Source organism: Chenopodium album, chromosome 8, assembly GCF_948465745.1.
Source record: "Chenopodium album chromosome 8, dcCheAlbu1.1, whole genome shotgun sequence".
Lineage (NCBI taxonomy): Eukaryota > Viridiplantae > Streptophyta > Magnoliopsida > Caryophyllales > Amaranthaceae > Chenopodium > Chenopodium album.
In genome coordinates, this window is record NC_137841.1 from 27,479,479 (window position 1) to 27,551,567 (window position 72,089).

Here is a 72,089-nt window from a genome sequence, read left to right on the forward strand (position 1 = left end):
TACCCTAGACATGATACTAGGAATCATAATAACAATATAAACATGATATCTACATCATAATATCAATTAATCAATTAAAGCACTTACTTGGATGCCTCGTACTTCTTTCTAATAACAAAATACACGCATTAGTAACTTCAAGGAAAATAATAATCAAAACAATTAAATTAAATAATTTAAATAGAGATTTGGGACCAAACCCTCAGAAATTAAAACCTTTCACGTCTAGGGCGAAGGCAACTTCGAATATGGCTAGGTGTATCAAGATCTTGCGAATACGGAATTTTGTATTAAAAGCAAAGTTTAGAAAAAAAAAAAGAATGGAATGTTAAAGAAAGAATGCTTGATGAATGAATGCTAATTAAAACTAATTGTTGATGAGAATTCGTGAATGAAGAAAGTTGATGATTGAAAACGGAATTTATTAAAACTTAAGAATAAAGAGAATTGGGTGAATCTTCGTCCTTGAAAACGGAGTTTTAGATACGATATTTATAGAGAAAATCATCCAAAAAAGATAATTTATCAAAACAGAGTTTGAAGACCACAAAAACACCTTGGCGCCAGACCTGGCTAATTGGCACCAGAACCAGTGGCTAGCGCCAGGCGCCAAGGCCTGGGGTTGGACGCCAAACTGACTTTTAACACGTTTTCGAAAATCTGATAAATTTCTCGTACTGGAAGATAAAATAATATAATTCCCATCGAAAATGCTATTTGATCTAATTAAAACTCTGAAGAGTCCTAATTGAATTAGGAATGAAAAGAACCTTCTAGAATGTTCTAGAAGACTAAAACCATTCCTAATTGCATTAGGAATGATAAATTATATTAGGCCCTCCCCTAGATCATAAGGCCGTACTTAAAGCTCAAACCGGGCCCAGTTTAGTAAATTGGCCATAAATTGATCAATATTCATCGGAATTGGGCTCATAATATATCGTTGGAAAGGTCTTTGCAAGCCCCATCCAACTATACCATTATTGGACCCATATCATGGACCAACCAAACTGGATTGACTGTTTTCTTAAAATAAAGTTTTCAAAAACAGAGAGAAGAGAAAAGAAATAAAACTTTGCGCAACACTAGACCTTTCCACACTTTCGTTTCATTCGATTATGATTCGACGTGAAAGGCACTCATCACCGAGTTTGGTTTTGGGGAGACACAAATGGGTGTCTACACATGGATACACTCTATTACTCCGTATCTTATAACTTTGATAACATCTTTATTTGGTTGTTAATAATTACACCAGTAAATCAAAATTAGATCATAAAATTAATATATATATATATATATATATATACATAAAAAAAAAAAAAAAAAAAAAAAAAAAAAAAAAAAAAAACTAAAACTAAAAGTTAATTATAAAACTGAACTGGTTGTTTTTAAAGAGAAAAAAAAAATCACAAGTCCAACTAAGCATGGTTTTAATCTAATTTCATACAGTATAAATAATACTACGTATACTTTTCTCCCTTCAAAAAAACAATAATTAAATTCACATATTCTTATACGTGATTTGCTACACTTACACTAAAACGTAGTGCAAGTTATAATAATTTTCCTCTTTTCTCTCTCTAAAACCCTAGCCTCCATTGTTGAATTTTGAAGGGGCTTCCATCGGATTTACCGGTGGAAAGCCCCAATCGTTGTTTCTTTTGTGCCTTTTCTCTTGCTTTAGGTTTATAATAATTCTTCCTCTTCTAGGAGGAATATTTCTCCCTCGAAAGACAGGGTTTTTCTTCCTCTTTAGGAGGAGTTGGCTCCTTCTAAAGACCGGGGTTTTCTTCTCTCTTTTGAGGGAGGATTTGCTTTTAATTTCATGGATTGCTATAAAGTTGTTTCATGGGTAAAATTTTGTGCGGGATTGAAAAAGAGATTAATATTTCGACAACAATCGAACGAATCAGACGGAAATTTTCTGCACGGCTACAACAGATCGATAGACCCCCTCGCCGAAAAAGGCTCTAAATCACAGCGATATGAAAGAGGGTATGAAGAAATGACGATTTGCAACAACGATCGTAGCTTTGCTTACAGAATGTTTTTATTTGATTCAATTATTATGTATTTGTTAGATCTTAATCTCTTTGTAGATGTCGTATGACTTATTTATAAATCAATTTTATTTCAAAAAAAAAAAAAATTGCTACACTTACACTTATATTTTAGGGGAAAAAAAATAAATTCTTTTGTTCCAATTTTTATCATAAAACAGTAGGGTTGTACATTCTAAAAATTCATCTACTCTGTTGTCACAGACAACAACAAAAAAAAATTTAACCAAAAAATTCCACTACATTCTATTACGTTACATCTATTTTGATCATAATACTCATATAAAACATATAATAATTTTGTAAAAAATGCGAGAGAGCGAAAATGCGAAAGTGAAAGCGAAATGCCCTTCTAGCGAAGAAGAGGACTTGTTGCAAAGATCGAATAAAAAATTCAAGTTTACGCCTGAAAATTCCCCAAGTGCTGTGAAGGGGAGTGGGTATGGAGAAGGAGCAGAACATCATCTGAATGATGTCGAAATGGAGCATCCGGTGGAGGAGCCACAATTGAATGTCTCCCAGCCCCAGCACAAGGCCTATTATAGCAGTATGGCTAAAGGCAATTCAAATGGCCAATTTGGCAAGGGCTCGATTGAATTTGAGGATGAATTCTTCGATTCTGACGATGATGAACCTTTGGAATGTGAGTCGGATGACGAACTATGCCCTAATATTCTGCTTTCGAAAGAGGAAAAAAGGAGATTGAGGCTACCATGGCGTAATGCTTTGATTATCAAACTTTTTGATAAGAAATTAAGCTATGAGGTTCTTATCAAAAGATTGAGAATTAAATGGAGCTTAAAGGGAGATATCTCCTTAACTGATGTGGGGTTTGCATACTATGTGGTGCGATTTACTAGTATGGAAGACTATCAGTTTGTTCTAACCCAGGGGCCTTGGGTTATAGGGGATAGCTATCTAACAATTAGGAAGTGGGTGCCCAATTTTGTGGCAGATGAAGCTCCGATTAAATTTCTTACAGCATGGGTGCGAATTCCGGGACTATCATTGGAGTACTTCGACAGGAAATTTCTTCATGAAGTTGGATCGAGAATTGGTAAAGTAGTGAGTATTGATAGACACACTGAATCGATGAGCAGAGGACAATACATTCGATTTAGTATAGAAGTCGATCTATCCAAGCCTTTATTATCGAAGTTCAGACTCAATGGGAGAGTGTGGCGCGTCCAATACGAAGGTCTAAAACAAATTTGCTTCAGATGTGGTAAACTAGGGCACAAGGAGAATGATTGTGAGTTGGAAATCGTTCATGATGAAGCAGGTGACAGAGTTGTCAAGAAGAAGGATAAGCAGATTCAGGAACAGAGCAACAGGGTCAGACCTGAGGAACAGGACCAGTTTGGTTCTTGGATGCTAGTTCAACGAAACACAAGGAAGTATGTTCCTAAAACAAAAGTGCAACAACCCTTGAAACCTGCCTCTAATGAGCCTCAGACCAAGAACAAAGACACTGCTAGTGCTGCGCAAGTGAAACAGGTCAGACCAAAGTTTGGAAAAAGGTCAATGATAAAACCCACTTGAATTCTGGGTCTAGGTTCGATGTGTTAGGTGTAGATGATGTGATGGACATGACTGATGTGGTCAATGAACCGAATGAACAAATTCAGGAACAGAATGTGGTAAGAGAATCAATTTCTCCAGGATATTCGAGTTCTTTGAATGAGGCAGTTAATTTGGGAGATAATAGTGGAGCTATTAGGCAGAATTTTGTGGAGATTGAGGAAACACGAGCTGTTATGGAAGTCGATCTTGAGGGGAAATCAGTTGTTGATTTGGGTGAATCTTTGGTGAATAATTTTGATAAGGTTGAAGGGGGTATTTTGGAAAAAGATAAGCGTGGAAATTATTCTATGGAGAATAATATCTTTGATAAAGATTCCCCCAATAATAAGGAGAATATTGACCCTTTCCCTAATTCTGGTCAATTTCCAATTTTAAGAGGTATTACTTCAGAGAAGGTTGTTATTGTTGAAACTCCATTAACTTCGAATAAGAGTCATAATCGTTTGAATTCTGAGTTTAATGGAAGCTTGGGAGAACATGATGTACCCGCGGATACCAATCTCTCTGGAAGTATGTGTGCCCCCAACATACACGGCATTCGCAGATTATCAGATGGAGGGGCCAACTCAAGTCAAGGTTCACCCGACGGCGAACAGAGCAACTCTTCAATGGAGTACGTTCCTGCCACCGCAACACAACCCCCCGGAAATGTTAGTCACGGTGGAAATTCCCTTGCGAACGAGGGGTCCTATGGATGCGCTAATGGAAGCGTTCCTAGGACTTTTGCCTAATATTCCTTTGAATATTGTTGACCGTCACCCAACCTTCCCGATGTTTAATATGTCAATTAAAATCATGGTGTGGAATGTTCAAGGGGTGGGAAATAAATTAGCTGCTATTAGGGAGCTAATTCGTATTAATGATCCTACTGTTTTGGCACTAGTAGAAACTCACTTGAGTGGTGATCAAGCTCAAAAGGTTTGTGAAAAAATTGGTTTTTCCGGACACACGAGAGTGGATGCCCAAGGATTTTCGAGTGGTATTTGGGTGTTCTGGACAAAGGAAATTGTTGATATCACTGTGTTAGACAATAGCACTCAACATGTGTCTGTTCAGATTGCAAAGAAAGATGAAGATCCATGGCTCTTTTCGGCCATCTATGCTAGCCCTGATAGCACCATCCGAAAAGATTTGTGGAAAGAATCGGAAAACCTCAAGAATTCTTATAGTGGCCCATGGTTACTTGCGGGTGATTTTAACGAAACTATGTTTATGTCTGAAAGGTCGGGGGCTGGAAATTCTGAGATGCAAAAGAGGTGCAAGAACTTTTGTGACTGGGTGAACAATAATAATTTGATTGATTTGGGGTGTTCGGGTCCGGCTCACACTTGGTTTCAAGGTCTTTCTCCTGAAATGTTCAAGTCGGCTAGGTTGGATCGTGGTCTAGTCAATGAGGATTGGAGGCTTAAATTTGCGGAAGGGGCAGTTAGAAATCTCCCTAAGTTCACTTCTGATCATTGTCCTATTTTGGTGAGTACTTCTGGATTTGCTCCTATTCCTACGGCTATAAAACCTTTTAGATTTCAAGAAGCTTGGCTACTTCATGAGAAGTTTGAAGAATTTGTTGTTCGAAACTGGAATGATAGGGAAGAGTTGGTTCCTTATTTAAAGATTTTTGCTGAAAAATTGAGTGATTGGAACAAGGAGATATTTCACAACATTTTTCGGAAAAAAGCAGAACTGATGGCTAGGCTTGAAGGAATCCAAAAATCTCTTTCGAATGGGGGTCCTCGACACCTCTTGAAATTAGAAGAAAAACTCAAAAAAGAGATGAATCAGGTGCTCGATCAGGAAGAAGAGTTGTGGTTTCAAAAATCGCGTGCTGCGGCTATTTGCGATGGAGATAGAAATACGAGGTATTTCCACTTATCAACAATTATTCGTAGGAAGAGAAACAGGATCGAAACTCTTCAAAATAAGGATGGAGTTTGGCTGACTGATCAGGTGCAACAAGAGGTTCTGGATTACTGGGAAGCGTTATTTACTGAAGAGCAGCATACTGATGCACCCGTTGAGTTGCTAAAAGATTACTTCCCTAGTCTTTCTTCAGAGGATTGGGAAACCTTAACCCGCCCTTTCGCCTTTTGTGAAATTTATGGAACATTAAATAGTATGGACCTGTACAAGGCACCAGGGGGGTTTCAGCCGCTATTCTATCAAAAAGTTTGGTCGATTGTAAAACCAAATTTGATCAAGGTGGTTATGGATATCCTTGAGGGTCGTTCGTTCCCTGAAGGAATAAATGATGCTTACTTGGTTTTGATTCCTAAGATGGACGCTCCGGAAAGAGCTAATCATTTTCGTCCAATCGGGTTATGTAATATAACTTATAAAATTGTGACAAAAGTGATTGTTAATAGACTTAAGCCTTTGTTGCCCATGTTAATTTCCCCAACTCAGTGTTCTTTTGTCCCTAAGCGCCAAATTTCGAATAATGTTGTTATTGTGCAAGAGATGTTGCACTCCATGAGGAGAAAGCAAGGGAAAGTAGGCTATATGGCGGTGAAAATAGATTTTGAAAAAGCCTACGATCGTTTGCGGTGGTCATTTATTAGGGAGTCATTACTTGAGTTGCGGTTGCCCCAACAGATGGTGGATATTGTGATTAGGGGTGTTCAAAAAAACCCGACCCGATTGTCCCGACCCGATTTCCCGATGACCCGGTAAGTACCCGATGGGAAATTCGGGGAAAAAATCTATTTTTCCGGGACGGGTACCCGACCCGAGAAGATTGTCTCTTATCCGGGTCGGGACATGGGGCAAATTTTTTAATTATCGGGTACCCGTTACCCGATAATAACTTAATTTTTTTTTTTTTAAAAAAAAAAAACCCTCCTTCAAAATGAGCCCAGCCCATTTATATTTTACTAGTTTATTAACTTAGGGTTCCTGATCTCTCTTTTCAATTTTCACGCCACTTTCATCTCCCCCTCTCTCTCCTCCCTTATCTTTCTCCGCCTCTCTCTCTCCTCCCCTATCTTTCTCCGCCTCTCACCGCCCCTATTTTTGTTATGCGAATCGAAGCAACAACAACCGCAACAACGTTCTGCAAATCGAAGTAACAACAACCGCAACTACAACACCGAAGGGGAGGTGCGGTGGTGTATGTGCTTGCTTCAATATGGTGGCGGCTCCACTTTCATCATTCATGCTCAGATCTACAAGAAGATTACAAGTTTCCAATATTAATAATGAAGTATGTTTGTTAATTAATTAGGGATGAATATGTATACCCATTTTATTGTGGGTTTTAGTGTTTTACAAGTTAATTAGTACTAAATTATTTTTAATTGTGTTTGGAATTCTGGATTAGTATAGTCATTCATGGATTTGATAGTAATAACGTGATAGTACTCTTTAAATTGGGTTTTTGTTGGGGTTGTATAACTTGTTCTTATTATATTATACTGATAAGAAAGTTGTTTTGTTATTTGTTTTTTTTTTAATTTATTTTATACAGCATATTGTTTTTTTTACAAGAAATACTAGTATAATTATACGAGATATTTTATACTGGTATACGTATAAGAGAAATAAACATTAATTTTCAGAAAGATAAATAAACCTTTAAAAAAAAAAAAAAAAAAGATCCGGGTACCCTATACCCAGACCCGAATAATTCGGGTACCCGGAACCCGGGTACCCGAGATATTCGGGTCGGGACATGGGACAAATTAACAAGTACCCGAAACTCCGGGTACCCGGGTTTTCGGGTACCCGAAAACCCGGGTACCCGGATTTGAACACCCCTAATTGTGATGTTGTGTATTTCGTCTGCAAAATTAAGTGTGCTTTGGAATGGTGAGCCTACCCCTAAATTCTCTCCCTCGCGAGGAATTAGACAAGGGGATCCGTTGTCTCCGTATTTGTATGTGATATGTATGGAGCGCTTGACCCACTTGATTGAAAGAGAGACTCAATTTGGTTGTTGGAAACCGGCTAAAGCTAGTAAGGATGGGCCCCCAATTACCAACCTTGCATTTGCGGATGATTTAATTCTATTTTGTGAAGCAAGTGTTAGCCAAGCGAGAGTAATGAAAAAATGCTTGGATTTTTTTTGTAAAGCATCGAGGAGCAAGGTTAGTGTAGATAAGTCACGTATCTATTTTTCCCCGAACACAAACCTTGATATTCGTGATGTTGTATGTGATGAATTGGGGATGGAGATGACTGAAGATTTCGGCAAATACTTGGGTGTTCCCACGATCAATGGCAGGGTTACTAAGGCCACTTATCAATTCTTGGTTGATAAGGTGAATTCGAAATTAAGTGGTTGGCAGTCGAAGGCCCTCTCCATGGCTGGTCGAACAACTCTAGCCCAATCGTGTCTGTCTTCGATCCCAACTCATACGATGCAAGCGGCTAGAGTTCCTAAAGGCATATGTGATGCCATTGATAAGAAGACAAGAGCTTTTGTATGGGGAAGCATGAAAGAAAAGAGGAGAGTCCATCTTGTAGCATGGGAGGAGATCGCTAGACCTAAGAGTAATGGGGGTTTGGGATTGAGATCGATGCGCCAATCCAACGCAGCTTTTATGTCGAAACTAGGTTGGAGAGTCCTCACCGAACCTAACTCTCTATGGTCGAGGGTAATTCGGCATAAATATTGTGGAGGCCGATGTGATGTTGACATGTTTAAAGCTAAACAAGACTCCTCTAACGTTTGGAAAGGGATCGTAGAGAATATAGATGTGTTGAAAAAAGGGATAAGTGCAGCAGTTGGGAATGGGAAAGCAACGAGATTCTGGCAGCAAGCTTGGTGTACTCCGAAACCTCTGATCGAATTGGTGATAAGAGACCCCCCCCCCCATTGAAACTATTAATTATAAGGTTAGTGACATGTGAGATACTCAAAGGGGGTGGAAATTCGAATTATTCTCAGATTGCTTACCTGGTGAGACTTTATTGAACATTGATGCTCATGAACTTGTGGAAGACGAGGAAGCAGCTGATAGTATTTTCTGGTCGGGATCTCCTTCAGGTGGTTTTACCATGAAGTCTGCTATGGAGATTTTGAGGCACGAGGATGAGGACTCTGAGGAAGAAAAAGTGCCGTGGCATATAATTTGGAAGACTCAAGTTCCTCAACGTATGAGGTTCTTTTTCTGGCTAGCGTGTAGGGAGAGATTAATGACAAATTCTGCTCGTTTCTTAAGACATCTCACCACGGATCCTAGATGCTTGGTGTGTGGATATGTTGAAGAAAATGTCAATCACATTTTGAGAAGGTGCCCTGCTGCCTTGGTGGTGTGGCGTAAGTTGGGTGTGAAGGTAGAGTATTCGGATTTCAGCTTACCCTTGAAGAGTTGGATTATGAAAAATCTGAGCACCACCAGCTATTTTGATAAGGAGGATTGGAATATAGTTTTTGCGGTAACTTGTTGGTGGTTTTGGCGTTGGCGTTGGCGTAATGCTAGGTGTTTTTCGAGGGAGGTAGACATCCCTATAAACCAGGCTTGCTTTATCTTAGCTAGAGTAGGAGATATAAAGAAGGCGCATGAGCGCATGATAGAGAAAGGGGGGCGTAAGAGAAAAAGAGAGGAAGTGCTGGTGAGTTGGGAAGCTCCCCCGATTGGGTGGGTGAGACTGAATACCGATGGAGCTTCGAAGGGTAACCCGGGCTTGGCTGGTGCGGGAGGCATTATACGTGATCATGCTGGTGAAGTTCGTGAAGTCTTTGCTATGAGATGCGGATCCTGCACATGTACACGGGCTGAACTACTTGCTGTTATGAGAGGTCTTGCTATTGCTTGGAATGGGGGACATAGATGTGTGCAAGTGAAGGTAGATTCAGAAGTGGTGGTTCGCTTGTTAGTAGACCCGATTCCTACGAACTCTCCTTATTTACATATTATCCGAAAGTGCCAAGCCCTTATTGATAGAGATGGGTGGAGTGTCACGATCGGTCATTGCTACAGGGAAGCCAATAGAGCGGCTGATTGGTTGACCAACTATGGGGTTCGAATGGAGCAAAAATTTGTCATCTTTGAGGCGGTCCCGGAGGATCTTCGTGTCGTTTTATTAGAGGACTTGAGGGGAGTGGCCTTTCCGAGGAAAGTGTCAGGGCCTAGTACTTAGTTTTTTTATTCGTTTTGTTTGTTTAGTTTCGTTTGTTCTGTTTTTTTTTTTTCTTAGCTTGCTAGTTTGTCTTGTTTTTTGGGGCTTGCCCCTCGTTTCCACCAAAAAAAACATCTATTTTGATCATAACATCTTGCATTCATTTTAAATTACACTCAATTTAACACATAACCCCCCTGAGAACATAAAGATTAAATACAAAAAAATATAACCCCAAGTAATATGAAAGGCAAACAAGATAACAAAAACCCAAACAACATAAGCATAAAGAATATAGCATAAAGAAATTGGTAGTAGTAGCTAGCATAACAGGAGTTTAGTACAAGACTACAAGTATATGTTTTATTATGTCCAAATAGTAAAGAAAATATAGTATATTAGTATATGCTAGTATATTGTAAAAGTGATACTAAGAGTCAATCTACATATTAACGCTTGACAAGTGAACAAAACATAGATGATCAACTTCTGAAAATCATTGTTTGCTTTTTGTCAAAAAAAAAATTAAAAAATAAATAAATAAAAAAATAAAAATAAAGCTTCTAATAAATGCACGAAATGATGCAGCCTGCAGTGAATTTCAAGGACTACCTCAGGCAAAACTCTAAAATTAATGTACAAGCAATAATACTAATACAAAAGGGTGATTACTCACCTAGTTTTATCCTTTGAGATTATAAAAAAAATATAAAAAAACATATTGAATAAAGTACACTATTTTCCCTAAAAACTCACTATCATCACCAAAAATTTTACTACAATATAACTCCAGTCTTAACTGTAAGACTGAACAATAACAACTTTTTGACTCAAACCTAATAACAAGAAAGAAAAATACACAAGGGTATTGTCAGCAGTGCAGAAGACCAATTGCCGGCGAGCAAGCAGGCAGTCTTCGTGCTTCAGGGACCTCTATTTTCTAGCTTGCATTGACACCACATGTGAATCTTCAATGATGAATATGAGCTCAAGAATTTCCATGCCATCATAACATTGAGGCGAATAATATGTAAGAGATGTAGTATAATGTATAATTCTGATAAAAACATACAGCAGGCAGGGTATTGCAATTACTTCACCAGGCCATGTCTCCGCATATTTGATCATCATTGGGGAGGAACTGAGGGACTTGCTAGTAACAGGGAGCTATCACTGGCCTTCACCAATTGCATAAGTTCACCAATTGAAATTTAGAAAAGATAAAACTATCCACAATGCAAACTAAGAGATTTCAGTATTTTGCCTATTGTGAAGGTAATAAATTCTATCCCAGAAAACTCATAGACAAACCTATAGCCGGTACCAGTGCCATTAGTTTCGTTAATATGAATATGACAAATATATGAAGGCATTCCTCTATCATGACTATGTACTTCAAGTATATGATACCCTCTGCTACTGATTCTGCACAGGAGATGAAAAAAGAGCAGAGAAGCCCTTTGAAAGTCGGCCTTCAGCTGTGTGAAGAAATTTTGACGAACTCAATGGATTAACTGTAGCAGTGTGCAACCCTTCATCTAAAGCATTTGCAGTCGGATGGTCTCCACATCTCTGGTGCTGCTGCGGCTGCGGCTGCTTCCTTCGCTTGCAGCTTATATTGGCATTTTTCATTTTTGCAGGTAGGGAGTTGATATCCAAATCAGTTTCCATTAAGTCCAGCCGGAATTTCCTCTTCAAACCAGGCAAGTTCTTTAATCCTGCAACACAAGCAATTAATAATGCATTGAGATTAAGCTACAAAGGGAATATAAAAAATTAATAGTGACTGCCATAAATACAAGAGAGAGAGAGAGAGGAATTAGGTTTGGGGAGCGGAGGGGGGGGGGGGGGGGCTCTTGGCTATTACATTACTAATTTATACTGATTGCAAATGCATTTATACCTGGAAGTGGCTCTTCGAACATGGATGATTTGCCCTCAGGATCATCACAATCACAGGTGATGTTGTGACGGGTGCGGCTATTGGATCCAGTAATTCTACACAGCATTTAATGGGTAAAGGTGAGCAAAAATATACAGGAGGAAAAAAAGTTTTGAATGATATTATAAGCAACAAAAAAGAGTCAAAAGAGCTATATGAACCAGTCTCCCTATAATGGGTATTAAAGATAAGTCAAAGAAAACCCATAGAATGGTACACCAAGAATATACTAAAAATGGCATAGTAGATAAATTCGATCATGATTCTTCTAATTAAAGCTTCATTTCACCTGAAGATCTTATTTGACCATTTTTGGTTTGGAATGACACTGGTAGCTTTGATCTGAACTTCTAAAATATATCTAAGTTTACCTTTAATAGTCTTGCTTATTTTTGCTGAACTTAGAAAATTCAATGTGAGAAGACTAAGAACAAGGCCCGAGAAAGCATTTATCATCATAGATTAGGTAAGCTCCTACTCTAAGCAACTTTTTGGCGGTACCCTGAACGAATAAACTTTCCTGCTGTAAATTAACCTATTCCATTCAAATTGCCCTCTTTGAAATTCTCAAACATTCCTATTCAAGTGCAAATGTCAGCTAAAAAAACATATAGAGTAATTAATTGCATCAAAATATAAACTTATATCAAGAAAAGATATAACAAGGGGTATTCTGGCCATTGGTACAGCTCATCCATCAACACTGGGCAAACTAAATCTAGGCAACCTCCTTTGTGCAAACCTAGCCATTAGCTAGCCAGGTATTGGTTTTGTGGTCCCCCTATGCACTCAATTTTCTCAAAATTCTCATCCTTCACCTTCTAAATTCACTTTAGTATCCTTTTCTTATATCTTCACACGACATTCCTAATTCAAATCCGCCAAAAAAAAAGAAACAAATCTAGAATACATCTGGTTCACAACAGCTTTCATGTTTCAAAAAATCTTTCATGATAAAATAATAATACTATCTCCGACTTTTATTAGTTGCAACTTTGGAATATTTTATATCTCACAAATAATACTCCAAAGTTGCAACTAATAAAAATCGGAGGTAGTAAATAAAAAAAAAAGGAAGGGAATGGTTGTGGGGGATAACATATTTTTCTAAATTGTCTTTACCAGCGGATATTATTGGATGATTTTTAAAAGGTATGCTAACATACCACCAGGTGGGGGGGGGGGGGGGGGGGGGGGTGGATTCGTAAGGGACAAATTTAGTTTTATTAAGTATACACAAACAATAGTTTGGAAATTACTCAAAAAGTTTAGTAATCAAGATAAGGAAGCAAGACTGCAGAATAGTACATGAGGGCCCAAGGCAGAATCCTCACTATTTGCTAATCTCATCAAATGACGATTTAAAGCAATTTGTAACAAAGCACCATTTGGTATTACGATAAGCCCTAACCGGGCAAAACAGACTCCAATAAATACCATATTGAAAAAATGATGCCCTAAACCCATCCTCAGTCTAGAACTAACATATCCAATTTGCCGATTGACAAGTTTAGGTTGCAAGAAAACAATGGCGTCTAAAAGTGGGAAGTAGAACAATAATAAGATTGCAGGGCCACTGCATGGTCACCATATCTGATCATGCTCGCAGAATCCAATAAATTCAGAGGCACGAACAACAGTCACAAGCAGCAAAAGTGGCCAACAGTAATGAGATAAAGGGTAAGAACAGGCTTCAAAATGTAGAAATGAAGAAAAGGGGGAGGAGCACAAGTGCACAACTCATAAACATTTTCCATGCGGTAAGCCTTGTATGTATCTAGCTATACGTATGGCCACATTGGTTTATAAGAGTAATCTTCATTTATGTATGACTGATTGAGTGACCCCATTTATTCATAAGAGTATACTCATTTTGTCCATAAAAGTAACCCAATTTATTATACGAGTAATATCAAACAATTTAAGAATAAGTAACCCCATTTGTTCATTCAAGTAACCCCTATTCTTTTGTTTTAAAAAAATGAAAGAATGACTCTATTTAATAACCCTTTTTACCATTTAAGTAACCCACATACATCAAGGTAAACCATTTGCTCATCATCGTGACCCCTATTACTTAATTTACTGCCTTAAAACTTACCTCCGTTTTTTAAAGTTTACACATATTCCTTTTAAGGAAGTTTATTTTTAATTGACATGTTTCCATTTTGGGTAAGTGTTATACCTTGCATTTATTAGTATACCCCATTTGCTTCATCATTTTCTCTCATTTCCTTAACATGTGTGCCTAAATTGAACGCGACAACTAGATAGAAACAGAGGAAGTATGTGAAGTGGGCCACTGGCCACACCATATGTACTACCTAATAAAAAGGAAAAATTGACATTTACTACCGGCGAAAGTACCTTGTGTTACATTTGCTACCCGTTTAATATTTTATTTTATTTTGCTACCACCTAAAATCAAATAGTTAAAATTTCACTACCACTTAACGGAATCCGTTAAGGTTCCGTTAAGTTTATTCCAAAAAAAAAAAATTAAAAAATTAACCCAGCCACCCCCTCCCCTCAGCTGCCACCCCTTCCCCCTCCCCTTTGTCGGCGGCCGGTGCGAATCCACCCCTTCACTTTCCCCCACCCTACGCAACCCCCTTTCCCTTTCCCCCACCCCTACGCAGCCCCGACCCCCACCTCGAACCAAAACCACCCCCTTTCCCCCTTCCCCCCACCGAAATCCGCCCCCCAGCCCCGTTCCCCCACCGAAATTGACTCCCCTCCCCTTCCCCCTAACCTTTTCGGACTTCCCTAACACTAAACCACCTCCCCAAAACCACCCAAAATGAATTTAGGGTTTCGCTTATGGTGGTTTTGGGGTGGTGGTTTAGGGTTAGGGAAGGCCGAAAAGGGTAGGGGGAAGGGGAGGGGGTCGATTTCGGTGGGGGAACGGGGCTGGGGTCGATTTCGGTGGGGGAACGGAGCTGGGGGCGGTTTCCGGTGGGGGAGGAGGTGGTTTTGGTTCGGGGCTGCGTAGGGGGTGGGGGACTGCGTAGGGGGTCGGGTGGTGGGGGGCTGCGTAGGGTGGAAAGAGAGGGGGTGGGTTCGCGCCGGCGCCGGAAGGGGGAGGGGGTGGGTGGCAGTTGAGGGGAAGGGTGGCAGTGAGGTGGAGGGGTGGCTGCAAGGTGGTAGAAACGATGGCTAAACCCTACTAACGAAAATAGTAACTGTGTAACCACTTGGTAGTGAAATAAATATTTTAGGGATTTGGGTGGTAGCAAAAAAAAAAAAAAAAATTAAAGGGGTAGCAAATGTAACATAAGGTACTTTCGCCGGTAGCAAATGTCAATTTTTCCTAATAAAAAATAGCCTGCAACCTTCAATGATTTCATAAATTGACCGACCAATGTTACATTGTGGTACTGTATGATTACTTAGAATATTTTTAAGGGAGAAAAAAAAGGAAAGAAAGAAAAATTTTGTAACGTGACTTACATTTCAAAATAGGAAAATATAAAATCTACACCATCTTGTCCAAGAATTCTCCGTTTTTCGGCACGTAAATTTAATTTTTATATTCACTATACCCATATTCATTTCTCTATTCTATTTATTATTCTTAATCTTTGAGTCAATTCCAACTTTGAAGTTTAATAAAGGCAAAAGAAAGTATTTCTTTAGAATGGGATTCCTTTCGATCTAGCCATCTAGGTTCAACTGGTTTGTAATAGCTGAATAAAAACACATCATAACTCTATAAATCTAGTGATATCATGAAAAACAGAATACAGTACGTTTGGGGTTGTGTGGGGGACATAATGTCTTAGACGAGGAAAAATAATTCAGCGCTGTATGGTATAATTACAAGACTGATAACACCAAAACCTACTACGGTACTACCAGAGTACCAGCCAACTTTGTGGGAGTCAATAGCAACTCCAGCTCCTTCACCAGTATCAATACGCCCCCAAATAGCACATAATTGACATAATATAAGTGACTGTTTCATACTTACAAAATGAATGAAAGAACACATTTACGAATCACAAAGTAAATATTGAGATAGATATCAAACCTGTACATGTGCTCAACAAAGTCATCGATCAATGTAGGCCAAGCACCTGAAAATAAATTAGCCGAGAGAGTTATTTTGAAATATAACTTTATTTCTGAAAAATACGAATTATTAATGTTGATGAACAAGAGTTATCAAACAAAATAGAAAACGAAAAGCCAACTAATAATATAAGACTGTTCTAGCCTCGACTGTTTTCTAATTAATCCTAGTCATTTCTATGTAGAGTAAGTAATGGAAACAGACTTTGCATCCTTGATTGACTACTTTCATAGAATAATTTCATTCAACAAAACCTGTAAAATTCCTCCAGCAATCTTCCTACCCGAATAATATGTTATTTCTCCCACCATTAATAGAGAGAATCATTCAGTGCGCTAGAATCTGAGCTCAAGAAGCGCCTCCATTCATAGCTTAAATCAAATAAACCTCTCACTCTGATATAGTTTTTGGGTCAACCAGTGTGTATTCCTTGCTTTTAAGTTCTAGAATACTACCTCCGTTTCTTTTTATTGCAACAAAAGATTATTTTTTTTGTCTTACAAATAATACGCCTTTGTTGCAACTAAAAAGAAACGGAGGTAGTATATTGTTGTGAATAAATAAATGTGGGATTAAATATGTGAATCAATCAATTTGTTGCAGCTAAAAAGAAACGGATGTGAATCAATAAATTTAAAATTAGGCATATGATTTGGGACAAGGTATCTAAGAAATAAGATTTAAACACGGAAATATTCCCATAATAGATCCTAACTCAATTGAGAAGAACTTCTCTTCATATATAGAAGTATTGTCTAACTTAGTGATTAGATTTGCTTGATTACTAAACAAGTCATTCGTAGTTCATACTTCCATAACACTAAATGTCACAAATCATCATACTTTAACACTAAATATGAAGCTATATCAACTCAAAGATTAAACTTCTAGCATATACAAATACCATCGGCTACCAATTTACATTGCAAAACCATTAATCTGCATATGAATAAGTGTGAAGCCATCAACTGAACAAAAGACCATTGAGTATCAGCTTCAGTAAATCCATCACAGCCTCACAAGCCTCCAAGATTGCAATCTCACACAACTAAAAGAACCCCTTTGGATCTTATCTAAATTTTAATAAACGTAGAAAAATAACTAGAAACAGAATTACTTATTTTTAAAACATAGAATGTGTAACACAATGTAGGATAATACACAACTACGTAAACTCGTAAAGTCCACCACACAAAGTACTTTAACAATCTCAGCCTCATCAAAAGACAAAACCCCATTAAATTCTTCCTGATAATGCTTCAAAAACTGAACATAATGAAATCAAGCTAAGCTAAATAAGGAATTCCGGAAACCACTACCTTCAGGATCATACCCTTCCAGATCTTCATGTACACACCGGCTGAAAGCCAAAACTTGACGCCAGGTATCTTCAGAGAGATTGTGCTTCTGGTTCTTCTGAGATTACCCATTTAACATGAGTACATAAAATGAAATCCACAACTTTCATGCCAATAGAAATTAGAAAATCAAGACCCAAGATAAATAAGCTTAGCAGGAGGTAAAATACTAGAATGTACATTGATTTACATAGATCCATGCTCTTTTCATGGCAGATCTTCAACAATGACAAGCAAATTAAACAACTAACAACAAAAGTTATTAAGTATATACACAGACAACAGTGAATAAGCTTCCATTAGACATCACAAGACCACAGTAAATCTGACACACAGAATAACAGACCTCAAAAATGACTACTGGACTTAAAGATGAGAATGATCTATACATCTAGAATTCGAAAATGTCAAAGCAAGATCATCCTACCTCAACAAAGTCACACCACTGATCAAGTAGCCTAAATCTTCCAGCAAGGACTAACTTCCATGCATCTATTGCCCTTCTTACAGCTAAAAGACAACAGAAGAAAATCCATGAGGAATACTTCTATCTGTTAAGGCATCAGAAATACAATATGATATGGAACTAAGGAGCAGGAGAAGTACTTACTGATGTTCTTTTGACCACTTTCACGACACATGAAGAATACAAAATCATAGAAATTAGAAAATTCTGAAAAATCCCCCTAGAAAGAATAGAGAAACATATATTACCATATGCAGGTATAAAAACAATCCCTACGACAATAAAGTGCTCTTTTCTTTAAGATTTGGGGTGTATTTAATGCAAACATTAAATCTTACCATTATATTTAAACGGGACATGAGCTTGTATAATTCAGCCAAAATCGAACAGCTGCCAGCAGAAGTTTATAGCACGATAAGGGAAATAATTGAATAACTAACTAGGGTGAACAGAATTACAAAAGCAATCAAAACCATTGAGTGAACTTAAAACAAATTGATTGAAATGCAGCCAATTCACCTTAGTTGAAGCAAAAGAGCAATTAGTAAATTCAACTTTTATACATTCCTTGAGCCAATGACCCACATTGGAAACATTGTAACCTTCGTTGTTGGTATCGCTAGGAAAATAGATAAAATACTGGACAAGAATTCAACATGTGGAAGTATTCATTCATATTCAACCAATTATTTGGTAGACACAAATTTGGCATGTCAGCATCATTTCTGTGATAGGATTATCCATTAGGACGACTGTAAGGTATCATCCATGATCCCTCCCTGAGGGGCAAAGAGAAAACATATCAAGCCCTTAACACTATCTAACACCCAACCATAAAGGACCAACGACAAAATTAAGATGATTCCCTCGAATCCATGATCTAATCCACAACATCAAGATCAACATTACTTCAATGCCTCTAAAGTGGTTCCAACCCTAAAATAAAGAAGAGTATATTTAGATCATCGCTGCTACAATGCAAAAAGGCTATTTCAATCAACTTCTTGACCCAAATCAGTAATAATCTACTTAAATTGGTATTCAGGCTCTACTGAAATAGACCGATTCATAATCTCATCTGAACTAGGCAATTTGCAGTGATGAAAGAACATGACATCTTTTATATTTTTTTTCCAAAAAAAATACAAAAAAACAAAACAAGTGTACACCCTGGTACTCGACAACCGTCAATTTCTTTCCTAAACTCAGCATATTAGTGGCCTTCACAATTCAGCTAAAGAAATATTAAATGAAGTAGTGGAATGATTTTACAAGGACTCAAATATTAACATCTAACTCAAAGGTAAAAGCCAGCAAAAGCATATATTCAGATATTTACTTGAGAAATTAATTTAAAACAAAAAAAAGTTACAAATATTGGCTCATGACTAATTTAAAAACGATTAACCAGTAAAAACTGAGTAAGATATTATTAACAGAGAAATGCAACACAATGCATCCACATTTTAAATTTACAGAATTCATAATCTTTTTTGTTCAAATCATGCTTGGGCAAGGATGTTTTCAGTCAACTTTATTCCATATTATTGATTAAAGACTCTGTAAGATATACCTCATAATCATGCTTGATTCCACCATTTTTGAGAGATGGAACGTTGCCTCCCGTATATTCTTGGCCTTTTCTAAATCATTATCTAACATGTTGCTCGCTTCAGTGCAAGAATATACATTTCCTGATCTGATATCTGACAAACAAGCTAATATTAATAATAATAAAAGCTGGAAGCAATAAATAACCTTTGAACCCTTATGAATAAATAACATTGCACATTCTATAAAGATGGATTTGGCTGTCACGAACTTAGGTTCACATACTATCTCCAAAACCCCAGCTGTCCCACCGTAATAATAAAAATTCCACGTAAACATCATTAATTAGAATATCCCCTCCCGCAGGAGAAAAGAAAAGAGAGAGAAAAAAAAAAAAAAAAAAATCAATTCTAAACAGGAATACTGTATTGAATTGTTTTTATGCCAAATTCTACCACACTAGAAAAAGGAACCAGTAATTTACTTAGGTCAATCGAGTGGGCTAGCTTCTTGGCAGCATTGTGGTTTGTGTACTAATTTTGAAGGTAACATATCATCAACTAAATCTATTGGTTGATGGTTGATAATTAGTGTAGCCCACCAACAGATTCAGAAGATTTCACTAATTTATCAATATCTATAATGGAAGGAGAGATTGTTATATACACTCGGGCGCAGCGTACACCCATGAGTATTTTGTTCACATTCTGATGATTGTTTTTCATTCAATCATCAAATGAAGAGCAAAAACTAACATTGAGTTAGTTGGGTATGCGTGCACCCGGATGTATATAATAAATTATATTATGGAAGAGTTCTAAAGAGTTCTTGGAACGTTAAAAGCATATAAAAGATAATACTTTTAACTTTCCTAAATTCCTAAGTAATGCTAACACTCTTGAGCAATTCACTCTGATCAAATAACGATTCGGAACTGCAGCGAATTTAAAAAGACAAAACCAATGAATGCCATTTTAACAAAAAGATTAACTCAACTAATCAATTTCCCAAACAATCAAATATTCACTAAATCACCCTCCATTAACCCCATGATAAGCAAACAAATTCAACAACATCCAAGAAACGATAATCAGTCCAAAATTCCACTAAACCTTTCTGAGGTTCACATACTATCTCCAAAATCCCAGCTGTCCCACCGTAATAATAAAAGCTCCACGTAAACATCATTGATTAGAATATTCCCTCCCGCATGACAAAAAAAAGCTTCCATTCGAAACAGAAATACCGTATTGAATTGTTTTTATGCCAAATTCTACTACACACTAGAGAAAGAACCAGTGATATACTTTGGTCAATCAAGTGGGCTAGCTTCATGGCAGCATTGTGGTTTGTGTACTAATTTTGAAGGTAACATATTATATAACTTAATCTCTTGGTTGATAATTAGTATAACGCACCAAGAGATTTGGAGAGATTTCACTAATCCATCGACAACTACTACAGAAGATTCCACTAATCCATCAATAACTTAATCTCTTGGTTGATAATTAGTATATCGCACCAAGAGATTCGGACAGATTTCACTAATCCATCAATAACTACTACGGAAGAGTTCTTGGAACGTTATAAGAATATAAAAAATAATACTTTTAACTTCCCTCAATTCCTATGTAATTTTGGTTTCAAAAAAAAAAAAACTCTTGAACACTTCACTCTGATCGATTAACGATTCAGAAATGCCGCGAATCTTAAAATACAAAACCAATGAATGTCATTTGACAAAAAGATTAACTCAACCAATCAATTTTCCAAACAATCAGATATTCACCAATTCACCCTCCATGATGAGCAAACAAATTCAGCAACATTCAAGAAACGATAATCAGCCCAAAATTCTTTAAAAAAGAAAAATCAATAATCAAACCAACAATCAGCAAATTAAGCAGAATTAATCATCTCAATAAAATCAACATCAAAATAATGGCAAACATAAACAATCATCAAGAAAAACCCCAATCATCAGCAACAAGAAAATCGACAAAGAACAGCATAAATTCCAGAAAATCAAAAAATCAAAAAAAAAAAAATGATTTTATGAAATTGAAATTACCGCAGAATTGCCGGTAGATATGAAAGATATCAAATTGGGCAGAATTAGAGTAATCCATGATGAGATTAAACTTAGGGTTTCAATTTCATGAAGAAATCGGAGTAAAAATCGAAACCCTAAGCAACCTAAGCACGCCAACGTCACCTGTATTTCGCTCTCAAAGTTTTCAGAGTTGAGTTGAGTTGAGTTTCTCTCTCCTCTCCTACTTTTTTATACTACTAACGCTTAAAGTTGGAGTCGACTTGAACAAGCAAAAAAATAAAAAAATAAAAAAATAAAAATGAATTGCGTGTATTATGAGAGGACGATGATATAACCGTTGTTGTAGTGTTGATCATCATCACTTTCTTATCTAAGTGTTAATATACAATCAAGTCAAGAGTGGGCTATTCAAAAAAAAAAAAAAAATCAAAGTCAAGAGTGGAATGTAAGAATTGCCGGTTTGATGATCGAGTTGTAATACTTGTAAATGTATTTTTTATATTCCGTCGATGATTTAGTTGGATCAGTGTTGATGTATATATATACAATAGTAAATATTATGATGCAGTCGTTTTTGTTATTACAGATTGTTTTCAGAATCATTTTACATTGTTGTATCTGAAATGGACTTCATTCTATTGCTCTTCCTACATGTGTGGATAATGATCGCAGTAGAATTTATGTCAGGCTTGTCATTACGCGGAGTTTGGAATGGAGAGTAGATGAAGAGCTGAACAAATGAAGTAACTTAAAGAAAAGGATTATCGTATATGCATACAGAAATCGTCGATGACTAATGGAATGCATATGGGCTTCTAGCACCAAACAATAACAATGGAAGCTGCTGAAAGGATGCTTAAGGGTTTTCTTAGAGCATCATTAGTGTTGGGGATACTTATATCCTTTCCCGGTTTCTCTCTCCTTTCCTACACTTGACACATCACTTTCTCTTTCCTCCACATCACTTCCCACTATTTCCATCCTTTTACTCATCCTTTCCCTTCAAAATTTCCAACATCAATGAGTATCATTTCCCACTTTCTCTCTCCTACTTACATATACCCCACCATTTATTCCTTTTTCAAATTACATATATTTATTAATATACTTAATTATTATTATTGTTGAAAATGTTGTTAATAATAATTAATAATAGATCGTTCTATTAACCGACACATTAATTAAACGAGACGAATTCAAAAACATAAAATTCATTGATTAAAAACATGAAATACATTGATTAAACGACACGAATAAAAAAAAACATGAATTACGTTGATAAAAATAGCAAAGAAAATAACAAACATAAGTTTAAAATAACTGAAATGTTTAATTTTCATCGGACCTCATAGACTGTGCCCATAAATGCTCGATCAAGTCGTTCTTCAAAGCCATATGGACGTCTCTATCACGAATTTCCCCTCTCGAAGCTATCAATCTACCGAAATTATCTGGATCATACTGTCCGGGAGTTACGGTGAATGTTGTTGCATTCCTAGTTGAGGACGACCCCGACATATTCTCAGGCTGTTCATCGGCAAACTCGAGTGGATCCTTATAATTTAAATATGTATCACGCTCGTCTTCAACAATCATGTTGTGGATAATGATGCAAGTCATCATAATTTTCCACAACAGATCTACACTCCATGCCAAAGCAGGCTTCCTGATTATTGCGAAATGAGCTTGTAACACACCAAAAGCACGCTCAACATCCTTTCTCGCACTCTCTTGACGTTCAGTAAATAACGTATCCTTAGCTGTTTGAGGGGCAGTAACCGCATCTATAAATGTCGACCACTTTGGATAAATCCCATCGGTGAGATAGTATCCTTTTGTGTAAGTGTTTCCATTAATTGTGAACAGAACTTGTGGAGCACGATTATTTATTATATCATCAAACACAGGAGAACGTTGTAGTACATTAATATCGTTGCACGACCCAGGAGTCCCAAAGAAGGCGTGCCAAATCCATAAATCCCTAGATGCAACCGCTTCCAAGATAACAGTGGCCGTTTTAGATCGGCCTTGATACATTCCTTTCCATCCAGCTGGACAATTTTTCCATACCCAATGCATGCAATCAATGCTTCCTAGCATGTCGGGGAAGTTTCTATCCTCCTCTTCTCTTAGAAGACGCTGGATATCTTCCATTGTTGGCTTGCGGAGGTACTCAATTGCAAACTGAGCAATAACTCCATCGACAAATTGTGAAAGACATTCTCTAGCAGTACTTTCACCAAGCTTTAGATATTCATCTACTTGATCAGCTGAACAACCATAAGCTAACATACGTATAGCCGCGGTGCATTTTTGAAGGGGTGAAGCACCAAGACGCATGGTAGCATCGGGACGTTGTTGGAAATAGCGATTACTTGCACTTAATGTGTCCACAATGCGAAGGAACAGGGGTCTCCTCATACGAAACCTCCTTCGAAATACGGTATCATTGTAAACCGGTTGATTACTAAAGTAATCTGCAACTAGATTGTCGTGAGCCGCTTCACGATTTCTAGGCACAGTTACCCTTCGTTTTCTCGGACGTTTTTGCTTTTCAGGTTGTAATGAATTAAGCACTGAATTTTGCATCGCAACTAAACGTTGACTCTCATTTATAAAATTCATGACCATGTGATCATAAATTTTATCAGTTATACTTGAGGAGGAAGAGCTTGAAGAACTTGAAGAGATTGAATCTAAGCTCATATTGTGTTTGGTGTTTTATTTTTGGTGTGTTTGTTTGTGACACTAGAAGATAGAAATCATGTACTTTAAATAGACAAAAATAGGATATTGTTGGTCAGAAGATAAGATTTTGTTAAAACATAATTGGTGCACATAAGATATGGATAAGATAAGGATTGTATGGTGAGAATTATGACCAATGCATGCAGAATTTTGTAAGGTCAATTTTTTTACCAATGCATGCATGAGTCTTGTCAAAAGGTAAAAGAGACATCATAGTTTTAAAAACAAATTAAAATACACTAATATTAATTTAATACATAAACAACAATAACAACACTACATAAACATCAACATTACTAGTAGCACAAACAATTTTTTAAAAAAATAACTTGCGTACCTTACAATACTTAATTAAAATACAAACATTGCAAATACTAAAATGAAATTAAAGCGAAAACCTACTACTAAATTCGTCTCTCAGTTTGTTATACATTGCTAATTCCTTGTCATCAAGAACGGGCTTCTGCATTAACCTTTCTAACATTATGAACTTCATGGCCTCCTCCTTCTGCCTTTTCTTTTCTTCTACCCGGGCCTTTTGTTCTTCATCTCGTTCTCTCATCTGAGCAAGTAGTCGCTCTCCCAATTGACCCAATTTCTCTCCCATGTCATTAAAATTTGTATTTAAAGAGTCAAGATTTACACTTGATGAAGTACTTGATGCTTTACCTTTCATCTTTGTCTGTTTTATGCCAAGAGGTCTTTTAGCCCTTCCGCCAACCTCACACTGTGAATCGGGTTGGGATCTTTTACCGCTCCCCCCACTATCTGTAGATGCTTGACCACCCGGTAACATATCAGACTGAACTTTGGACAAGGAGGGATCCCATTTGGGGTATTTCCTCATAATTGCAAAACAATGCAAATAACAAAACATCTTATTGTTAGTTGCTTTGTAATCTATGTGAGCGAATCTCTCCAAATTTTGCTCACATTCACCACTACCCTTAGTTCGAAAATGATAACTGTAGGCGTCAACCCATTTACTTACATGTTCATTTATGTGATCCCATCGATTTTGCAAAGATTTAACGTTTCTTACCTTAATCTCATTGAGATTTTCAGCTCTAGCCTTTTCGTACTGGTTGTGAATTTCTGCCCATAACCCGCTTCTCTTGGTCTTGGTTCCCCTCTCCACATCGCCTCCTGCATTTATATAGGCTGATACAAGAGCTTTGTCTTCGGTGATACTCCATGCTTGGTTTTTCCTTTGTGCAGATGTATTGAGTTGCACTTCTGGAACAATTTCGACTTCAGCATTGTCAATCTCTTCAAGATGTTGTGCTCCCGCTAATTCTTCAACATGTTCACCACTTAACTCTATTGGAGATTGATTCATATTATGAGTTAAATGTTCTGATATAGGGAAAAAAGGGGTATTACCAAAAGCTTGTTGATAGGATTGGGAATTATGAGGAAAATTTGGTTATATTGGTGGAATATTATTGAAATTTGTTGGTCTTGGTTGACTACTACACCATTGAAAAAATGCAGCTTGAATTTGAGGATTACTCAACAGATTAGGGTCAACAGGAGGATTAGATTGGTTAAATTGAAAGTTTGAATTGTTAGGAAAATTCGGGTTACGACCGTAATTAGAATTATTACGATCCATATTGAAGACTCTAAGAAATTGGAAGTGAAATGGAGAAAAATAAACTTGAAAATATGGAGATTAGAATAATTTTGTGTTTAAGAGTATTGTACAAGTGAAACTGAAATTTTGTGAAAATATAGCAAATTTATACTCATTTTATAGACAAAAAAATTTTATGACCGTTGGTGTTTTCGGATTTCAAAAATAAGTTACCGTTTGCAAATTATAGCCGTTATAATATTTTGGAGCAAAAAAAAAATAAAGAAACAAGATGTTGACAAGTGTCAACAAGTTGAGCGTTGGATGATTTCCAATATAGTCGTTGTATGCTTTTGTTTGTGATTGTTGAATTAACATGGCACTTGGGCCGAGGCGAGATTTCCTTTCCAGAGAAAGGATACTACAATATCCTTTCCCTAACAGTTATCTTTCCCAAGTAATAGCATCCATCAGGATTGGGAAAGGACACCAAAAAGCCACGGAAAGGATTGTAAAAGGCCTTGATGCTGGTGCTCTTATTGTTGAGGCTTATAGATTAAATATCTGAGAAATAATAAATGCGTTTGTTTCAAAAAAAATAATAATAATAATAAATGCAGTCTTTCTTTTAATCTTAGATTAACATTAACCAATGACCACTCCTCTAATGCAAAAGTTATGACCCTTTGTAATGATTTGCTCTTATCAAAAGCTCATAGTATCATGTGTGTTTTTCATTGAAGATAATAAATATCATTAATATTTTATAGGGTAAAGATTAGTGGTGCCCTTAGAAAATCAAAATCTTCTAATGGATAGACGACGTTAAACCGTTGATTTGAAATCATTAATTGCCAATTCTTTCTACATCTATAGAGAAGCATCATGCTATTGAATGCAAACTTAGCCCACCAAGATACTGAACCTTTTTAAGATATGGTAAATTATCTTTTTTATTTTTTAGACAAGTTAGGGTTTAGTCTTAAATGAACACTTCCTAACTTCTATTTACCTTTAAAAAATAAATAATAAAAATTAACAATCCATTTCTAAGAGAGACTAAGTGTTAATATGAGATTATGTTATACTGCATACATACTTATCCAATTTCACACACACACAAACACAATTTTGAGGATGGTTAATCTAATAACTTTATCCCCTAACACTATTACAACATGTAATCCCCTTTAAGATCTTTGTGAGATGTTAAAAAAAAAAGGTAAGTATTTCTATTTATATTGCCTAATTTTACTTAATTGACATGATTAATTGGACTTAATCATCTCCAAAGAAAAGGGTTTGAACACATTGGGAACTTGAGCTTCAATGTAGTCAAGTTGGTCTTTGTGAAGGTGCATGTACACAACCCAATCTCCATTTTCTAATGGAGTTGGCATAGGCATCACATAACCACTACTACCACCCCATGGAAAATGGTATGATCCGAAAGTTGGTTTGCCCCATCCAAAGTCCACTTTAGAGACCGGAAACCTTAGGCCCGACGACACCACAAAGGCCGGCCCATCACCGTCCTCGGTGCAATAGATCTTTGTCATGGCGGGCTCGGGGCGGTGTGCCTCAACCCAATCAATGAGGCCCAAGAAGTGATCCTTTGTTACTGATTTTGCTAGGAAGTCATGCACCAATTTTGCCATTTTACTTATTGGCATGTCTTTTAAATCACCACAATTTTGCTCACCAAATGGTACTGATAACACGTTTCCAAAGTATGAATTAAAAGCTTGTGCTTTCTCCTTGCTTTCTTCGTTGCTTAATCTATTTCTGCCTTTAAATAATAAGCAAATTAGAGGAGGTTAGAACATACTTCATTCAGAAATAATAGTCACACATTTTCATGTTTTAAGTCAAATATCATACTTCCTCCGTTTTTCTCAGTTGCAACAATTTGACTTTTACACTATTTCACTTTTGAATAGCTTTGATGATTTACACTTAAGCAAATATATAGTCATGTGACATCTTATTAAATTCGTCTCGATTTATACTATTGTAATATAAAATATTTATAAATTTTACATATTGGTAATTGAAGATATTAACAATTGAAATCATGTATCGGCAAGTGAAAAGAGAAGTGTTGCAGTTATAAAGTGTTGCAATTATAAAATAACAAAGGGAGTATTAAATATTAGGACTTCAAATAATGTTTTGTGGTGATATTACCATAATATTATGCGAGGTTGAAAAATAAGATTATTATTATCTATGATCAGAAGTATTATGTGGGGTTGAAAAATAAAATCGAGAAATGTATGCACTTATGCATGGAGCATGCTTACCATCTACAACGATGCCCATCCTACTAATCTTGTTCACATAATCCATTCCAAGTTGACAAGCATGAGAAGCAATGATTTGCCAAAGAAAAGCACTAAAACTTTGAAGTTTGCTAATTTTCTTGCAACATTCATTTTGAGCCAATGATTGAAGGATATCAAGTTGGTATTTTGAGATATAATAAACTCGGGTAATAAGTGGGTCCATATTATGATTTGGATTTGAATTTGAGAGGGATGAAATGGGTATATACATTTCATCAAATGTGGAGTTGTAGTTCAGTGGGCTTCTTGGGCTAACAATAGATCGGTGAAAATAAGGTGTTGTTGAAATGGGCTTTAAGGTTGCTATTTCGGCCCATGTGACCCAAAACATGTTTGCTGAGTAGGCGTCTGCAACTCGGTGGTCAAATGCACAAGCCACTATTGTTCTCCCACACTTCAACTCGGTCACCTAATACAAGTATAATTGTATAAAGTATAAACAAGAAGGTTGTCAAATATGTTAATGTGTAGGGAAAACAATATTGTATGATGCAGTATTAGGTTTTATTTGCATTATCTTAAGATTTTAAGTGGGACAAAATATTTTTAAACAAATAAAGGAAGTATGTGCTAATGGATTGGGGTTAAATGAAATGATTATTTAATCTAACAAATATGGAATAAGAAGTACTCCCTCCGTCCCAGAAATACGAGGAGAAAGTGGATGAAGTACATTTTGCGAAAGTTTCAACAATTGAAAAGCATACCTACTTATGAAATAACAAAGTAACAACCTGTGCATCGAACTAGCCAAAAGGCTAGTTTATTTTTATTTTTTTTTAAAAAAAAAAACCTTGTTAAAGTTGGTCATTACCATTTTCAAACCAAACTTTTCATATTCTTATGTTTTTCCAAAATATAATACTAAGACTTTAGACATTTGTTTCTAGTTCCAAATAAATTAAAACTCCCTTAGTTATCCCTCTTCTTAATGGCTAAATGCCATCAATTCATCAGTGGGCCATTTAATTTAAGGATAAAGCTACATGAGAGCTGCATATAACCATTTAATATACTTCTTGTTTTAGTGTTAAGATGAGAATTTATCGATAATTCACAAGTAAATTGGTAAAATAAATATCTAATAATTGTCTATTCCATTTTTTTTAATTTATATCAATGTCAATTCTATTGAGTAATATTACTGACATTTTGGCTCGGTAATTTGCGCCAAAAAGTCGCCACATGCTTTTTACATTGGAAAAATTTCCCAAAATAATCTTACCTTTGGGGCGTCCGCTAAAAGTAATCTCACCTTTACCCTCCAATCTTTTTAATGATCCCATTTTACTTAGAACGGTTTGAGTAGGTAATTTTTTTTAAGTTTAATTTACACGTGTCGTTATTTGGTTGGTTAAAAATAAAAAAAATTAAAAAAAAAAACCCACCACCGCCATCATTAGCCACCACCACCCAAACCCTAGAACCACCCAGACTTGAAACCACCGCCACTTAAAAGCTGATTGCGCTCACGACTAGAATCCCACCCACCCAGCCAACCCAACCCCCAAACCTATTAACTTAAGACCATTCGAAAACCCAGGTTCTAAAAAAAAAAAGAAGAAGACCATTCGAAAACCCACCAAACCTAATTTGAATTGGGTTCAACGCAGAATCGGGGTGGGGAGTTCAACGTGGTTGGAATCGGAGGACGGGGGATGGGGGAGGTTAGCAAGACCGGAATCGGGGGATGGGGGTAGTTGTTAGCGACATTGAAATCGGAGGACGACAAAGGTCGGCATGGCCGGATCCGTGGGACAAGGGAGTTTGCGCGTGGCCTGATTCCTGGGAAAAGGGAGTTTGCGCGTGGCCAGATTCCTAGGACAAGAGAGTTCGCACGTGGCCAGATTCCCGGGACAAGGGAGTTCGCGCGTGGCCAGATTCCCGGGACAAGGGAGTTCGGTGACCGAATTCCCTGGGACAAAGGAGTTCGGCGACCGAATTCCTAGGACAAGAAAGTTTGGCGACCAGATTCTTAGGACAAGGGAGGTTGGTGCGACAAGGTTGGTAGTTTGGCTGGTGGGTGCAGTGGTTTTTAAAATTAATTGATTTTTCTTAAATTTTTTTAAAAAAATTTAAAATTTATTATTTGGACTAATCAGGTGCCAACATGCGTTAAGTAACTTGCTATAACTAATCAATTGAGACCATTTGAAGAAGATTAAGATTAAAGGTGAGATTATTTAAAAATAACTCAAAGGTAGGATAATTTTTAGCGGACGCTTTAAAGATAGAATTATTTGGAACAATTTTCTTTAATATTTTAAAAATGAATATTAATAAATTTTAAGGGGCCTACTTTTGTACTTAGCATAGGGCTTTCAGAGAGGACTCTGATTACAAGTGTTGTGGGAACTATGTAGTTTCACTTTTTCAGACATTTTTCTAATCTATGAGATTGACCATTTAATCAATAAAATGTTACTCGTACTAAAAACGTGTGTATGTTCCTCGAGGAAAACTCATGCAGTAAGTGTATCAATAGTTGTTTTTTTAAGATTAATTTGTACGGAGTAAAGTTTTACGAATACTTAAATTTATTATTGTTGTATGCGGCTGGTCACATGGTGTGGCGACGGTTACTTATAGGTATTACTTGTATTATGAGATTACTTGTATGATGTTACTGATTTTGGTCGGGATGTTACTTGTAGGTGTTACTTGTTCTGGGGTTACTTGTAGGTTGTTACTGGTTTTGGTCAAGGGTTACTTGTAGGGTGTTACTGGTTTTGATCAGGGGTTACAAGTAACACCTACAAGCCGCACGGAAAAACCTCTGTTATAGATATTTGTACCATGTTCTAAAAGAGTTTTGATGTAAATTTGTTAATATATATGTCAACTTAGATATACTTCTGATATTTCTTTTTTTACTTGTAACACTTTGATTCTTATAAACTAGCATTGATGATTTATAATTGTAGGTCAGAAGATATATAGTCATGTATTTATAAAAAAAATGTACTTATAAAAAATCGGAAGGGGAGTGGAACCTAACCACTAAAGGTGGACATCGTGCCGTGCCAATTTTTGGCACACCCTAGCCCACGGCACGGCCCACGTGCCTGGAAAGCCGTGCCGTGCCGGGCAGCGGGCCGCCCGGTTTTTTTAATTATATATATATATATATATATATATATATATATTTGTTCACGGCACGGTCAACTGCCCACAACTGGGCTGCCGGACCGGATCGTGCCGGATTCGTCCCGGGCTCGTGCTGCTCGCGTGCCGGCACAATCCAATTAAGCCCACCTTTACTAACCACTCATAATTGATCCCTGAATCCGGATTAGCTCTAAGGGTGAACCGGGTGTAACATAAAAAAAATGTACTTATATAAAAAAATAATAATAATAAAATAAAAGAGTATATAGTGATTTAAAATCTTGTTAGAATTTTCTCCCTAATTTATAATTTCATAATATCACATTTTAATTATTTTTACACATTTAATTATATTCTAGATTAAAGTAGTGCACCGATAAACATAAAATGAAATTTAATGAGTAGGAAAAAAAAGATGAAAATAAATTTTGTATAAGTAATAATGTAATTAAAAAAAAAATTAAAATATTTTTCAAGAACTATACAATTGTATAGTTGTATATATCATTCATTTAGTGTACGTATATATATATATAAAAAAAATTGGTAGAAAATTACATGTTGTAAAGTAAATAATCTGTTATAAATTCCAGGACCAAATACTAATAACAAGCAAAATTCACTCAACTTTTGCAAGCAGAAATTCAATTATAAACATCTCTAATTTTCAATAAGTAGAATTATTTAAAAATATAGACTCCGTATTTTAAAAATATACACTATGAAGCTAGAATCTTATATAATAAAAAGGATTTTTTTTTTTGTAAATAACCACCCCTAAATGTACCTTGTATTGAATTAACCACCCATTTTTTTCGAAATTAAAAATTATCACTCATTAATGTCAAAACCCGTAGATTTCACCACCCTTCTTCAATTCCGATTAGTTTTCCGACTTAGGATATACGTGTCACCATAGGTTAAAAAAATTTTAAAAAATCAAAATTTTATAAATTAAAATTCCCAATAACCCCCAGCCCATGGCAGCCACTGCTTCCTTCCATCTCCCACCACCCATCCAAATCAACCACCTGCCGGACCACCCCCACCCCAACCAGCCTGCCGGCGAAACCCCACAACACCCCAGCCATGTCCACGAAATCCCCAGTCGCCGCTTCCGATCCTCACAAAACCCCACCCACATCACCGTTTCGTAACGAAAAACCACCCACGTCGCTGATTCCTCACGAAAACCCGCTGATGTCGCCACTTCCTCTGCTCAATTCAAGGTTGCGTTCTTCTATTATTTTTTTTAATTTAATTAAATTTTCTGCTTTTAGGGTTTAAATTTGTTGGTTCAATTTTTCTGGAAGGATTGCTAGAAACAGGGACGGAGAAGGTAGGGGTGGCGGAAACGGAAACGGAAACGGAGAAGGGGACGGGGTGCCGGAGGTTGCATAGCTACCGACTATCGAAAGTGGCAGTGGTGGGTTGGGATTTTTTTAACTTTAATTTTGATTTTATATGTTGTGGGCCCCAAAGTCGGAAAACTGCTAGACTAAGTCGGAAAACTGGCCGGAATTAGAGAAGGGTGGTGAAATCTACGGGTTTTGAAATGAATGGTTAATTCAATACAAGGTACATTTAGGGGTGGTTATTTACAAAAAAATCCTACTAAAAATCGCACATTAGTAAAAAAAATTTCAAATCATAAAAGCTAGTTAGATTATAGAATATATAAATATTGTCAAAAGTCAAAGTGAATCATAGGGGCTAACAATCACCTGAACCGAGAACACAACATCTTTCTTCCTAGGCACCAATTTGCCTTCAATACTTTGGTCCGGGTTATACAAATCAAGCTCACAAAGATCAACATCCGCAAACGCTTCAACAAACTCGACACCGCGGTTGTTGCATAGAACTTCCGGCTCGCCACCGGAGTTCTTAACGACTTCACCTGCAAAGGGATAGAAGTACGCAAGTGCTTCAGCTAAGGCTTTCTTTAGTACACTTACCTTAAACTTGAACGTATCATTTTGTTGCCCTTCGTCGTCACGTATCGCAGTAACACTATTTTTGTAACAGAAAAAAACATTAACATCTAATGGGGGTAACAGAAAGTCCAAGTTTGTTAAGGGTAGCCGGTGATCCTGCAGTGGCACGGCCGCTGCAACGATGTGTTTAGCCGTCGTCAAAACATTGAAGTGTCTATGGACACCCATTAGCTAGAGTTAGCTAAGAGATATTGGCAAAGGAGAAAGCTTTGAAGGAAGATAAGTAGTTTAGGAAGGTATGATATTAGGTTGAGTTTATATTTTCTTACCATAAGGTAGGTTTTTTTTTTTTTTTTTTTTTTTTGAAGGGAAACGATAAGGTAGGTTTTGATTTATCCAATTAAAAATATAGATTAAAATTAAAGATAGAGTGTTTTTTTTAAAAAAAAAAAACTTTTGCATGGACCCACTTTACAACCCGGTTTACAATAATTTTATTGTACATCGAATATTTTGTAAAAAGTGGTCCTTTTTTCTCACAAAAGCAACCCTTTTTATTTAAACAAAAGTGACCCATATTTTCACAAAAGTGACCTTTTTTTTCCACAAAAGTGACCCATATTTTACAAAAGTGGCCCCTTTTTTTTAAAACAAAAGTGACCCATATTTTCACAAAAATCACCCCTTTTTTTTTCCACAAAAGTGACCCCCTTTTGTTTTTTTAACAAAAGTGACCCATATTTTACAAAAACGCACTAATGTCCGTTGACGTCTTCGTCATACTCATTGGTGGCGGGTTGCATCCCTGTCATTGCATTTACATCAGCAACATAGTAATTACAGTACAAAACTAGCTTCAATCATTTGATCACATTCACCAAACATAGATCAATAAGAACACACAAACCACAATTTGTTTAAATAGAAGAATCAATCAATCAATAACATAATACTAAAATAGACACCAGGAATGACACCTGTCATTTTTTGGTGCTGTTTTTTCCCTTCAAAATCCTCTTTTTTTTTTTTTTTTTTTTTTTTTTTTTTTTTTTTTTTTTTTTTTTTTTTTTTAAGTCAATGCCATTAGTTACCTATTATAATAATTGCCTATTATAAGTTATACACAAAATATTCATCAAATCATATCATATAATTGTGATTAATTTTTTTTTTGAAGAAATTGTGATTATTTTGATTCATATAACTTTCATTTCTGTAATTAATATTTTCCATTCTTGCTATATAATTTTAATTTAAACTACTATCTAATGTAATTTTAAATAAATATAGAGTTTCCAAATGTTTAACATACAAACCTAAAGTAAAATTAAATTCACTTAGATTAAAAAAATATACATCTAAACGTTTTAAAAAAAATTTCCAAGCAAAATTATTGTTAAATTTATAATAATAATTAAAGATTTTGGTGGATACGACGGGTAAAATATATATATTTCGTATAAGATTGTAGTTACTGAAGCATAACAAAAGGTATTTTTTCTACGGGAGATAGAAAATGAAGGAATCTACTTCTTTTATATAATTATGTGGAGCAATATTCATTTAATTTTCAATTAATAAATTAAAATTATAAAAAATACTAATAACTTACAATACTATTCAGATTACATTTCTTTGTTTTTGTATCCACTATTAGTAAGTAAGCCCTTATTACTTATTGAATTATCTTTGTTTTTTTTTCCTACGGTATTATATTAATAATTAATAAGTTGGTTTATAAACCGTGCATCGCACATGCACTATGCTAGTAATAACAATATACTAAAAGACACACCAGCAATGTCACGTGTCATCTCTTGGTGTATTTTTTTTCTTTTTATTTTTTTTAAAAATAAATAAATCTATTAATTACGGAAAAAATTCTCTTATAAAAATAATATTATTTTTATTGTATATTCCATATTATTATATAGTAATTATATATTATAATTAAGGTAAAGGAATTTAATTTCACATATCTTTCCTCAAAAAATATTGACAATTATAACCTAAAAAATATATTTTTTACATAATTTGTGACATGTTCTACAATATTGATAAAATTTGTTTTGATTTTTTAATTACTTTTTTTTAAAGGAAGATGAGAACTTAATTTTATTCAACAATAAAGCAAAATTACACAAGATTGATGTTTCCCTTACTTTATGTCTTTGAAGATATCACTAAGAAATGCAAATATCAAATCAATATCTCATACTTTTCTTCTACATCTTATAAAATCCATTATGAAATGATATTTAAATACTACCACTATTTAAAAAAATGATGCTAATAATAAGATACAACTATATTTCGAACGATTCCAATAAAATATTGGATAAATTTCCAAATTAGTCCAACTCAAGCACCCAATGTTTCCAAATTAGTCCAACTTCATACCTTTTCGCCATAAACCTTATATCTCATAGAGGTCGTATTTCATACTTCTTTTTTTCTTTTTTTTTTTTGGAGAAAATCTTCAATAATATATAGCGCGAAAAAGGAAATATTTTTGCGGGGTTAGATACATAGCTTTAACTTTATCGTATTGAAATACATAAAAAGGAAATTTTGTCAACAACCACCAATTAAAGCATGTGTTTTTAAAACAACTACCTATTAAATTTTATTTTTTTAAAAGAACAACCACAAAGTTGTAAAAAATTTATGTAGCATTACCACTCTTAACAATTTTGGCTAAAATTTTCGGCATTTAGGTCTTAGTTTTTATCACTTTTCACCTTTACGAAGGATAATTTAGTCAATTTAGATGGTGATTTTATGAGGTAAAGGTAAAATGTAGAACCTACATGTCGAAAATTCTAGATGGAATTATTAGAGTGGTAGTGCTATGTACTTAAACTTTTTACAATTTTGTAATATATTTTTAATAGGTAGTTGTTTTCAAAACACGCGCTTTAATTGGTAGTTCTTGACAAAATTTCCGCATAAAAATAATCATACGATCAAATGCATAACTTCTAAGTACATAATTAGCTTATCGGTTTTTTCATGATTAAGTTTCGTTTTACTAAATATTATTACCAATATTTCGGTAGTATAGTAGTTCACACAATTTTTAGACAATTATTTTCACACTAATTAAAATACTATTGATAATAATACTAGTGAAAATTACCGTGCATGGCACGGGATCTAACCTACTTGTAACAATAAATCAATACAGTATGGAAAAAAAATCAACTACTTTGTAAAAAAGAGAAGCATTCCATCATTCCTAAAAAAAAGCATAGTAAAATAGTAATATTCAAAGTTATAAATTTGCCGTTGATTTGGTGAAATTATCAATCTCCATCTTCACCAAATCTCACCAAATCAACCTAGTTAAGTGAACAATTATATCTAATTATTGTAGTATATCTTCTCACATGAAAGAGAAAAAAGATTGAGGGTATAAAATTGATGTATATTGCGAAATTAGTGGGAGGAATTATGAAGTTTTGATTATCACCGTAACATTGAAATTGGAGGAAAAAAAAGATAATTGAAGAGTTGGATTAATCTTTCAGATTTAGAGCAAAGGTAGTGTTGAAGTGAAGAAAGATGTCGATATCGTCAAGTCTCAGTTCCATTAAATGCCATGGACCTTAAAAGAGGAAGGAGAAGAAGTCGGCAGCAACCCGCTATTCAATTAATATTGTAAATCAGATTTTTTTGTAAAGTTTGTGTTAAAAAAGTAGGTTTTTAGAAAAGGTCGCGCTAATTAGCTCTTATAATTTGAGGTTTTGGTAATTTTATATATGCGTTAATTATCAAATCTGATTTCCAACAACTATTACTATAGATTCACATGTATGATGTATCAACTAATCAATCAATAATCAATAACTATAACTATATATACTAAAAGACAACCCAGCAATTACACGTGTTATTTTTTGGTGTGTCCTGAGTTTTTTTTTTAAAAAAAAATAAATTAAAATTGATAAAAAAATTTATATGCAAAATATTTTCTTCCAAAATTTGGGAACAAATAATCCTAAAATAATATATATATTTACCAACTTGATATCTAACCATATCTTTATTTAATTTATAAGTTCCTATATAAGTAATTACTTTTTTAATGTATAATGATTATTTGTAGTAAAAAAAAAAATCATGAATATATATCCTTCAACCTAACATAATTGGTGAATGAAAAATTATCACATGTGAAATTAAAAAAGGGATGCCACCAGGGTTCAAAATAGAAGAAAGTTTGAATAAAAAAAATAAATATAATATGCACTCATAAAAGAAAAAAAATAATATAGACCAAATTATTTATATATTTAAGTATATTTTCAAAGGATCTTGCTAAGGAACGCCCCCGGAGCGTCAATCGGTGTAATATAATTAATGTTAATTTTAAATTTAATCCTTCTACTTTTAGCTAGCTTATCCAACGCACCCAAGGCGTTTGTTAGCTTTTGCCTTTAAATAATACTCCGTAGTACAAGTACATACTCCGTAAAATTAAGATATTGGTAAAAATGTACCATATCAAAATTAATTTTTATATTTACCTCTCTGAATCATCTCTATTTGATATATTTTATTTTTGAAGAAATTAGTAAAGGAATGAATTTCATCCAAATAATGAACTACCTTATGTCTTGATGTAATCAACAACTTTTTTTTTTTTTTTTTTTTTTTTTTTTTTTTTTTTTGTGTTGACAAACTACTACCTTATTATATTGGAAAAATTGATGGGAATAATCCCACCTTTGATATCAATCCGCTCAAAATGATCCCGGATGACCAGTAACCGGTTGAAGAGGTAATTTTTTTTTATTAAGTTTATTTTACATGTGTCACAATTTGATTTGTCTAAAATTAAAAAAAATGAAAAAAAAAGAAAAAACAAAAAAAAGAAAAAAAGAAAACCAACACCACCCAAGTCCATCCCCACCACCATCCAAACCCATAATCAGAACCACCACTACCCCACCCAGACCTCGAACCACCGACAACCAGACCCGAAATCACCGCAATCCACCCCAGCCAACCTAACCCCAAAACCACCTTCGAAAACCCACCAAATCGGCTAAATCGAGGTCGGAGAAAGGGGAGGGAGATCGGGATTGGGACGGAGGAAGGGGAGAGCTTTCAAGATCGAAACGGGGGAAAGGAGGGATGCCGGGATCATGGCAGGGAAAGGATTTTCGAGGGTTGTGGGATGGTTGGTTTTCGAGGTTTTCGTGACGGTGGAAGGGAGGCTGGTGGTTCGAGGGAGGCGGAGAGGGGGCATCGGAGCTAGGGGAGTCGATTTGGGCGGTCGGCGCCGTGGGGCAGGGCACTTTGGTGGAAATGACGGCAAGAGCGGGTGGCGGGGAGGGTGGCTGGGGCTGTGGTGGTTTTTTTTTTTCCTTTTTTGATTATTTTTTTCTAAAAAAAATTAAACTTTTTAATTTTTTTCGACCAATCACAGACCGACACGTGTCTGATAACTTGTTATAACAAGTTACATGACCGGTTGGGACTATTAAGAGCGAATAAGGTATAAAGGTGGGATTATTAAAAAGAATCCCAAAGTTGGGATTATTAATCTCCGACGCTCAAAAAGTGGGATTATTCCCATCAATTTTTCCTATATATTTAGCTTTTACCTTATTAATTTCAATTATTACCTTAATTATCAATTCTAGCTCATTTTCATGTATCATTAATATGTAGTCTTGGATAAAGCAAATTAAGGTGACAAAAGCAAAGCCTAAATGACATTAGATGGATGACTAAGCCAAAAATTTGAAGAAAAGTGAGGAAGATATTATTGGTGATACTTTGAGAATATAATGTTTGAACGTCATACCATATACTAACCAACCTAGAAAATAATATAAAGATGATTCTAGTTTTGATAAATTCAATTCGTTATTTAATTAAAATTTTCCTATTGGACGTATATGATTTGATGAACTAACGTAGTGAAATTGGATAATTCCTATCTACTATCTCCCAAAGGTTAGTTGTTGGGTTCGTTAGGATGGAAGTTTTGATGACAAATTGAATTAAAGCCTTAATATATATTTTTTGAACTGATTCATCAAAGTAATACTACGTGTTTATTAATTTTATTTTTATAAGAGCAATCACGAAGTAAGTATAGTTTTAAGTTATGATGGGTAAGAAATCGATAAAATTTATGTATGTCAAAATAATTCTCCTCACTTTTTAGTCTTTACGTATTGATTGTTTTTCTCTCATTAAAAGAATTAATTTTTAATTTAAAGATTAAAGTGACTAAAGGATTAGTAAATCTTACTTTCAACTACAGAGTTTTTTTTTTTTTTTTTTTTTTTTTTTTTTTTTTTTTTTTTTTTACTAATTTTACAAGAAATGATACTCCTTCTGTGACTATGTGTTTATCTATTGTAATATACAAGTATAAAGAAATGATACTCTATCATAACTACACTTTTATTTTTTTATAAAAAAACTACTCTATCATAAGTACGGAGTACATAACTACTTTTCCACGTTAAAAAGCTGTTAACTTTAATGTATCAACAAAATTGACAGTTACCATATAACAAAAAAAAAAATTAAAAATTTTTTTATAAAAAAAAAAAAAAAAAAAAAAAAAAAAAAAAAAAAAAAAACTCAAGAGGCATATCACTGCTAATGGCCAGTGACGGAGCCAGCATTATTAGCTACGGGGGCCGACGGTTGAATCAATATATAAATATATACCTTATTATTGTAACGATTTTTTTAAATTGGAGTTTATGATTTTTTATATAAATAACATTAATAACTGATTTATATACATGTTAAAATTGTTGGCAACCTATTTTTCTATGTATAAAACTTGTGTAAAATCCACTTCTTGACTATCAACAACTCTTAAAATAAAGAGGTTTTTTTTTTTCATGATTTTACTTGTCATATCGCATACAAAAAGGGATATATAGACAAATTAGTACTAGGCCTGTACAAAACTATCCGAGAATCCGAAAATCCGATCCGCAACCGATCCGAATTTTAGGATATCCGATCCAAGTTTTCATTTCGGATTGGATATCCGATCCGAAAAATTGGATATCGGATACAATTTCGGATATTGATTTCTAAATTTTCGGATATCCGATATCCGAAAAATATCGGATATCGGATATCCGATAATTTACAGGGTAAATATTGAAATTAAATTTATTTTTATTTTTAAAAAATAAATATTATTAAAAAAAATTAATAATCAGTAGACAACCTATTCAGTACCTTATTCACTTTCTCTCACTAAATTCCTAAAAACCCTAAATTCTTCCCTTTCCCTCTCTACGCTCAGCCGTTCAAGGCCTCAAGCTGCCACGAGGCCCACGAGTCACGGCCACCCCACCTGTAGGGAATATTTCAAGCGTTAACCCCTAGCTTGAACCCCACTGTGATCGTACACTAAAGTACGGTGGCGTCCAAAGGGAAAGAAGATAGAGCAAAAGAGTCGCCAACAAGTTTTTTTAGGAACTTGTAAACCGTTCACATGGTGAAGGTTACACCCCTTAACGATCCATGAGATCGTGAACTCCATAAGGTCTTGAACCAAATAGGGTTCGGGGATGAAGGTACAAATCCAACCTAAAAGAGATTGAACCTGCCCTAATAATAGGCCTCTACTTTATTCTGATCATATTCATGTGCGCTTTCTGACTAACATGCAATCAATAGGTTTAACCCTAAACCTGTTTAATCTATGTTGGTTGAATTTAATGCACAAATAAATCTATTATTGACGACCACTTGAATTATAATCAAATTAACCCTAAACAAGATTATTAATTATCTTATTAAGCGTGATTACAAGTATAAATTCCCTTTAAACATGCATAAAGGCGTGATCAAGCAACAACAATAAAATATCAAACAACATAATAAATCATAATAACAATAATTATAATAATCATCATAAACATAATCATGTTAAAGCATAATAATAATAGCAAGATCCTAGGCATGATACTAACAAGATTAATAACATACCCTAGCATGTCACTAAACAATAAAAATCAAAGCTATAGCCCTAACATGATACTAACATGAATATTAGGAAAGAAAATAAAAGACATCATAACAATCATACTTAGTATTAAAGTTACCCTAGACATGATATTAGGAATCAAAATAACAATCTAAGCATGATTTCTACATAATAACATCAATAAAAACCATTAAAGTACTTACTTTGATGCCTCGTACCTCTTTCTAATAACAAAATACACACGTTAGTAACTTCAAGGAAAATAATAAATCAACAATTAAATTAAATAATTGAAATAGCGATTTGGGACCAAAACCTCAGAAACTAAACCTTTCACGTCTAGGGCGAATGCAACTTCGAATATGGCTAGGTGTATCTTAATGAATGCGGAATTTTTATATTTGAGAGAAGGCTAGTTTAGAAAGGAGAGAGAGAGAGTAATCAAGAGAATCTTCATAAGAGTTGGTGAGAATTGGTAAGAATAAGAATTGATGAATGAAAATGGAGTTTTTACGACGTTATTTATAAAGAAAATCAGCCAAAAAGATAAAATATCAAAAACAGAGTTCTGACGCAAAAAACCGAGTTGGCGCCAGACGCTGACTTGGCGCCAGACGCTAAGGTTGGCGCCAGACGCCAAGTCTAGCGCTAGGCGCCAATCATAGCGTCAGGCGCTACAGCTGGCGTTTGGCGCTGTAGGGAATAATTTCAAGCCTTTAAAATCCCACTAGCTTGAACCCCACTGTGATCATACACTAAAGTACGGTGACGTCCAAAAGGGAAGAAGATAGAGCAAAAGAGTCGCCAACAAGTTTTTAAGGAACTTGTAAACCATCACGAGGTGAAGGTTACACCCCTTAACGATCCAAGAGATCGTCAACTCCATAAGGTCATGAACCAAATAAGGGTCCGGGGATGATGGTACAAATCCAACCTAAAAGAGATTGAACCTGCCCTAATAATAAGCCTCTACTTTATTCTGATCGTATTCATGTGCGCTTTTTAATTAACATGCAATCAATAGGATTAACCCTAAACCTGTTTATCTATGTTGGTTGAATTTAATGCACAAACAAACTATTATTGGCGATCACTTGAATTATAATCATAATTAACCCTAACAAGATTATTAATTATCTTATTAAGCGTGATTACAAGTACCAATTCCCTTTAAACATGCAATAAAAGGTGATCAAGCAATAACAATAAATATAATCAAGCAACATAATAATAAATAACATCATGAATAATAATTATAAATAAAATAATCATCATCAAAATAATGATAACAATAATATTCACAATCATCATAAATTATAACTATTATAATCATAATCATGTTCATGTTAATATTAAAGCATAATAAAAATAGCAAGATCCTAGGCATGATACTAACAAGATTAATAACAAACCCTATCATGTCACTAAGCAATAAAAATCAAGTCTTTAGCCCTAACATGATATTAACAATCATAAATATTAGGAAGAGAATAGGAAGCATTATAGAAATCATATTTAATATTAAAAATACCCTAGACATGATACTAGGAATATCATAACAATGTAAACATGATATCTACATCATAAAATCAATTAAAACCATTAAAGTACTTACTTGGATGCCTCGTATCTCTTTCTAATAACAAAATACACACGTTAGTAACTTCAAGGAAAATAATAATCAAAACAATTAAATTAAATAATTGAAAGAGAGATTTGGGACCAAACCCTCAGAAATTTAAACCTTTCACGTCTAGGGTGAAGGCAACTTCGAATATGGCTAGGTGTTTCTAGATCTTGCGAATGCGGAATTTTGTATGAAAAAGCAAGAAAGAATGAATGCTAAAGAATTAATGTTTATTGAGAATTGATGAAAGATGAATAAATGAAAACTTAAGAATGAGGAGAATTCGTGAATGAAAACGGAGTTTTTGATACGATATTTATAGAGAAAATCAGCCAAAAAAGATAATTTAACAAAACAGAGTCTGACGATCACAAATCAGTATTGGCGCCAACCCTGGCTAGCTGGCGCCAGGCACTAGTGGCTAGCGCCAGGCGCCAATGGCTAGCGTCTGGCGCCAAGCCTGGTTCCAGGCGCCAAGGCCTGGGGTTGGACGCCAAACTGGATTTCAACGCGTTTTCGAAAATCTGATAAATTTACCGTACTGGAAGATAAAATAATATAATTTCTTCGAAAATGCTATTTGATCTTGACTAAAACTCTGAAAAGTCAACAAAGTCAACTTATCAATGCTAATTGAATTAGGAATGAAAAGAACCTTCTAGAAGATTCTAGAAGACTAAAACCATTCCTAATTGCATTAGGAATGATAAATCATATTAGGCCCTCCCCTAGATCATTGGGCCGTACATAAAGCTCAAACCGGGCCCAGTTTAGTAAATTGGCCATAACTTCCTCAATATTCATCGGAATTGGGCTTATAATATATCGTTGGAAAGGCCTTTGCAAGCCCCATCCAACTACACCACTATTGGACCCATGTCATGGACCAACCAAACTGGATTGGCTGTTTTCTTAAAATAAAGTTTTCCAAAATAGGGAGAAGAGAAAAGAAATAAAACTTTCCGCAACACTAGACCTTTCCACACTTTTGTTTCATTCGATTATGATTCGACGTGAAAGGCACTCATCACCGGGTTTGGTTTTGGGGAGCACAAATGGGTGTCTACAGAAGCCCCCACTTTGACTGAGTTTGGAGAAACGCAAGTTTCGAAAACGAAAGTCAAAGTATCGATAGGGACGGAGAATGATTCAGAACGTTCTGCGATCCTAAATCAATCTTGTAACGCCGGTACCTGCAAAACTAGCGTTAGTTAAACAGATAAAAGAGTTAAGAAACGCGTATCTTGCACCGTCGAGCACACGTCTCTGAAAGTAACCGATTGTTGCCGCTTTACTGTTGTTTTGATGACCTCCTGCAAGCTATAGAATGCCATCCCGCTTGAAAACCGCTACGCCTGTAACTGCTTCAAAAAATTTAGAAGATTGCTTCGCCTGAAACGATCCTCCTCCGCATTGATAATATTCCACGTCCAAGGGAACATCATCGAAGATTATTTCTCTCGAAACAATCTCCATCCACATTGATAACATTCCACGTCCAAGGGAATACTATCGAAGATTGCTTCTCTTGAAACAATCCTCAGTTGTTTGTGACAACTCTCCGCCACCTTGCTGTTTCGATGTTCACTCGTCTCTGAACAAAGAGCTTCCTTTTGATATGTTCACGCGCCTCTTAACAAAAGAGCTTCTTTTTTATATGATCTTCTGAATGATGTGTCCACGTATCTCTGAACGAAGAGTTTAATAATAGGATGCCCACGCGTCTCTGAGCAAAAGAGCTTGAAAATAGAAAATGTTCACGCGTCTCTGAACAAAAGAGCTTCTATATAGGAAATGTCCACGCGTCTTTGAACAAAAGAGCTTTGATGAAATGCCCACGCGTCTCTGGAGCAAAAGAGCTTTGATGAAATGTCCACGCGTCTCTGAACAAAAGAGCTTGAATGATATGCCCACGCGTCTCTGGAGCAAAGAGCTTTGATGGAAATGTTCACGCGTCTCTGAACAATAGAGCTTTTGAATGATATGCCCACGCGTCTCTGGAGCAAAAGAGCTTCTGATGGAAATGTTCACGCGTCTTTGAACAATAGAGCTTCAGTACTTGAACGTTTATTGCGATAATGTCTTGAAGAAAATTTTCGAAGACCAACGTTTGTCGATCTCTAAAGCTCGCCTGAACTTTGTTTCTGCTAAAACCAGTATGTCGGTGTTTCCGTAATGAGCCATATCTTAGGCGCTTTAAGCTAAGCGAGACGATCTTTCATCAGGTCGACCCCTTATTGTGATTGTAATCAAACTGACTACTTAATCATGTCAAATTGCTTATAGGGGCTAACTGGCGCACCAAGGAACCCAAAATTGCTATATGAAGTCTCACCTTTCTGAGAGGCTTCGAGCTCTGTCGTTGCTGAAATATTTCTGGCGCTAGGCGCTGGAGTAGGGTCTTCCCTGTTCTGCTGCACCTGTATTTATTTTTGACTATAGAACTTTGCCAATTTCTTTAATTATCTTAGGGTTGACCTAAGGCTTAATGTAGCTTATCTCATCGACTTGACACGACTCAAGGTATAAACTTGACTCGATATGTTTGACTGACTCGAGGTTGACTCGACTCGAAGTGTAATGACACACGTGTTAGACTCAAATCAAAGTGATATGGCATGACATGACTCAATGTGTACATGACTCGTGTGTGCATTGTAATGTGATCGTGCGACTCGAAAAAATGCAAAAAAGCAAAAATTTTCCGTTAATTTTGTGGAGGGTACCGACTTTCTCCCGGAAAAAAAAGGAAGCGAAGTTTGAAGATGCATGTTGAATGAGATTAGTCAAATGTCATTTGATACTATCTCTCAAGGTGCAAAGATTAATCCATCCTAGGCTATCTCAACTGTTGACTCAATGATGAAAGTATTTGGGTAACTTAGGCACGGAGGCTAAGCACTTCATACTTCGTGATGCAATGACCATTATGGTTGATGAGTGATGTTGATATGACAAGGCATGCTTCAGCGTTGTGTTAAGATTTCATGACAAAGGGTTCCTAAGGGAAGTATATTTGGTCATGTATCTGTGCAGTGTGTGAAAGTGACACTAAAGCTAGGCCGCAAGAGCTAAGTGTGTGGGAAAATATTATTGTTAGAAGAGCCAAATAATGGTGACTCTTAGGCTAGGTAAGCTAATGATGTAGGGATCAAGCCCCCAAGTCTAGCTTTAAGTGAAAAGGGATGAGCATAGTAAATCCCTTGATATGATCATGGTGGAAGTGTGTGAATGTGAATATGAATGCATTTTTATTACGGCCGCACCTCGATGTGAGGTTGCCTACGTATCCATTAGGAATCAGGCCGAATGTAGCTCTAGCCAAACCTCGCACAAGTGTGTATACCTCAAAAAGGTCTTTTTAAGGGTTGTAACGTGGTTAGGCTAAAGGTTTAAAGAAGAAGGGGATAAAGGCTCAAGACCCTAGATAAGCCCCCAAGGTGGGCAACCTTGCTTTTGAATATTTGTATTTTCATGCTTGAGTTTCTACTCTTTTTTAGCTCTCTTTGCTTTAGCATTTATTTTATTTTTATAAGTGTGGGCAATCCCAATCATGCGGTCTATCACTCACTTGGCATTCATGTTTCTCAGGCACGGTACCGAGCACTCGATAAGAGACACAATCTGAGACGTGTTCTTATCGAAGATATTTTCATATCAAAGACATTGGAACACTTGCCCTTTTGTACACTTTTATTTTCATATCAAAGATTTTTTGCTTATTTTTGCTATTTTGATTTTCTGAAATAACTCAAGCTTTGTTCTTTGAAAATTGCATAAGTTGCACACCATCCCATCCCAAGGTTAGATAGATGTAGGTTGAAAAAAGAAAGGTCTATCATTAGACGAGGCTTAAAGTGGTTTATGAAGAAAGGATTTGTAAATTAGAAAGGCGAAAGAAGATATGATGTGGCTACAAGGGTTGCCTTAAATCATTGGTATACCTTGTGCTTGATTCGACATGGATTTTTTTTATTTTATTTTTTATTTTTATTTATTTATTTATTTATTTTTTAATGCAATGCAATGTGATGATCATATGCAAGGAAATAAATGCTCATTTTTATTAAAGGAAAATAAAGAATCTACAAAATTAATCTAAGGAAAGGAAAAGGTGCCTATGCTAGACTTATTGGGGAAAGAAAAGATGAAAAAGAAATAGAAAAAGAGGCCATGAGATCTTGTCGTTGAAGCTCGCCTCTTGTCTTGTGTCATTCGCTTCATCATCACCCAGTCTTCTCGCTAGCTAGAGGCAATGGGACCTTATTTGCCTCTATGAGATCTTGAATGAGATTTTTAAACCTGTAGCATTCATCAGTAGTATGACGGTTTCCTCGATGGTACTTGCAATAGGAATTTGGATTCCATCTCGAAGATCGATTTTCTGGTGTTGGATCCGTGGTAGGGCCAATAGGTTTGATTAATCCTCGATCATAGAGACGATCGAAAGCAGCATCGTAGGTCATTCCAATGGGTGTGAACTCTCGCCTGGGTTTCCTTTTAGATCCTTGATTATCTATGGCTAAGACACCATTATGGTCAAAGGTACTAACATTATTACTAGAGTGGGCGTTTTCTGAAGAAGAAGGATTGTCGTTCTTCTTTCCTTTCCAGCCACCGTGGTTACCATTGTTAGTAGCTTTTTGCTTTGCGAGGTCGTCTTCGATTTCAATTCCGATGTCATAAACGGCCTTGAAAGTATTCAAGTTGTGTTGATATTTTAAGTGCTTTGAATATTTTTCTTGGAGATTCTTGATAAACATCCTCACAGATTCCTTTTCGGTGGGGACCTCAATCATCTTAGCGGAAGTTTCCCTCCATTTATCAAAGAAAGAAGTAAAGCCTTCATCCTCTTTTTGTCTTAGCATCTCAAGTTGTCTATGGTCGGTTTCAACTTGGATATTGCACTTGTACCTACCGACGAAAGCGTTTACTATCGATTCCCAGGTAGAGGTTTTCTCCTTGTCAAGGGAGAAAAACCATTGTTGGAAAACGGTTTCAAGAGATAGTGGGAACAGAGAGAGAAAAACCTTCTTATAGATACCCTTAATGTTCATTATTGTTTCGAAAGCTCTTAAATGGAAGTAAGGGTTATCTGTTGCCTTGAATTTTGGGATGTCAGTGGCGTTGAACTTATGTGGAAGAAGTTCCTTGTCCAGCGAGACCCCTTGTGAACTCATGCCCTGAAATTTATAGTCACTAGATAGCTTGCTTAGACTCTCTTGCATGAGATTCATCTGTTGTTGCTTCACGGGATCATCGACCTTAAGTGTGAGTAGTTTCAGTGTCTCAGTCACGTTAGTCAATTGACTCCTAAGTTCATTAACTTCCTCTTGAGTTGCCATTATCTTTTTAGCCTTCCTCTTTTGACGAATCGGTTTATCAAAAAGCGAGACTTGAATAAAGAGTTTGTCCTTGATTAATCGCCCTTCTCTCCTCGACCAAGTACTGTGGGAAAGGAATTTGGGGATATTTATTGTTAATTATTTGACTCAAACTTTATTTAACATGCAATGTAAGGAGGAAGTGAAGAAAGATGGTATAGGATGTGAAAGAAGAATGATGGAGGTGGAGGGATATAAAGAATTAGGAATAAAATGTACTCTCTCAACTCAAATGACGGAAAAAACCGACTCATGCATGAACCTAAGACATGGTCATGGTGACATATACTCAAAGTGTGTGCTAAGACTAGTGAGTGTAGGTGACATGTTGAGACTCGTGTCATGACCACGTGGCTAGACTATGTGACCAAGACTCGATTAATGACTTGACAAGGTGTCATTGACAGCAAAAATTAACCAAGTTAATTAGTAAACTGGTTAATTAGACCTTAGGTGATGACTCGACAAATAATCCGAACTGTCGGCCAAACGACAGGACTGGCGTCGCACTATGGTGGTTGGCGCCAGACAATTTAGTAAATGTCTGGCGCTACACACTATAATGTGGCGCTACAGCTCAGACTTTGGCGCCAGTATTGGAGCTTCGGTCTGGGACTGTTTTCGGTATTATTAGTCAACTAGGGTATGCCTAAAGTCGTACTAGGTCAATTCCGATTAAAAAACTTTATTGACTCAAATTAATTAATTAATTAATTAAATAGGCAAAGTTCTTTAAGTCATTAATTTTAGTCTCAACACAACTCAACAAACGGTTAAGAGAAACATAGAATATATATGCACAACAAATAAGGCACAATTAGTCAAGTAGGAACAATATGATGCAATGAGTTCGCAACCTAACCATGGCTCTAGTTCTCTAAAGTTTGGGATATGGTTTAGTCAAATAGGGTCCATGGTTAATTGTCCGGATGCACCACGCGAAAGCCTAACCGTGAAGGGTTGGCGCGAGTGGATGGGACACCACGAGTTTTAGAAAAAACTCGCTTCCATGGTTTGGTGAATTCAACATCTCGGATGTACCCTTTGTTGCCAGGAGCGTTCAATCGGGTAGATGGAGCATGAATTCCCAGAGGGTTATGTCCATATGTAGAACACATATGGGTTTCAGAAAAGTGAGAAAAAATTCAATCAGGAAGTAGGATCGAGCAAACAATACGAAAAACCAGTCGAAATTAGAACGCATATTTCTGGCTCGGTATTGGGGGAAATTGGCGCCAGCAAACAGACTGGCGCTAGATTTTAACTGTAGCGCCTGGCGCCAATGCTGGCGTCTGGCGCTATGGCTAAAAGTCTGGCGCCAAGCTCTGGCCCCTGACGCTACTTCCCACATGCCTCAACAGCTTTCTGTGCTCGATAAAATCTTCTAGTTTCGCGCGGTGTTATTTCAGTCCTAGTTGTGAAAGACATTCCTCAAATTTCCTACGTGTAAAATCCTATGTTTTTGACTCATTACGGATGGTCTTTCCAATGAGATCCTTTTTTATGCATATGACAATAATGTTAATCAAAATTACGCACATGAAATACTTAGAACTTTTCGAGTCTCATCCACTCATTCTAAATCATTGCCAAAACAAATTCAGGAATTAAAATAGAAATCCTCCCCAGTGGAGTCGCCAAAAACTGTAGGGAATAATTTCAAGCCTTTAAAATCCCACTAGCTTGAACCCCACTGTGATCATACACTAAAGTATGGTGGCGTCCAAAAGGGAAGAAGATAGAGCAAAAGAGTCGCCAACAAGTTTTTAAGGAACTTGTAAACCATCACGAGGTGAAGGTTACACCCCTTAACGATCCAAGAGATCGTCAACTCCATAAGGTCATGAACCAAATAAGGGTTTGGGGATGATGGTACAAATCCAACCTAAAAGAGATTGAACCTGCCCTAATAATAAGCCTCTACTTTATTCTGATCGTATTCATGTGCGCTTTTTAATTAACATGCAATCAATAGGATTAACCCTAAACCTGTTTATCTATGTTGGTTGAATTTAATGCACAAACAAACTATTATTGGCGATCACTTGAATTATAATCATAATTAACCCTAACAAGATTATTAATTATCTTATTAAGCGTGATTACAAGTACCAATTCCCTTTAAACATGCAATAAAAGGTGATCAAGCAATAACAATAAATATAATCAAGCAACATAATAATAAATAACATCATGAATAATAATTATAAATAAAATAATCATCATCAAAATAATGATAACAATAATATTCACAATCATCATAAATTATAACAATTATAATCATAATCATGTTCATGTTAATATTAAAGCATAATAAAAATAGCAAGATCCTAGGCATGATACTAACAAGATTAATAACAAACCCTAGCATGTCACTAAGAAATAAAAATCAAGTCTTTAGCCCTAACATGATACTAACAATCATAAATATTAGGAAGAGAATATGAAGCATCATAGAAATCATATTTAATATTAAAAATACCCTAGACATGATACTAGGAATATCATAACAATGTAAACATGATATCTACATCATAAAATCAATTAAAACCATTAAAGTACTTACTTGGATGTCTCGTATCTCTTTCTAATAACAAAATACACACGTTAGTAACTTCAAGGAAAATAATAATCAAAACAATTAAATTAAATAATTGAAAGAGAGATTTGGGACCAAACCCTCAGAAATTTAAACCTTTCGCGTCTAGGGCGAAGGCAACTTCAAATATGGCTAGGTGTTTCTAGATCTTGCGAATGCGGAATTTTGTATGAAAAAGCAAGAAAGAATGAATGCTAAAGAATTAATGTTTATTGAGAATTGATGAAAGATGAATGAATGAAAACTTAAGAATGAGGAGAATTCGTGAATGAAAACGGAGTTTTTGATACGATATTTATAGAGAAAATCAGCCAAAAAAGATAATTTAACAAAACAGAGTCCGACGATCACAAAACAGTATTGGCGCCAACCCTGGCTAGCTGGCGCCAGGCACCAGTGGCTAGCGCTAGGCGCCAATGGCTAGCGTCTGGCGCCAAGCCTGGTTCCAGGCGCCAAGGCCTGGGGTTGGACGCCAAACTGGATTTCAACGCGTTTTCGAAAATCTGATAAATTTACCGTACTGGAAGATAAAATAATATAATTTCTTCGAAAATGCTATTTGATCTTGATTAAAACTCTGAAAAGTCAACAAAGTCAACTTATCAATGCTAATTGAATTAGGAATGAAAAGAACCTTCTAGATGATTCTAGAAGACTAAAACCATTCCTAATTGCATTAGGAATGATAAATCATATTAGGCCCTCCCCTAGATCATTGGGCCGTACATAAAGCTCAAACCGGGCCTAGTTTAGTAAATTGGCCATAACTTCCTCAATATTCATCGGAATTGGGCTTATAATATATCGTTGGAAAGGCCTTTGCAAGCCCCATCCAACTACACCACTATTGGACCCATGTCATGGACCAACCAAACTGGATTGGCTGTTTTCTTAAAATAAAGTTTTCCAAAACAGGGAGAAGAGAAAAGAAATAAAACTTTCCGCAACACTAGACCTTTCCACACTTTCGTTTCATTCGATTATGATTCGACGTGAAAGGCACTCATCACCGGGTTTGGTTTTGGGGAGACACAAATGGGTGTCTACAGGCGCTGACTCAGAAATCCACGCGTTTTCTTAAAATCAAAGAAAAATTGCCGTACAGGAGGATAAAATTGTATTTTCCTCAAAAAATGTTCTTTGATTCTAATTAAAACTCTAAAAAGTCAACAAAAGTCAATTTATCAATGCTAATTGAATTAGGAATGAAAAGAACCTTCTAGAAGAATCTAGAAGACTAAAACCACTCCTAATTGCATTAGGAATGATAAATCTATATTAAGCCCTCCTCTAGATCATTGGGCCGCATATAAAGCTCAAACCGGGCTTAGTTCAGTAATTTGGCCATAACTTCCTCAATATTCTTTGGAATTGGGCCTATAATATATCGTTGGAATGCTCTTTTCAAGCCCTATCCAACTACACTACTATTGGACCCATATCATGGACCAACCAAACTGGATTGAATTTTTTCTTAAAATAGGTTTTCAAAAACAAAGAGAAGAGAAAAGAAATTAAAACTATCCGCAACACTAAACTTTCCACACTTTCACTTCATTCGATTATGATTCGACGTGAAAGGTACTCATCACTGGGTTTGGTTTTGGGGAGACACAAATGGGTGTCTACACCACCCCACTGCCACGGCGCCACCCCACCCCACCACCACGCTCCAAATCTCCTTCAGTCCACTCGCCTAGATCTCCTACTACTCGTATTTGCTTGGCTAATCTCTGCCTCTCCGGTATGTAGTTTGAATTCATTGTTTTGATGTTTTTGGTGGTTTGCCTATCAATTTTATTTTAATATGTGTTGTAAATTTCGTTTTGTTATCTAAATTTCGTTCTATTTGTTGGGAAAATCGGTTGTTTGTTAGATTTTCGATCTACTAGTATTTGTTTGGAATATCGATTTTTTATCTGACTTTTTTCTATCTATTTGTGTTAATTTTTTGTCAATTTATTGTTTGTAGTTTTCTTCTAGATTATTTGTCATCTTACTCATCTAGTTTTCTATCTATTTGTGTTAATTTTGTTGAATTTTTATTGCTTATTTTCTGAATTTCGTGCTTATTTTTTGTTGCTTATTTTCTGAATTTCTTGCTTCTTTGTTAGTTTTTGTTCAAATTCTTATTTTCTGTTACTGCTTTAGTGCTTTATACTCCTCAACATAATTATGTGAGTTTAAGTTTTTGTTGGAGAATTCAGATTCTTATATTGTAATTGTATGTGAATAATTGTAGGTAAATGGATGAAACCGTTGATATGACGAGTGAGAGTGCCACTCCTTTAAATGAGGAAGGTACACAAATTCCAGAAAATCCAACTCCACAATCTGAACCAGAAGTTCAAGATGTTCCTAATTCAAATAAAAGACCAAACGAAGAAGCTGCTCCAAGTAAAGGTAAAAAAAAAAAAAAAAAACGATCTTGGCTTTGGGAACATTTTGAGAAAATCAATAAAAAAGGGGTTGAAATATCAAAATTCTTGTATTGTAAAATTGATGTTTCTGGTAGCTCTAGACTTGGCACATCTGCTATGAAAAATCACCTTCAAATTTGTAAAGAATACCCCCCTAACATTGATAAGTCACAAAGACGTCTTTCTTTACAAAGTGAACAAACTACCAGAGATGATAGTGTTGGTGAAAATGTGGTGGGGGAAAAGAAAGGGAAGTTAGAGTTGTGGAATTGAAGTTTAAGCAAGATGATGGTCGTAAAGCTTTTGCAAGAATGATAATAATGGATGAATTGCCATTTAGGTTTTCCGAGCGTGAGGGTTTTCGTTACTTTATGTCGGTTGTCCAACCAAACTTTCTCATTCCCTCTCGTATTACTGTGGCTAGGGATTGTTATCGTGTCTATGTAGATGAAAAGAAAAATCTAAAAATTTTTTTTAGTAAGTGTTCTTCACGTATTTGTCTCACCAGCGACACATGGACATCTTATCAAAATTTGAGTTATATGTGTTTAACAACCCACTTCATTGATCAGAATTGGAAATTACATAAAAAAATTTTGAACTTTTGTCCAATTAGTGGTCACTCTGGAGAAGTTATTGGTAAAGAAGTTGAGAAAAGATTGCTTGAGTGGGGAATTACTAGAGTCTTAACCATAATAGTAGACAATGCAAGCTCAAATGATGTAGGACTTTAATATTTAAAAAGGAGGTTTCAAAGGTGGAAAGATGGTACTGTTTTGAATGGTAGGTTTGTGCATATGCGTTGTGCAGTTCATATTCTCAATCTTACTGTGAAGGAGGGTTTGAAAGAAACAGATAACTCAATAAAAAGAATTCGTAATGGTGTGAGGTTTGTAAGATCTTCTCCGGCAAAAATGCAAAAATTTAAAAATTGTGTAAATCAAGAGCAAATCGAGTCAAAACGTCAACTTTGTCTAGATGTTGATACTAGATGGAACACCACTTACTTGATGTTAGATTATGCCTTGATTTATCGTAAAGCATTTGATTTGCTTGAAACTTGTGATGGTGGTAAATTTAGAACCGAGTTGTCTAAGACTTGTGGTGTTCCCGAAGATGAAGATTGGGACCGTGTTGCTTCTTTGATACCTTTTCTTAAAATTTTTTATGATGCCACTCTTAGACTTTCTGGTTCTTTGTTTATTACCTCTAATATGTACTTGCAAGAGCTTGTGACAATCAATAGAATGATTAAGACAAGGTGTGATTCTCATGATCATAATGAGAAAATGATGGCTTATGGGATGAAGGCAAAGCATGATAAGTATTGGGAAAATATAGATAATATCAATTTGATGTTGTATATTGCTGTTGTGCTTGATGCTAGGCGTAAGTTGGATTATGTTAAGTGGGCAATTGATGATCAATATGATTCGAATAAAGCTAAGGAGTTGTATGGTAGGATTAAGGAGATTTTGACTTATTTATATGAGCATTATGCCACACAACAATCTGAAAATCAGTCCGCCACTTCTGAGTTAGATGATTTGTCTTTACAAGATTTGGAAAACTATGATGAGCATGATATGGCAGTTTATGAATTTGAGACAGATGTTGGTGCACAAAGTGTTGTTCAAAAGAAGAGTGATTTAGACAAGTACTTAGAAGATGAAAGAGAACCACATGTCATTGGAAAGAATTTTAATGCATTAGAGTGGTGGAAAAAACGTGAGGAAAGCTATCCCATAGTCTCTCTTATGGCTAGAGATGTATTAGCCATTCCCGTGTCCACCGTAGCTTCGGAATCTGCATTTAGCACCGGTGGTCGCGTGCTTGATCCATTTCGTAGTTCTCTCTCACCAACAATGGTAGAAGCTTTAATTTGTGCACAAGATTGGTTGCGAATGACAAATGAACCACTTGTGGTGGAAGAGCGTATTGAAGATCTTGAGAAGATTGAAGAAGGTAATATATTTTTTCTTTGTATGATTTCAAGTATAATTTATTTTCTTTATTTTAGCCTTAAGTTAAATGATAACTATTAACTTTTTTTTTCTTTTGGTATAGAACTGTCCACTTTGGTTGAGCAGGTTTCGGTTGTTGATGACTACATTTGAGGAGTATTATTGCTACTTTTTTTTTTTTTTTTTTTTTTTTTTTTTTTTTTTTTTTTTTGCTACTGTTTTTATTATTTAGTGAAATGTAATATTGAGACTTTGGTAAACTTTGTAATATTGAGACTTTATTAAGCTTTGTATTTTTAATTTGAGGAGTTGGATTTGTAATGCACTAAGATTGCTAGTATGCTACTGCAGTCTGCTTGTATTTGAGGAGTTTATTTAATGGTTTTTTTAAATTAATTTAATTTGCAAAAAAGACTACTACAATTATTGTACAGGTTTTTCAAAAAAAAAAAAAATAGTACAGGATTAACAGGTACAGCCGTACAGGATTACAAGAATACAGATACAACCATAAAATTTTGAGTTTTCATTAAACATTGGATAATGGATATCCGAAATATCCGATCCGAATGATTTTGGATATCGGATATTGGATATCCGAAATTTTCGGATTGGATTCGGATTTCAATTTCTGACATCTGATGAATCGGATATCCGATCCGTGAACAGCCCTAATTAGTACTACCTCCGTCCCTTAAATACAATGCCTCTTTCTCTTTATTATGTGAGGAATAAATGCTCAAAAGAGGCATTGTATTCAGGGACGGAGGGAGTAGTAAAAAATTACACAATTAGAAGATTGAAGAAACAAATAAATAAATAAAATGAAGCCGGTAATTTATAAAACATAAATGTACGTGATTGAATACTGTTGAAGTTCATCAATTGAACTTCATTCTGGAAGAATTTTCCAGAAAATGTAAGAAGAGAGGAAGAGAGAAAAGCTTGTAGAAGAAGAAAGAGAAGTTTTATTATTATTGGATAAAATGAAATTACAGCATAATATGTGTATATATACAAGAGTTAGTTATAGAAACTCTAACAAATACTAACAAACTTATGCTGAGCTGGAGCTAGCTGACTGTGCTTCTAATTGTGCTGCTGACACTGCTGACTGTGCTTCCTTGTGCTGACTTGGACCATGTATTCCAACACCCCCCTAAACTTGGCATGGGTGACTTAACCATGCCAAGTTTGGTTAGCAAATCCTGCTGCTGAGAAAGAGAAAGGTGCTTAGTAAAAACATCAGCAAGCTGCAAACCAGTGGGAATATATGTGAGCTCAATCAAGCCTTCAAGAACTTTATCCCTTGTAAAGTGAAAATCCACTTCAATATGCTTAGTTCTCTCATGGAAAACCGGATTTTTAGCTATATGAATAGCTGATTGACTGTCACAGAACAACCTAATAGGCTTCAAATCTCCTAAACCCAACTCTTCAAGAATCCTAACAAGCCAGGCAACTTCACTGGCAGCATGAGCCATGGCTCTGTATTCAGCTTCAGCTGAGCTCTTTGAAGTGGTGCTTTGCTTCTTGGAATTCCAAGAAATGGGAGAGTTACCAAGGAGCATGACATAGCCAATCACAAACCTTCTTGAACTAGGACAGGCTGCCCAATCAAAATCAGAAAAAGCCTGTAGAGTAAGCCGATCAGTAGTTCTAAGGAGAATTCCCTGACCAAGAGTAGAAGCAACATATATTAATGTGTGTTGTAAAGCAAGAACATGTGGGACCATGGGAGAATGCATGAACTGGCTTAGGGTTTGGACAGCAAAAGCAAGGTCAGGCCTTGTATTAGTTAGAAAATTTAATTTCCCAACATAACACCTATAAAGAGCAGCATTATCATAAAGATCTCCCTGATCAGAAAATAGCTTCATGTGAGAGGGAAAAGGAGTGTTAGCGGGCTTAGAAATGTCCAACTCACAGTCTTGCATAAGTTCTTTAGTAAACTTTCTCTGAGACAGAACATAGCCATCTTGACACTTACTAACTTCAATGCCAAGAAAATAACTCAGGTGTCCCAAATCCTTTATGCTGAAAGTATGATGCAAGTGAGCTTTCAGATCAGAAATTAACTGATCATTTGAACCAGTGATGATGATATCATCAACATAAACTGCAATAAGAGTGGTATCAACATCATCTTTCCTCAGAAACAGAGAATAGTCATTTTTTTACTGAGTAAATCCTTGAAACTTCAATTCCTCAACCAATCTGGCAAACCATTGCCTGGAAGCTTTTTTGAGGCCATATAAAGACTTCTTAAGTCTGCAAACATGCCCTGTAGGAGCAGAAACACCCTTTGGAATCTTCATGTAGACTTCTTCATGAAGTGTTCCATGAAAAACGCATTGTTTATGTCTAATTGAAACAAATTCCAACCATTCTGAGCATCAAGAGATATCAAACACCTTATAGTTGACATTTTTACAACTGTAGAAAATGTTTCTTTATAATCAACCCCATATTTTTGAGTAAAACCCTTGGCAACAAGTCTAACCTTGTATCTTTCAATACTTCCATCAGCATTCTTCTTGATTCTATACACCCACTTGCAGCCTATGGCTTTCTTTCCTTTAGGAAGTATAACAATATCCCATGTATTGTTTTTGTTAAGAGCAGAAATCTCTTTATCCATAGCATCTACCCAGGAAGAATTCTGAGCTACTTCATTATAGCTTGTTGGTTCAATAAGAGATTAATGAACACATATATCTAGCTGCTATTTCTCAGGAAGGGAATCAAAAGAAACCAAATTACACCAGTGATTGGTGACAGCATAACAATGGTAATCAGAAAAATGATTAGGTGGTTTAGATATTCTGGAAGATTGTCTAACTAGATCAGAATTAGTTGTAACATCTGAGGTTTCAGGTAAAATAGTAGAAGAAATATTGATTTGAGGAACAAGATTAAGTGAGACAGAATTAGGAGTGGGATCAGAGTTGTTATTGATATCAGAGAAAATTTCAGGAATATCAGAATAAGATTGTGAAATTGAGGTGTTAACAGGTAGGAAAAATTTGTTTGCATAATTTTTGTGAGGTGTGGGAGAAAAATGAAAAGGAAAATGTTTTTCATAGAAAACAAAATCTCTGGAAATTGAAATTTTGTTTGTGGCAAGGTTAAGGACTTTGTAAGCTTTTTGATTTGGAGGGTATGTTAGAAACACACATGGTGTTGCTCTAGGATCTAACTTGGTTCTGTGAGTTTTAGAAGTGGAAACATAGCAAAGACAACAAAAAATCTTCAGATGAGACAAGTTAGGAACAAAACCATACAATCTTTCATAAAGGGTTACAAAACCAACAGATTTGAGTGGCATTTTGTTGATTATATAGGCTACAACCAAAATACAATCTCCCCAAAATCTAGCTGGTACTTTGGATTGAAAAAATAATGCCCTACCAGTCTCCAAGAGATGCTTGTGTTTCCTTTCAACCACCCCATTTTGTTAGGGTGTATCAGTACAAGATTTTTGTTGCAATATACCATGCTGAGATAACAACAGTTTCATGTTTCCTTCTGTAAGATCAGGGGCATTATCTGATCTCACAGCCAAGACTTTGGAAGAAAATTGAGTATGCACATAACTAAGAAACTAAGACATCAGAGAAACTGAATCACTTTTATTTTTCATGAAATGAATCCAAGTCATTCTAGAATATTCATCCACAATTGTAAGAAACTGATTATAACCAGTATGTGTGGCATGAGTGTAGGGACCCCACACATCTATATGAATGAGTTCAAAGGGTTTACAAGATTTTATCGAGCTAGTAGGAAAAGAAAACCTAGACTGTTTAGCTAAAGGACAAACTTGACACAAGTTTTCAGCTAAACAACCATGAACATCAGTGCCCTTAATGGACTTTATTTTATCAAAAGACATGTGTCCTAAACGAAGGTGCCATAATTTGGCTTCTTCAACTGCTACTGAACTGTGACTCTTAAGATCAACAACATTATTTGCACTTAAGCAATCTTCATTAAGACTGTATAATCCTCTGTCCAATCTACCAAGCACTATTGGACTGATCAAAGAAGGGCCCTGAAGTAAACATGTATCATTAGTGAATGATACTGATCCTGAAACATCTTTGCATAACTTTGATATTGACACCAAGTTAAACTGAAAACCAGGAACATGCAGGACATTATTAAGAGTAATGCCTGATTTAAGCAAAACTGTTCCTATATGCTCAACTTTCAGTTTCTTTCCATCTGGTATTGTTATAAGTCTTTCATCAAGTATCTTTGAGTATGTTTTAAACATTGAAATATCAGCACACATATGATCAGAAGCTCCACTATCAAGAATCCATGTAGGAAGCATAGGAGAAGCAAGACAGAAATTACCTGCCAAGTGAGAAGTTACTGCTAAGCCAAGGGAATTTGAACCTCCAGAGAGTTCACCCTGCTCAGAAGATTGTTGTTTATCAAGATAATGCAGAATATACTTGTGTTGTTCTTGAGTAACTGACAAATTCACCAAGTCTGCTGACTCTGATGTAGTAGAATCATCCAGCTGAACTGATGTTGCTACTTTCTTAGCTTTATTTTTTAAATCAGAAGGGTAGCCATGAAGCTTGAAACATTTTTCTCTTGTGTGATTTCTCATTTTGCAATGATCACAGTACAAGTTGTTTCTGGTGTAAACAAAATTCCTTGTATTCGAGCCTGCAGAATTAGCTTCAAACATTTGTCCTGCACCTCCAACAGAATTATAGATTATGTTGTTGCTGAATTGAGTTCTAGTATCATTGAACTTCTTAGCATAAAATGCTGCAGATTCCAAATTTTGCTGATTCTTGATGTTGTTCAGATTCATATGAGTTTGTTCTTGAAGCAACAAACTATATGCCTTAGTTACAGTTGGTAGAGGATTCATCATCAGAATAGTACTCTTAGTATGAGAAAATTTATCATGAACCTTCATCAAAAAATGAATTAATCTCTGACTTTGCTGAGACTTTAACAATTGTTGTGTTATATACAGTTACAACCAGTACAAACACAGGCAGGTAAAGGATCTAATTCATCCAACTGATCCCATAGTTGCTTAATTCGAGTATAGAATTCAGGAATACCTTCAGATTCTCCTTGAGATATGTCTGCTAATTGTTGTTGCACTGAGAACAACTGAGGTCTAGAAGACTGACTGAACCTTGCTTTCTTCCAAATCCAGCCAAATTGACCTAGCTGTCATCAAGTAAAGAACACTTCGAGAAGTTGAAGGCTCAAGAGAATTTAAGATCCAAGAAATCACCAGATTGTTACATCTATTCCAGATTATGAGATTTGGTGAATTGTTTGAAAGTTGACTCAAACCTCCATCAACAAAACATGATTTGTTTCTTGCTGATAATGCAATTGTCATAGAACGTTTCCAGTCGTTGAAGCTTGTTCCATCAAATATTACATTCACCAATTTTGTTGTAGCAAGATTAGAATTACTTAGAAAATATACATAATTTTGATTCTGTGTTGGATCAACTTCGGCATTTGGATCAGAATTAGAATTTCCAGAATTATTTGCAGAATTTCGAGGTGCCATTGTTGAATTTCGATTGAACTCAAGAAGAACAACAAAAATATGAAACGATCAAATTTCAGAGAAAACTGAAGATAATGCGGAAATTAGATCAGAATTGAGCTAAATCTAGCTCTGATACCATGTTGAAGTTCATCAATTGAACTTCATTCTGGAAGAATTTTCCAGAAAATGTAAGAAGAGAGGAAGAGAGAAAAGCTTGTAGAAGAAGAAAGAGAAGTTTTATTATTATTGGATAAAATGAAATTACATCATAATATGTGTATATATACAAGAGTTAGTTACAGAAACTCTAACAAACTCTAACAAACTTATGCTGAGCTGGAGCTAGCTGACTGTGCTTCTAATTGTGCTGCTAACTGTAGACACCCATTTGTGTCCCCCCAAAACCAAACCCAGTGATGAGTACCTTTCACGTCGAATCATAATCGAATGAAACGAAAGTGTGGAAAGGTCTAGTGTTGCGGAAAGTTTCTTTTCTTTTCTTTTCTCTTCTCTCTGTTTTTGAAAACTTTATTTTAGGGAAAACAGCCGATCCAGTTTGGTTGGTCCATGATATGGGTCCAATAGTGGTGTAGTTGGATGGGGCTTGCAAAGACCTTTCCAACGATATATTATAAGCCCAATTCCAATGAATATTGAGGAAGTTATGGCCAATTTACTAGACTGGGCCCGGTTTGAGTTTTAAGTACGGCCCAATGATCTAGGGGAGGGCCTAATATGATTTATCATTCCTAATGTAATTAGGAATGGTTTTGGTCTTCTAGAACATTCTAGAAGGTTTTATCATTCTTAATTCAATTAGGATTCTTTAGAGTTTTAATTAGACCAAATAGCATTTTCGACTGAAATTATATTATTTTATCTTCCAGTACGGTAAAATTATCAGATTTTCGAAAACGTGTTAAAAGCCGGTTTGGCGTCCAACCCCAGGCCTTGGCGCCTGGAACCAGGATTGGCGCCAGACGCCAGCCATTGGCGTCTGGCGCTAGCCACTGGTCCTGGCGCCAATGAGCCAGGGCTGGCGCCAATTTGGTTCTGTGATCTTCAGACTCTGTTTTGATAAATTATCTTTTTTGGCCGATTTTCTTTATAAATATCGTATCAAAAATTCCGTTTTGATTCACGGACGAATCAATCTACAATCAACAATCATCAACATTCACTAATTCTCCTTATTCTTTATCATCATTCACCTAATTCTCTTTATTCATCATCTTTCTTTCATCAATTCTCAATAGCATTAATCTTTTAGCATTCTTTCTTTCTTTCTTGCTTTTTCATACAAAATTCCGCATTCATTAGATCTAGAAACACCTAGCCATATTCGAAGTTGTCTTCGCCCTAGGCGTGAAAGGTTTTAATTTCTGAGGGTTTGGTCCCAAATCTCTATTTAAATTATTTAATTTAATTGTTTTGATTATTATTTTCCTTGAAGTTACTAACGTGTGTATTTTGTTATTAGAAAGAGGTACGAGGCATCTAAGTAAGTGCTTTAATTGATTTATTGATATTATGATGTAGAAATCATGTTTATATTGTTGTTATGATTCCTAGTATCATGTCTAGGGTATCTTTAATATTAAATATGATTGTTACGATGATTCCTATTCTCTTCCTAATATTAATTCATGTTAGTATCATGTTAGGGTTAAAGATTTGATTTTTAATGCTTAGTGACATGCTAGGGTTTGTTATTAATCTTGTTAGTATCATGCCTAGGATCTTGCTATGCTTTAACATGATTATGATTATTATATTTATGATTATGATTGATGATGATTATTTATTATGTTGCTTGATATGCATATTGTTGTATATTGTTATTGCTTGATCACCTTTTATTGCAGGTTAAAGGGAATTGGTACTTGCAATCACGCTTAATAAGATAATTAATAATCTTGTTAGGTTAATTGTGATTATAATTCAAGTGATCGCCAATAATAGTTTATTTGTGCATTAAATTCAACCAACATAGATTAAACAGGTTTAGGGTTAATCCTATTGATTGTATGTTAATCAGAAAGCGCACATGAATACGAGCAGAATAAAGTAGAGGCCTATTATTAGGGCAGGTTCAATCTCTTTTAGGTTGGATTTGTACCTTCATCCCCGGACCCTTATTTGGTTCATGACCTTATGGAGTTGACGATCTCTTGGATCGTTAAGGGGTGTAACCTTCACCTCGTGAACGGTTTACAACTTCCTTAAAAACTTGTTGGCGACTCTTTTGCTCTATCTTCTTCCCTTTTGGACGCCACCGTACTTTAGTGTATGGTCACAGTGGGGTTCAAGCTAGTGGGATTTTAAAGGCTTGAAACTATTCCCTACAGTTTTTGGCGACTCCACTGGGGAGGATTTCTATTTTAATTCCTGAATTTGTTTCGGCAATGATTTAGAATGAGTGGATGAGACTCGAAAAGTTCTAAGTATTTCATGTGCGTAATTTTGATTAACATTGTGGCATATGCATAAAAAGGTTCTCATTGGAAAGACCATCCATAATGAGTAAAAAACATAAGGATTTTACACGTAGGAAATTTGAGAAATGTCTTTCACAACTAGGACTGAAATAACACCGCGCGAAACTGGATGATTTTATTGAGCACAGAAAGCTGCTGAGGCATGTGGGAAGTAGCGTCAGGGGCCAGAGCTTGGCGCCATACTTTTAGCCGTAGCGCCAGACGCCAGTATTGGCGCCAGGCGCTACAGTTAAAAGTTGGCACCAGTCTCTGTTTGCTGGCGCCAATTTCCCCCAATACCGAGCCAGAAATATGCGTTCTAATTTCGACCGGTTTTTCGTATTGTTTGCTCGATCCTACTTCCTGATTGAATTTTTTCTCATTTTTCTGAAACCCATATGTGTTCTACATATGGACATAACACTCTGGGAATTCATGCTCTATCTACCCGATTGAACGCTCCTGGCAACAAAGGGTACATCTGAGATGTTGAATTCACCAAACCATGGAAGTGAGTTTTTTCTAAAAACTCGCGGTGTTCTATCCACACGCGTTAACCCTTCACGGTTAGGCTTCTACGCGGTGCATCTGAACAATTAACCATGGACCCTATTTGACTAAACCATATCCCAAACTTTAGAGAACTAGAGCCATGGTTAGGTTGCGAACTCATTGCATCATATTGTGCTTACTCGACTAATTGTGCATTATTTGTTGTGCATATATTTTCCATGCTCCTCCTAAACGTTTGTTGATTTGTGTTGAGATTATAATTAGTGACTTAAAGAACTTTGCCTAATTAATTAATTAATTAATTAATTCGAGTCCATAACGTTTTTTCTTCTTTTAATCGGAATTGACCTAGTACGACTTTAGGCATACCCAAGTTGACTAATAATATCGAAAACAGTCCCAGACCGAGGCTCCAATGTTGGTGCCAAAATTTGGGCTGTAGCGCCACTGTATGGTGTGTAGCGCCAGACATTTACTAAAAAGTCTGGCGCCAACCACCATATTGTGACACCAGTCCTGTCGCTTGGCCGACAGTTCGGATTATTTGTCGAGTCATCACCTAATGTCTAATTATTCAGTTTCCTATTTAATTCGGTTAATTCTGCTTAATTGAATCAATATTCGAGTTTAGGCACTAAGTCCCATGGTCTTACACAAGAGTCCAAACATGTCACTTACACTCAATACACACACTATTACACATGTCTTGACCATGATTAAGGGAGTCTTGTGTGCGCGCGTTATTTTTCGTCATTTTTTTTAGGGGGGTAAGTCGGATATTAATCCTCCAATAAATAATAGTACTTAAGTTCCCTAAACACATGTACATTATTCCTCCCTAAAAATATGCATACTTTTTTCTTTTATTTAAACAAAAGCCATAGAGTCAAACTGATTCGAGTCAAGTAATTAAAACGCAAACTGGCTTAATCTACAGCGCGTGGTCAAGAAAGGAAGGACGATTAATCAAAGATAACCTCTTCGTACAAGTCCAACTTTTCGACAAACCTATAGCCCGCAAGAGGAAAGCAAGAGTTATAATGGCAACTCAGGAAGAAGTTAACGATCTCAAGAACCAATTGGCCACTGTAACTGAGACACTAAAGCTTCTCGCACTTAAGATCGAGGATCCCGCGAAGCAACAACAAATGGACCTCATGCAAGAAAGCCTAAGCAAGTTGTCCAGCGACTACAAGTTTCAAGAACTCACATCCCAAGGGGTCTCGCTGGATAAGGATCTTCTTCCGCAGAAGTTCAGTGCCAACGACATCCCAAAGTTTAGGGCAATCGACAACCCCTACTTCCATCTAAGAGCATTTGAAACAATAATGAGTATCAAGGGTATCGATAAGAAAATTTTCCCTTCGCTGTTCTCGCTATCTCTCGAGACCGTTTGCCAACAATGGTTCTTTTCTCTTGAAAAAGAAAAGACCTCTACCTGGGAATCCATAGCAAACGCTTTCGTTGATAGGTACAAGTGCAAATTTCAAGTCGAAACTGACCATAGAGAACTTGAAATTCTCAAGCAGAAGGAGAATGAAGGCTTCACATCTTTCTTTAACAAATGGAGAAAAACCTCAGCTAAAATGATTGAGGTACCAAATGAAAAAGAGTCCGTGAGATTGTTTATTAAAAATCTCCAAGAAAAATATTCAAAACATCTTAAATATCAAAATAACCTTCATACCTTTAAGGCTGTTTATGATATTGGGATTAATATTGAAGATGACTTAGCTAAATCTAAAGCTGCCAACAATAACTCCAACAGTGGCTGGAAAGGAAAGAAGAACGACAATCCTTCTTCTTCCAAAACCGCCCACTCAAATAATGTTAGCACCTTTAATCTAGGAGAAATCCTTGCCATGAACAACCAAGGACAAAAGAAACTGTTTAAGAGAAACTTCACTCCTATTGGCATGAGTTATGACACCGCATTTGATCGGCTAAATGCAAAAGGTCTTATAACTCCCATTGGACCATTTGGAGATCCACCAGTCGAGAAAAGGTCGCCTAATTGGAACCCTAATGCACATTGCAAGTATCATCAAGGTAGGGGCCATTCTACTGAAAGTTGTTGGAAAATTAAGGAAGCTATCCAAGACCTGATTGACAGTAATAAGCTGTCGTTGCCTCCTGCCAGTAAGAAACCGAGTATTGATAATGCACCTCTAGCTCACACATTGGTTATCTCCGATGAAGAAAGCGAAGTCGACCCCTCATCTCTCATTAAGCCTGTCAAAATGACCGAAGAAGAAGAAGAAGAGATCTTTTTCGATATCGAGGATAATCCTCCAGAACTAGCAAATGAGGTAGAGATACGAATACTCACACTATATCTGAGGGAGACATCACAACTGTTACATGAAACTCTCAAAATTCTGAATGAACTTCGCAAGGAATATGATCAAGAACCTAAGAGAGAATTCACACCAGTAAAAACGACTTATGAGGCAAAATACTTTCCCTTACAAGTCACCGAAAGACCCAAGAAGAGCAATAAAATTTATACTCCAATTGGGATCCCGTATGCACAAATGTTTAAAATGCTCTCCGAGAGTGGCAAGGTCAAACCTCTCGAACCGAGACCATTTGAATCATTAAAAAGAACAGATAGATATTACTGTCAATACCATCAGTCAGGAGGACACACCATAGAAAACTGCTTCAAATTCAAGGATTTGGTGCAGAAAATGATTGATAGAAAGGAATTAGTCCAAGTTCAACAAGAAGAGGATATAAATGTTAATGGAGTATGGGACAGTGATGAAGAAGATGTCTATCTAAAAGACATATTAGAACCTTCACCTTCCATATCATACACCACAGACGACATTTGGGCTGAAGAAGATACATCAATAGAAGTCCTCACAAGATCCGGGAGAATACAACCTCCTGTTTCAACGCAACCCATGCCTACCGTACAACAAGTTCCCATACCTATCATCGAGGACAATGACATTGTTAAACAATTCAAGAAGACAAAAGTTGAGATGAATGTATGGAAGCTTCTAGCAACATCTCGAGAACATAGGTTGGCTGTGATGAATGCTTTGGATAAAATTGGGATCGATTCTGACACCACTCCTGAGGGACTAGTTAACTTCCTCACGAGTGATCTCCCTAGTCCAATTAATCTCATCACCTTCTCTGATAAAGATTTACCCCCGGAAGGTGACAAGCACTACAAAGCGTTAAACCTCACAGTAGTCTGCAAGAGAATGAATGTTCCCATGACACTTGTAGACAATGGATCGGCTATTAACGTCTGTCCACTTAGGACTGCGAGGATGCTCGGCATAAAGAATGAGGATTTAACTCCGTCTACACAAGGAATAAGAGCTTACGATAATACTCGACGTCAAGCTCTTGGCAAAATAACCCTAAATGTGACGGCAGGAGTAATAGAACATGCTACTACTTTTCAAGTGGTAGACATCAAAGCCTCATTCAATCTGTTGTTAGGACGCCCTTGGCTCCATGATCTAAAGGCCGTCCCTTCATCTCTCCACCAACAAGTGAAAGCTATAGTTGGAGGAATTCCCATCACCATTGATGCTTCACCAATGAGGATCAAGTCAATAGAGAATCCAATCATCAACGTGGAGCACGACGAAGATGATGAAGACCTATGGGGCTTTAACGAAGAAGTCTCCTTAATCCAAGAGGATGAAAGGACATCTCTTTGCCACGACCCCCATTCCAACATGATTATCAACACTATGCTGAAAAAACAAGGACACTTCCCTAGGATGACCTTAGGAAAGAAAAAGGGGATAGCAAAATCAATAGAGTCACCTGGCCTCCCTAAACTAGATACTTTCGGACTTGGTTTCGAACCGACTCGGAAAGATCTCAAGCGAGCCCAGGACAAATTAAAAGCACGTAGGGACGCTCGCATTCAAAAGAAAGCAATTCCCATGGATCAGTACCCTCTTACGCTTAATGGTCAGTTTATAAAGGAAGGAGAGGACTATCCATGCTATGAATTTCCTGAACCATTTGTTGTAAATGGCATACGACAACCAGGATTCGAGATTTTCTTGGATTGCTATTTCACTAATGAAATCCCAATTCCCGTCCATAAGGAGAAAGCACCTCCATGATTTGACTTTAACGTCATGGGATTACTGTTTGGGCGAGAAAAGAATGAGCCAATTTATGAGGAAGACAACTCCTCACTCATTCAAACGGTCCTACAAAGTGAAAACTTCGATCCCTCGAAGCTAATTACTCCAGCTGAAGGATTACTGCAAGGGTGGCGCAAGACTATTAGGGTGATTACTCCAAGTGGGAGGAAGATATCAATCACGACATGACAAGGGCCAATGTTTGAAGAATCGTCAAGGTCAGAGTCAGAGTCTGAGTCAGAGTCTTTCCCTTTAGAATCTTCTAAGTCTTTAGTTATAACGCCTTCCCTTCCTGTTTCTTCTCCTAGGATAGTTAGTGATCCAGTCCCTGAGGTCATATCACTCTTTGATGTAATGATCTCAGAGTATAATAATATCGCTCTTTCTCCTTACTTCTCGTGTTCTTCCCTAACCCAAGATGACGAACATTGCTTAGCTAACGATGAAAAAGATAAAGAATTTATTAAAGCAATGGAAACACTTGAAAAGAAAACACTAGTAATTGAAGAGACTGAAACAGTTGACATCTCAAATGATTCAACTCATAAAAGAGAAGTTGAAATCGGACTAACATTAAATAAACAAGAAAGAACCGATTTAATTAACTTGCTTAAAGAATTTATCGATGTATTTGCTTGGTCATATGAAGATATGCCAGGCATTAACAGAGAAATAGCTCAACACACTATACCATTAATTCCCGAAATGAAACCTGTAAAACAAAAGCTACGTCGAATGAAACCCGACGTAGCACTTAAAATAAAAGAAGAAGTTCAAAAACAAATAACTGCAGGTTTCATCAAGGTATCCAAATACCCCGAATGGGTCGCTAACGTTGTCCCAGTACCAAAGAAAGATGGAAGGGTAAGGATGTGTGTTTACTATCGAGATCTAAATAAGGCAAGTCCAAAGGACAACTTCCCTTTGCCACACATCGATATTCTGGTAGACAACACAGCAAATCATGCGCTCCTCTCATTCATGGATGGATACGCAGGGTACAATCAGATTCTCATGGCGGAAGAAGACATGGAGAAAACAACTTTTATCACACCATGGGGCACTTACTGTTACACGGTAATGCCATTTGGGTTGAAAAACGCAGGTGCTACTTACCAACGTGCAGCAACTGCCTTGCTCCATGACATGATGCACAAAGAAGTCGAGGTATATGTAGACGACATGATTGTAAAATCAAAAGACCGTCCAGGCTATCAAGTAGCCTTAAGGAAATTTTTCGAAAGACTAAGAAAATATAATATGAGGTTAAATCCCTCAAAATGCGCTTTTGGAGTAACCTCAGGCAAGCTCTTGGGATACGTCATAAGCTCTAGAGGAATAGAGATAGATCCAACCAAGATTAAAGCGATCATGACAATGCCACCGCCCAAGACCGAGAAACAGATTCGAGGATTCATTGGCCGGTTACAATACATAAGTAGGTTCATATCAAAATTAACAACGATATGTGAACCAATCTTCAAAAAGCTCAAGAAGAATATACCAGTAATATGGGATGACGAGTGTCAAAAAGCCTTTGACCGGATCAAAGCCTACCTCGCAAATCCTCCCGTATCAGTGCCAGCACTTCCCGGAATACCTCTCAGGTTATATTTGACGGTTACCAAAGAGACAATGGGAGCCATGCTAGCAAGAGGTAGAAAACAAAGAGAATGCAATCTATTACTTAAGTAAGAAAATGCTCGAATACGAAACACGCTATACACCACTCGAGAAATTGTGCCTCGCTTTGGTGTGGGCCACAACTAAGTTGAGACATTACATGTTGGTGCATACCGTTTTCGTGGTATCTCGATCGGATCCACTCAAATACTTGTTCGAGAAATCAACGCTCAATGGACGTATTTCAAGATGGATAGTCAACTTAGCCCAGTTCGATGTACGGTTTATGCCACAAAAAGCTATTAAAGGATCCGTGGTGTCAGACTTTCTGGCAGACTTTCCAATAGAAGACTCGACACCAATACAGGACAGTGAATTTCCAGATGAAGATTTGATGGTCACTGAAGATGATACTTGGACCTTGTACTTTGACGGAGCCTCAAACCAAAAGGGATGTGGTGTCGGAGTGCTACTAGTATCACCTAAAGAAGAACACGTCCCAATCTCAATAAAGCTTGATTTCGACGTTACCAACAATGCTGCTGAATATGAAGCATGTGTGGTAGGCCTTGAAACAGCCCTGGCATTGGGAGTAAAGAAGTTAAGGATATTCGGAGATTCCTCTCTAATCATCAATCAAATATCTAAAAGGTGGAAAGTTAGGAGCGAAAGCCTAGCTCCTTACCAAACTTATCTGGAAACTCTTACCGATCAGTTAGAGAAGGTGGAATACACATATCTACCAAGAGAAGAAAACCAATTCGCTGATGCCTTGGCAAGACTAGCCTCAATGGTTAGGATTCCCACGGATATCGAACAAATGCCTCTAACTATCGAAAAAAGGCACAAACTAGCATATATACAGGCTATATAAGACGACAACCCAATCCAAGACGAAGATGAAGAACGAGAAGAAGAACCATGGTACACAGACATTCTCAACTATGTCACCAATGGAGAATACCCTCCTCATGCTGACAAAAGAGCAAAACGAGCCTTGAGACTTCTGGCTTCTCAATATGTACTCATAGATAACGAGCTACATAAAAGGGTACCTAAAGGTCGAGCTCTCCTATGCGTGGGGAAGGTAGATGCACAAAGAATAATGAGAATGGTCCACGAAGGAATCTGTGGAACTCATATGAATGGCAAAATGTTAGTCCAGAAAATAATGCGAGAAGGGTATTATTGGACTACCATGAATAGGGATTGCCATTAATATGTAAAAAGATGCCCTAAGTGTCAAATTTATGCCAATTTACAACACGTTCCACCATCTTTGCTCTACACCTACACATCACCATGGCCATTCTCTACATGGGGAATTGACATAATTGGAAAGATCGCTCCTCCAGGGACAGGAGGCCATGAATTTATTCTCGTAGCGATTGATTACTTTACGAAGTGGGTTGAAGCGCAATCATATGCTAAACTCACCGCAAAACATGTAGCACTTTTTATCGAGAGAAATATCATTTGTCGATATGGAGTCCCACATGAAATGATAAGTGACAATGGAACTCACTTTCAAGCCGAATGTGAAGAATTGCTACATAAATATGGTATCCAACATCATCATTCGTCCCCTTATAGACCTCAAGCAAACGGAGCAGTCGAGGCAGCTAATAAAAATTTAAAGACTATCATCGAGAAAATGACAGAAAATTACAAGGATTGGCCTGACAAGCTTCACTTTGCATTGTGGGGTTATCGCACGTTAATCCGTACGTCAACAGGAAATACACCATTTTCTTTGGTATATGGAATGGATGCCGTACAACCTGTCGAACTAGAAATACCATCTCTACGTATTGCGCTAGAAAGTAAACTCGATGAAGTCGAATGGACTAGGGCACGATATGAAGAATTGATCCTACTCGACGAAAAACGACTAGAAGCTCTACATCACACCCAGTGTTATCAAACTCGTATGGCTAGACATTTTAATAAGAAGGTCAAAACAAGAAATATCAAAATAGGAGATTTGGTATTAAAGGCACTAAGGAAAAATGTTTTAGATCCAAGGGGAAAGTTTAGACCTAATTGGTCTGGCCCCTACATTGTCAAAACAATCCTGTCAGGTGGTGCAGCAAAATTAACTGACATGGATGGCAATGAATTCTCAAACATGACCAATCTTGACCAACTTAAAAAATACTACCCATAATTACTTGAGTAAGACACTCAAGAGAGCTACGTTCGGCCTGATTCCTTAGGAAAGGATACGTAGGCAACCCATCACGGGTGCGGCCACTTTATTTTTCGACATCTCCGCATTCCAGAATCAACAAAAAGTCAAAAAAGTCAGAAAAGCAACTGGCGTCGCAGAGCAGAGTCTGGCGCCAGAAAAAGGCCATTAGCGCCAGACGACAGTATTGGCGCCTGGCGCCAGACATCAATATCCGGCGCCAATTTGCAATTATTGACGCCAATTCAGTAATAAAATCTGGGCGAATTTCGGTGTTTTTTTGGAAAATTTTCGACTCCCGTACTCGAAGAATTTCTGGAAAATCAATTTTTTCGGTTTTTCATTGCTTTAATAAAACAAATTTAAAGTAACAATTTAATTGAAAGCTGAAATTTCATTAATAAAATAAAATTGCATTGTTAATGGAATTTAAATAAAGCTGAAATAAATTAACTTTAAATAAAAACTAAGAATCTAATAAATCGAAAGCTAAGCAATGTTCTAATCTTTCTTCTCCTTCTTTGCTCTTTTCCAATTCTTTTCTGCCTCCTCCTCTTCATCCATTACTTTGGCTAGTAGGCATCCTTTAGAGGACCTACATTCAATCTTAGAATGGATTATATATGTGAAGAGATTCAGAAAGCGGTTTATCAAAATAATAGCGTGCGAATTCCTTTAAGTTCACCACGTTGCCATTCACTATCTTTGACAAATCCCTTTCCTTCAAATTAAAGAAGCGCTCAAAATCCTTATAGTAATATGCATCTACTCTAGGGATCACCACCAG

General features: G+C 36.3%; 3 protein-coding genes and 1 pseudogene across 4 annotated transcripts; 1 reads left to right on the plus strand and 3 right to left on the minus strand.

The window, feature by feature from the left end:
- The first annotated feature begins 4,442 nt into the window (after window positions 1–4,442).
- LOC145642870 (uncharacterized) lies at window positions 4,443–9,725 on the plus strand. Its single transcript, XM_081694033.1, has 3 exons — window positions 4,443–6,180; window positions 7,713–8,408; window positions 8,530–9,725. Exons 1-3 carry the CDS (start codon window positions 4,443–4,445, stop codon window positions 9,723–9,725), a joined length of 3,630 nt encoding a protein of 1,209 aa, XP_081550159.1.
- Window positions 9,726–10,284: 559 nt separating this feature from the next.
- LOC145641795 (defective in cullin neddylation protein AAR3-like) lies at window positions 10,285–21,422 on the minus strand. 2 transcript variants are annotated; one of them, XM_081692757.1, is made up of 9 exons: window positions 21,165–21,422; window positions 19,116–19,248; window positions 17,881–17,932; window positions 17,687–17,762; window positions 17,504–17,586; window positions 17,038–17,131; window positions 15,677–15,722; window positions 11,608–11,702; window positions 10,285–11,422 (listed from the first exon to the last, which is right to left on the minus strand). In XM_081692757.1, the coding sequence occupies exons 1-9, from the start codon at window positions 21,220–21,222 to the stop codon at window positions 11,121–11,123; spliced, it is 939 nt and encodes a 312-aa protein (XP_081548883.1). In that variant the 5' UTR covers window positions 21,223–21,422; the 3' UTR covers window positions 10,285–11,120. The 2 variants fall into 2 exon arrangements, with proteins under 2 accessions (XP_081548883.1, XP_081548882.1); XM_081692756.1 differs by having other exon boundaries at window positions 17,038–17,134; window positions 21,165–21,418.
- Window positions 21,423–26,738: 5,316 nt separating this feature from the next.
- LOC145642871 (coniferyl alcohol acyltransferase pseudogene) lies at window positions 26,739–33,088 on the minus strand (annotated as a pseudogene).
- Window positions 33,089–58,436: 25,348 nt separating this feature from the next.
- Window positions 58,437–60,392, minus strand: LOC145642873 (uncharacterized). Its single transcript, XM_081694034.1, has 3 exons — window positions 60,105–60,392; window positions 59,852–60,037; window positions 58,437–59,768 (listed from the first exon to the last, which is right to left on the minus strand). The coding sequence occupies exons 1-3, from the start codon at window positions 60,390–60,392 to the stop codon at window positions 58,437–58,439; spliced, it is 1,806 nt and encodes a 601-aa protein (XP_081550160.1).
- Between the last annotated feature and the right edge of the window lie 11,697 nt (window positions 60,393–72,089).

Coding starts and splice junctions, on each gene's coding strand:
- LOC145642870 (XM_081694033.1), top strand. CDS start 4,443: ATGGTGTGGAATGTTCAAGGGGTGGGAAATAAATTAGCTGCTATTAGG. Junction 6,181..7,712: donor TTTTGAAAAAGCCTACGATC/GTTTGCGGTGGT, acceptor TTTTTTGTAAAG/CATCGAGGAGCAAGGTTAGT. Junction 8,409..8,529: donor ATTCTGGCAGCAAGCTTGGT/GTACTCCGAAAC, acceptor AATTATTCTCAG/ATTGCTTACCTGGTGAGACT.
- LOC145641795 (XM_081692756.1), bottom strand. CDS start 21,222: ATGGATTACTCTAATTCTGCCCAATTTGATATCTTTCATATCTACCGG. Junction 17,933..19,115: donor GAATCAAGCATGATTATGAG/GTATATCTTACA, acceptor TTCTGCTGGCAG/CTGTTCGATTTTGGCTGAAT. Junction 11,423..11,607: donor GTTCGAAGAGCCACTTCCAG/GTATAAATGCAT, acceptor CTTGTGTTGCAG/GATTAAAGAACTTGCCTGGT.
- LOC145642873 (XM_081694034.1), bottom strand. CDS start 60,392: ATGGCACCTCGAAATTCTGCAAATAATTCTGGAAATTCTAATTCTGAT. Junction 60,038..60,104: donor GGAATAGATGTAACAATCTG/GTGATTTCTTGG, acceptor ACTTGATGACAG/CTAGGTCAATTTGGCTGGAT. Junction 59,769..59,851: donor TAGATCCTTTACCTGCCTGT/GTTTGTACTGGT, acceptor TTTTTGATGAAG/GTTCATGATAAATTTTCTCA.